The sequence below is a fragment of the Schistocerca americana genome, chromosome 5 (assembly GCF_021461395.2).
Source record: "Schistocerca americana isolate TAMUIC-IGC-003095 chromosome 5, iqSchAmer2.1, whole genome shotgun sequence".
Classification (NCBI taxonomy): Eukaryota; Metazoa; Arthropoda; class Insecta; order Orthoptera; family Acrididae; genus Schistocerca; species Schistocerca americana.
In genome coordinates, this window is record NC_060123.1 from 407,962,258 (window position 1) to 408,034,346 (window position 72,089).

Here is a 72,089-nt window from a genome sequence, read left to right on the forward strand (position 1 = left end):
GAATGTAAGGTAAAGTATTAAATTATGTGGAACAGTGGCCACTCTAGGAACAGCAGCTGTGTAAAGAAATGTCTTGCTGAGGTTCTGCAGTATCATTATCAACCTTCACTTAACAGAACTGGGCAGCAGATTAAATGGCAACTGAGGGTGGTGCTGCTGGCTACAGTGAGAACTTATATGAGAGCTGTGCCAGTTGGCACCATTGGGAAATGGGAATAAAATAGTATGGGATACAGTAATAAGAAGGGAAAAGTTAGGTTAACAGATATGTAAGCTGATAAAAAGTCTGTACATATTTTTGTGAGAGAGGCTTCTATGGGTTAATCACTTAATTCAGCAAAAAAGTACTGAATGAAATTAAAGTAAATGGAGTATTCTTAAATAAATTAGGTTCTGTAAAACTAACTGTTTTACTGTACTTATATAGGTGTCATTTGAATACAGAAACAGAAATGTTAGGGAGTACTATAAATTTGCAGCTTTCTACAGCAGAAGCAATAAGGAGAAGTAGTTATCAAGGATGTCAAAATGATCATAAATTCAAAACTAAAAAGAGAAGTAATTTTTGAATGGAAGAATAATGGAAGAATGTGTATGTGAACTGATACTGCCAAACAGCATATTTCTGTTATTAGACTAACTTCTGCATTTAGGTCTTTCAGAGGATCTTCAAAAAATTTAAAACACAATCTTGATAAGGGGCAAACAGTAGTTATTGATGATTTCAGTATAAATTTTGTTGAGGGTCTGAGCGAAAACAATATACGAAAATATTACTCAATACTCACAACACCAAATATTACTTAATAGGGAAATATTACTTAACATTTAAAATCTAATTTCAGTTATAAACTTTCCTATCATAATTATGCAGGACAGTAGCACCTTATGAGAACAGTGCTTGAGAATTTATTACACAAAAGTGACATATCATTTGGTGCCCCACACCCATTTTTTTGCACAAGCAACACATCATTTGTCACCCCCACCCCCATACATTACTTGCCATTCCTTGGGCTCTTGGGAAAACATTTAAAAATAAAGCTAACCTAGTGAGCATGGAAATAGTTTGTCTTTACTTCTAATTTTTATAACCCGTGTACAAATTTTGTACTAGGGCACCTCTGGCCCCCTCTCTGCTTGGTGCCCCAAGCAGCCACTTACACTGCCCAATATGAGAAAGTAGCCAACACAGTTAATGTCCATCCAGAAAAACTCTGAATTTAATGCATTTATTATTGAAGGTATTCGAAATTACCTATGCTGCTGCAAGAAAATGCATAGTTTTGTCAGCAAACACATCTTGTTTTACTGATGTAAAACATCATCAATGACTTGTAGTGAAATCATTTAGAATCTGGCTTGCTATCTAGATCTAAAAACAGTTTGTTGCAAAATATGATGATTTTATTTATTTATTTATTTATTTATTTCTGTAGTTTGATTTTATTTACGGTATTTTATGCCTGATTTTTGCTCACGTAAATAAGTGTCAGAAGATTACTCATATTTGAGGTATTCCCTCATTCAGGACTTTCACGTATAATTCATTGGCTGAATCCAGAAGGGTTATATCTCTGTAATCATTACCTTTGTTTTTATTGTCCTTGTGGAAGACAGATATTTTGTTGGCTTTCAGCTGCTATTTTGGTACATTCTTACTTCTCAAACATTTATTAAAAATGTGAAGAAGCCTTAGATACAGGAATACCCCTTCATATTTCCATGGTTCCATATTAATATCATCTAAACCAATGGGTTTTCTATTCTTTTTAGCTTTTAGAGCTTCTGTCAATATTGATCAGGTCTTTTGTCATTTAGTTCATATTATGCCTGAATTACACTATCATCATACCATAGTTCTTTATAATGAACTATCCACTCCTTCTCTTCTATATTATTGACATGAATGTGAGTCTTTTCTTGTCTGTTGAGTGTTTTCATCACTTCAAGTATTTTTAGAGGATGATACATGCCTAAACGCAATCCTATATAGAGATGACTTAACACTGATTGCAGAGAATGAAGATGACCTTCAGATGGGATTGTATAAGTTGCAGGAGATAGCCTTGGAACCAACTGAAGTTGTCTGTAGGCAAAGAAAAAGGTGATGGCATTTCTGGGCATGCAACCAGTGAGATCAAAAGCAGTTTTTAATAGTAAAATCTTGAAGCAAGTTAAACACTTTAAATGTTTAGGATGTGTCTTTATATATAAATAGTACCATGATGTGGAACAAAAACTAAATAAATTTACTTCCTCATGTGGAATGATTGCAGAATAAAACCAGGAATGAAAGCCTGTTGAAATTTTACAAAACCACAGCAGTACTTCTGGAAGTGAAGCAATGATCACAACAAAAAAATCAAGAAAGTAGAATACATGCTCAAGAAACGAAATTTTTAAGAAGAGTGGATGGATATACAAGAGAAAATCATGTAATAAAAAAAGATATATTGAAAGATTTAAAAATATATAACCTAAATTAAAAAAAGAGAAAATGCACAATATGGGCGGTGAATGTCTCCCAGTAAATGCTCTCAGTTATAAATGCAGTGGAAGAAGAAATGTAGGAAGGCCATACAATAGATCAAGTACCATTACAGGAAATATGTCTAGTTTATGAAACAAAGAAAGAAACAGAGGCAAAGAATGATTTGGATTTTTTACTGTGTTCTAAGACATATCCAGGAAAAGCATTTACTATTGTTTTAGAGAATGTCTTGCGTGCCAAGCACTTACAAAACCATATTCATGCCAACTGATTTTTGAGTGAGTAAAGCCTCCTTAAATAATGGCATTGTGACTGAGAAACACATAATTGTGAGTTTTAGTTGTCTTTAAAGTTGCTGGTTACATCTAGGGCTGGGTCTGATGAACAGTAGAAGAATCCTTATTTGAAGTTTTTGCCCATCCTTGGTACTGACTCTTGTCTAAATAATCTCACATGCAGCTTCAATTTCTGTCTTATTGGATTTGAGTTTTGTCTCTTCTGATGAATAAACAACCTGCATCTCTCATTACCTTTTGTTCTGGTACACACTTTGACTTATCCTTAAAATCTCAGTGATGTCAAACTCAGGCTATAGGAAATGCCATGGTACAACTCACTATAGTTAATTGGTTGTTCAATAGTCTTGCTCGCTGTGGTACAACTCACTATGGTTAATTGGTTGTTCAATAGCCTTGCTCTCTTGTACTATGTTACTTGCTGAGTGCAGGGCTCTAAACGGGAAATTTTTTGTGTTTCTTAAGTATAACAAAAAGAGACTTATTAAGATTTTCTGATTAAAAATACTTCTGTCCAATTTTAACAGACACCACAATGCTAACTAAGAGACTACCAGTGACAGAGAAGGAAGACACTGATAATCTCTTTTGGATGCACAAGATATCTTTAGAATCCAAACTATCTCCTATGGGCTTGAACATGGTAAAACTGTAAACATTCAACTACTAGTAACGTAAAATCATTCCCTAATTGCTAAGTGCCTACTAATTGACACACACACACACACACACACACACACACACACACACACACACACACGCGCGCCCGTGTGTCGGTGAAAGAAGATCGTCAACAATTGCAGTGTGCAGTGAGATTGACATGGGTGCTTCGCATGTCTAGCACAATCAGTTCTGTAACATGATTTTGTATGTGTCTGTACGACAATGTCTCTGTGGTGTCATACCTGGGTATATGACTATTTACTGAACTTACAGCCATTAGTGCTTCGCATTTGGAATCTGGCAACAGTGCAGCCAGGTATTAGGGATCTTATTTTGCTGACTCTACTATTGGAAGTCATCACTCCAATAACGTACCTGTTCAGGTACTCTGTATGCATATACGAGGTGCATTCAAGTTCTAAGGCCTCCGATTTTTTTTCTCCAGACTGGAAAGAGATAGAAACATGCACATTGTTTTAAAATGAGGCCGCGTTCATTGTCAATACGTCCCAGAGATGGCAGCACCATATGGCAGATGGAATTTTACCGCCAGCGGCGAGAATGAGAACTGTTTTAAATACTTAAAATGGCGACGTTTTCCTTACTTGAACAGCATGCAATCATTCGTTTTCTGAATTTGCGTGGTGTGGAACCAATTGAAATTCATCGACAGTTGAAGGAGACATGTGGTGATGGAGTTATGGATGTGTCGAAAGTGCGTTCGTGGGTGCGACAGTTTAATGAAGGCAGAACATCTTGTGACAACAAACCGAAACAACCTCGGGGTCGCACAAGCCGGTCTGACGACATGATCGAGAAAGTGGAGAGAATTGTTTTGGGGGATTGCCGAATGACTGTTGAACAGATCACCTCCAGAGTTGGCATTTCTATGGGTTCTGTGAACACGATCCTGCACGACGACCTGAAAATGCGAAAAGTGTCATCCAGGTGGGTGCCAAGAATGCTGACAGACGACCACATGGCTGCCCGTGTGGCATGTTGCCAAGCAATGTTGATGCGCAACGACAGTATGAATGGGACTTTCTTTTCGTCGGGAAAATGCGAAAAGTGTCATCCAGGTGGGTGCCACGAATGCTGACGGACGACCACATGGCTGCCCGTGTGGCATGTTGCCAAGCAATGTTGACGCGCAACGACAGCATGAATGAGACTTTCTTTTCGTCGGTTGTGACAATAGTTGAGACGTGGATGCCATTTTTCAATCCAGAAACAAAGCGCCAGTCAGCTCAATGGAAACACACAGATTCACCGCCACCAAAAAAATTTCGGGTAACCGCCAGTGCTGAAAAAATGATGGTGTCCATGTTCTGGGACAGCGAGGGCGTAATGCTTACCCATTGCGTTCCAAAGGGCACTACGGTAACAGGTGCATACTACGAAAATGTTTTGAAGAACAAATTCCTACCTGCACTGCAACAAAAACGTCCGGGAAGGGCTGCGCGTGTGCTGTTTCACCAAGACAACGCACCCGAACATCGAGCTAACGTTACGCAACAGTTTCTTCGTGATAACAACTTTGAAGTGATTCCTCATGCTCCCTACTCACCTGATCTGGCTCCTAGTGACTTTTGGCTTTTTCCAACAATGAAAGACACTCTCCGTGGCCGCACATTCACCAGGCGTGCTGCTATTGCCTCAGCGATTTTCCAGTGGTCAAAACAGACTCCTAAAGAAGCCTTCGCCACTACCATGGAATCATGGCGTCAGCGTTGTGAAAAATGTGTACGTCTGCAGGGCGATTACGTCGAGAAGTAACGCCAGTTTCATCGATTTTGGGTGTGTAGTTAATTAGAAAAAAAATCGGAGGCCTTAGAACTTGAATGCACCTCGTACATTGTCAAATAGGTGACGGGGCGGAACTGTACCCAAAGTTCTGCGGAAGTTAAGGCACGCAATTCGAAGTCTACTGCCTTTTCAATCTCGTGAATAAATAGAGGAAGCTGAGTCCTTATTTGTGCATCATTTGCTGCTACTGAGATGATGAAAAAGTTTCGTAATTGTTTGAAATTGTGTGTAAAGGTTGATACAAGTCACTAAGTTCTCTCTTTCTCAAAGACTGCATGAGTAAAATCTGAGTATTCGCACGTCTTGGTCTACAGTTGTGTTTCACTCCACCCCCACTCTTCCTCCCACGGCGATTGTTTCCGGACAGTATGTGATCCCAGTTGATTGAAATTGGTCCAGTGGTTTCGGAGAAGATGTGGAACATACGTACACCCATACATTTTTATAATATGTATGAATATATTTTTCCCGTGGTTCGATTTTGATTAAATATAACCTATACGGTGCCCTAACTAACGGTGCCCTAACTATACTTAAGATATCAATGAAAACCTCGTAAAATCTATCCAATAGTTCTGGAGATTAACGTGTTGGAAGAAATGGACAGACACTAGTACAGTTTTAAAACTACCTAGTCTACGATAGACTACCATAAGCAATGTTGATACGGTGCTCTTAGTTTCGGCTAGTGAAAAAATGAAAAATAGTGGGTTTGGTCAGTTAAGGCCGTTCCCGCGTTACCTGTACATAAGGTGTGTTGCATACCAATCGAGCGTTGCCTCATAACGATTGCTTTTCTTTACATGTGCGATCAGTGTATTACTAGATTCCCCAATAAACCATAAGCGGTAAACCGTCTAGAAACTAAGTGAGAATACATGAAGGGCCCTGTAACCTACGAGGAACTCTGTTCTACATAGTTATCTTCCTGTTTTTACTTAAAAATAAACGATATGCATAGAAAAATTGAACTTATCAGTGTTTAATTCAGGTTTCATTCGAACACTGCCCATTTTTAACGTGAAACAGAGGGATGTTGTAGTTAAAACAAAGAAAACAGATTTATAATACAGCGCTAGAAAACGTAATTTCTTCAACAAAAAGGTAAAATTAAAAACACGCAAAACACAAATGTATCCAGCATCGCTTCAAAACTTAAGTTGAATTTATGTAAAACATGTTTGTTATCCATAAACAACTTCCACATATATCAATGATAACAGGAAACTCTTGCCTTTGATCATTATGGCGAACATTCTATTGGGTATAAAAGGACAACAGTTATATATATTTTTTATGTTTGTCCTTGTACACTGTACTTGCGTCAAAAGTAATTGCTTTGGCTACATAAAAGCGCAGAAGTAAGTGATCAACAATTATTACTTATAAAATGCAATTCATACTTATTGTAAGATTATAAAACACACACTGGACTAATGCTGAACGATGTGCGGTTTAATGATGGGGGGGAAAAAAGGCGTCGTAGGTACCCTGTTTCTCTTACACATTCATTTATGTTTTTTTCCGTAACAGTGTCTTTTTTTTCCTATTTTCGTTTCGTTCGGGTTAGATTTCACCCATTAGATCCACAACTTTCGACATGGGAAAATTCGCTTGGCCATTTGTCTTATGAATTGTGTTATGTCATTTCAGTGAAATAATACGTGGACGCACTCATTTCAATAATGACGACATAATATCCAGTACTACCGCACCCGTTTCTGCCTAGTAATTAGATATACTGCTCTCATTTCACTACACAATTATACGTGTAAATTATACCTGATTTGAATTTATATCAGTTTACCCTTTGAAAATGTCCACGTAATATCTGACAATTCCAAGAAGAATCCAGACGTCTAATAGACTGTAGCTGTTCGTAACATAGGGATGTTACAAACAGATGAGGCGCCAGAAAATATCTGAAATCTCAGAACGTTCAAAACTTCAAACGTCCATAACTTAACCCGTGAATTGGTGCATCAGTAATGTCATGGACAGTATTTGGAAGCATCCGAATTAAAACTGTGGTTAACTTATCTTAATTTAGTTTTTCCTTAGTTGGTCTCAGTAGTTTCTTCTGTAACCCGTCTATGTTTGTAAACTGAAAAGAAACACTCAGTTGCAAACGAGGTAACCCTTGAGAAGACTTTGAACACTAAATTAAAAAATTACTTTTGCACGACTTGTTTAGAGCACTTTTTCGCATATTTGACATTTATGTTCTATTCGAGTTGCTAAAACCCGATAAAAATGTAGTTACTCATCCGAGTTAGAATGGATGAGCCCAATTACGGACTGTGAGTGAAAAGAGCTTGTGGTCACCAGCAGGAATCTTTTATTTGCATACTTCCCCTCCCTTTCAATTTACTTCCCTTTCAATTTACTTCTTACAGGCTTTTTATTTCCACTACATTTTCTTGTATTTCGGCGCATCTGGTGTAGTTTCCAAACATCCAGCTTCATATCTTTGAATGTGTCTAACAATACACAAGGTACAGACGAAAGAAATTTTGCGATGAGAGTTTCATGTTAAAAGCGAACACCTTGTATATGTAGTAACACTGGCCTGTTAGTTCAGAATTCACCAAGGAGCGGTTATAATTTGAAGAAAAACTGAAGAACTTATAATCTCCGCTTGCTACTAAAGATGAACAGTTTTAACTCAAAGGAAAGAAAAATCTAAAGACTTTTCGATATATCTCGATTTAATCCGTGGGTCTTTTCTAGAAAATACGTACTTACTCTCGTCTGATAGCATATATGATGCGATTAATTACGAAATTCTAAACTGACTTTACATGTTACTTGCACTGTTCTGTAGAAGCCTCAGAATCCTACGCTGTATCAAGTCAGCTTGCTTGTCATAGCAACTAATATGCAAAGTAAATTGCTGAAGTGAACATTTTGTGTTGCAATTTGGTGATTATAATAACAGAGTAACTTCCTGGGCAGTGACATCAGAAGACTTGTAATTTTCTACAGTGCACTAAAATAATGATGAATTAGAACTTAGTATTTCTTATATGAGTTTCCGAAATGCATGCGTGATGCACCACATATTCATCAGCAAAAAAAAATCTAGATCATTTCGTCCTCTTCTCATTCTTCTCTCATACTTCGTAAAACCGTGTAGTAGGAGAAAGACAGCTTGATGAGCTGAAAATAAAGTTCCATCAGTATTCTGCGAATGATGTACACAGGTATGCAGTGTAAAATACAATGTACTTAAATTTACTTTCAGTAGTTGATGTATACACTTAGGGTTGTTAAAGAAATAATACTAATAACGGAAGATAGTACGGTGTTTATCGAATAGGAAATGTTTTTCATTTGTAGGATGTAGGAAAATTGCTTTCGTCCAGCAGTAATTTCAGAAGAGGGACTGGAAATTGTCGGGAAAGAATTTACGTTTCAGAATATAGCTGATGCTTCAAGTAGAAGTACCAGTTGGCCATTGCTATTAACGCATGTCGTTACTTTCAGGCCATTGACGCGAAGAGTAGTGTATACCGTCCTATCCATAACTAGGTCATTAGCGTAAGCTCGCACTGGATGAGGATGGGCAAGGAAATTTGTAATGACCTGTGACAAGACTTAGTTCAGCACCAGACCCGCACACAGGATTGTTTTTTGCTTTTCAGGGGGGGGGGGGGGGGGACGTTTTTTGCATTCTCCCTTCTACCTTTCAATTTCCTTCCAATAGTGAATGGCTTTTTATTTCCATTACATTTTCTTTTATTTCGATGCGTCTGCTGCAGTTTACAAACATCCAGATTCAAAACCTTTGAATGTATCTAATAATACACAAGGTATAGACGAAAAAGGTTCTGGGATCAAGTCAGAAATGAACATTGTGTGCAAAGCTGATTGCCTACTGTAATGCCTTGGAAACAATGTTGGAACGTCTTGGTTATGGCATAGTCTGGGCGAGATGTAATGCAGGTCAATGACAACAGGATCAATGATAACAGGACACTCTTGCCTTTAATCATGATGACGAACGTTCTATTGGTTATAAAACAACAACAGTGGCTATATATATTTTTTATGTTTGTGCATGTATACTGTACTTGGGTCAAAAAAAGTTGTTTTGGCTACATAAAAGCGCAAAAGTTACGCGATCCACAATTATTACTTATATTACAATATCATATTTATTTTTATGTTATTATATAAATACAGATTCGATTAAATCTTTTAATAGATCAAGAGGTGGATAATAACTGATCTTCCGCTCACGACTGAAGGTTGAGGTTGGTACAGGAAGGACAGAAAACACTTGAAGCAATATAAATTTCCTGTACTTCACGTCTATGGTAACAAATTTCTTACCCACAGATTACCGGTTTCAGTCTATAATGGCCAACTTCAGATCTGCAGCAAAATATGGGAAAACATAAATACGCTAGTAGATTGTCTACAGCGTAAAACAATAAAACAGACCACAGTGAAAACTACTACTGACATACATATACATTTGTGCGCTTTAAGTACGAAGAGGAATGCCTGTTTTATAAAAACAATGCCCTCATGTTCTGCAGCCATAGTGGTGTCGTCAATGTTGAACGCAAAAGCAGCGTCAGTGCTGTCAAATATATATAAATAACAGCATAAGCAAGAATCATCTTGTCAGCAGCACTACTGTTCAAAATGAACTGCTGTACAGTAGCCAAGAGATGTTTGTGTTGTAAGTTCACCAGATGTCGCTACTGTAGGCATACACAAATCTTCACGGATTAATTGAAAAACGTAAAATAAAGCTGAAACAATCGGTAAAGCCTTAATGGGCTTATAAGGTATAAGAAGCATTACAGTAATAAAAAGCGATGAAATAAAACACGACAAAAGTTAGACTGCTAAAAGGAGGAAGAGTTAAGAGACAGTGATTGACACATGCTCAAGTGCCAATATTATAGATAATGACATACATAATAAACAGCTTTCATAGTACACAGAATTATATAAAACACAAAAAATAGCTAAAGAAGCCACAATGAAAGAAAACATACTGCCGCACATAATCAGCGTCCTCTGTTAGCACTAAAGTCAGAATTATGCATAGGCTAGAAGTGGTTAGAAGAATGTGAGCGCCAGAGGGCCCCTCTTACCCTACCGGAATGCCGTTGCAAGAAAAGAATGATAAAACTCCGTACCAGTGTATGCGCAAGATTATCTAGTTAATGCAGTATATTATATAAACAGAGAAGGGACAAGAAAATACTACAGTTATGCGAACAACGTACGAAAACGAAGTCAGTATGTAAGGCATTCTATACTAGATGAAACTATCGACAAACTACACTACTGACCATTCAAATTGCTACACCACGAAGATGACGTGCTACAAACACGAAATTTAACCGACAGGAAGAAGATGCTGTGATATGCAAATGATTAGCTTTTCAGAGCATTCACACAAGGTTGCGCCGGTGGCGACACTTAACAACGTGCTGACATGAGGACAGTTTCCAACCGATTTCTCATACACAAACAGCAGTTGACCAGCGTTGCCTCGTGAAACGTTGTTGTGATGCCTCGTGTAAGGAGGAGAAATGCGCACCATCACGTTTCCGAATTTGATAAAGATCGGATTGTAGCGATTGCGGTTTATCGTATCGCGACATTGCTGCTCGCGTTGGTCGAGATCCAATGACTGTTAGCAGAATATGGAATCGGTGGGTTCAGGAGGGTAATACGGAACGCCTAGCTGGATCCCAACGGCCTCGTATCACTAGCAGTCGAGATGACAGGCATCTTATCCGCATGGCTGTAACGGATCGTGCAACCACGTCTCGATCCCTGAGTCAACAGATGGGGACGTTTGCAAGACAACAACCATCTGCACGAACAGTTCGACGACGTTTGCAGCAGCATGTACTATCAGCTCGGAGACCGTGACTGCGGTTACCCTTGACACTGCATCGCAGACAGGAGCGCCTGCGATGGTGTACTCGACGATGAACCTGGGTGCAGAAATGGCAAAACGTCATTTTTTCGGATGAATACAGGTTCTGTTTACAGCATCATGATGGTCGCATCCGTGTTTGGCGACATCACGGTGAACGCACATTGGAAGCGAGTTTTCATCATTGCGATACTGGCGTATCACCCAGCGTGATGGTATGGGGTGCCATTGGTTACACGTCTTGGTCACCTCTTGTTCGCATTGACGGCACTTTGACAGTGGTCGTAACATTTCAGATGTGTTATGACTCGTCGCTCTAACCTTCATTCGATCCCTGCAAAACCCTACATTTCAGCAGGATAATGCATGACCGCATGTTGCAGGTCGTGTACGGGCCTTTCTGGGTACAGAAAATGTTCGACTGCTGCCCTGGCCAGCACATTCTCCAGATCTCTCACCAAATGAAAACGTCTGATCAATGGTGGCCGAGCAACTGGCTTGTCACAATACGCCAATCACTACTCTTGATGAACTGTGGTATCGTGTTGAAGCTGCATGGGCAGCTGTACCTGTACACGTCATCCAAGCTCTGTTTGATTCAATGCCCAGGCGTATTAGGGCCGTTATTACGGCCAGAGGTGGTTGTTCTAGGTACTGACCTCTCAGGATCTATGCACCCAAATTGCGTGAAAATATAATCGCATTTCAGTTCTGGTATAATATATTTGTCCAATGAATACCCGTTGATCATCTGCATTTCTTCTTGGTATAGCAATTTTAATGGCCAGTAGTGTACACATAACAGAGGCGTTCAGTGACTGAAGTTCTCCTCTCAAACACCCAATGTGGCTTTCGACCTTCTTTCTCTGTCGATGACCAAATCCTATGTCTCACTCATCTCCTCTCCTTTCCCTCCAGCTTAACTCCTGTCGATCTGCCATTTTGTCTCCCTGGCACCCGCTCTCCTGTTTAAACTCCAGACCTACGCCCTTCCTGTCAACTATGTCCATCTGCTTGCCTCCTTCTTCTCCCACCGCCCCTCTTATGTTAACATCCATAATGCCGATTCCCGCACCTTCTACCCCTCTGTGGGTGTGCCCCAGGGCCCTGTCCTCTCCCCTGTCGTCTTCCTCCTGTACACGGCAGTTATGCCCCAACCCCACCCCGTCCCCTTCCAGTACACCTCCTGCAGTATGCCGATGACACTGCATTCCTTGCCCTTGCTCCTACCCTTCAATGTCCCAACGACCTCTCCAGAATGACCTTGACCTTTTTGCCATATGGCATAACCAGTGGCTCCTGAAAATCAATCCTTCCAAGACCCAGGCGATTATCGTAGGTCATACCACTCGCTCCTTCTGGCTCCTTGATTTCTCCCTTACCATCTGCGCCTGTCCTGTCCACCTCTCGCCCACCCTCACCTACCTTGGCCTCAACACTGACCGTCACCTCACCTGGATCCCTCATCTCCACTCTATCCAATCCCAAGCCCACAACTGCCTCCGACTCCTCAAACTCCTCTCTGGCTGGACATGGGGGTTGAACCTCTCTACCATCCTCCACACCTTAAAATCCTTAATCCATCTCATCCTCTGTTATGCCAGTCCCACTTGGATATCCACCTCCCCCCCCAAAATTCTATAAGTCCCTCCCGATACTCAAGCGCCACACACTTTGGCTCACCTTCTGTATGTGCCTCCTGTCCCCCATGCAGATCATCTACAACCTGATTCCTTTCCCCCATCTGCTCCTTTCCCTCAAACATATTTGTGGCCTCTACACCTCTTGCCACATTGATCCATCACGTCCCCTGGTTGCTTCTCTACTCTCCAACCCCAAGGCTTCTGTTGCGCCTTCACTGTTGTGTCCCCCTTACCCTCCACCTCTACACCCTTCATCTCCTTTCCCAAGGTGGCTTGCGTCGACTCCCCCTCCCGGATGATGCCCTCTCTCCCTCCATTTATCCCTCCTATCAACTCTGATCCTCACCTCCCCCTCCCTTCCTCTGTCCTTTTCCCAGACTCGCTCTCCCTCCCTTCAGTTCCGTTTTTCCCCTCCTACCCTTTTTCCCTGCCCCCCTTCTCTCCCCCAAGTCCTTTTGCTCTCCCCTCCACTGGATTTCCCACTCCTTCTTGCGTCCGCCCAGTCCCTCCCTTTTACTATGTCCCCTTCCTCCGTCAGCCCCCCTTTTTCCCTTTCCTCTCCTCCCCCCTTTCTCCCCCACCTTTTCCCCCCTCATCGGTCCGGGTCCTCCCCCCTGCCCCCTATCTGCCACCATGTCACCTGTATAGTGCTGTTTTAAGTGAGTGTTCAGTGTTGTGTGTCCTCTGTCAAGGTTGCGAACAGCCACCATACTGTCGCTAGTTGTGTTTTTTTATCTCGTGTGAACAGAAACCAGACTGTCACTGTGTTCTTGTAATTGTACCTGTATATTTACTATGTGTTTTAATCAGCATCGCCGACCGTTTTGTTTTTATATTTTCGTCGTAATTTTTCCTCCATGTTTCAGTTTTTAACAGTCACCATTTTATCGCCTGCTTTTGTTTGTTTTTCATATCTCCTGATTCTGTTTTTTGACTTTTCTGTAGGCTGCAGAGTGGCATATTGTGCTGCTGCCAGCCCGCCCCACCTCTGGGGGGGAATTGAAATCCAACAAAGAAAAATAAGAAGACTGAAGTTAAACATTGTGAAGCAGAGCAAAGTACGTAAGGACATGAAATCGCTCCGCAGTTAAGCAGTTTTGTTGGTTCTTTCATTTTTTGCAATGTAAATTTCAAGCTTCTCTAAGAAATTAACAGAAGGGCCTTTTCCCACTCTGTGTAGAATACGCATACAATTCTTAATGCTCCCTATAGAATGACCAGTTTCAGATACTTCATACGTAAAGCACACAAATGTATATGTCTGTCAGTAATACTTTTCATTATGATTAATTTATTGTTTTAAACTGTAGACAATCTGCTAGTGTACTTATGCTTCCTCATATTTTGCTGCAGATCTGAAGATGGTCATTATAGACTGAAACTGGTAATCTGTTAACAAAAAGTTTGTGGCCATAGATGCAAAGTAAAGGAAATTTATTCTATATTCGGGTCACTGTTTTATTTGCTACAGTGTCGCAGCTTTTGAAAGATTTGAAGCAGAATGTTTGGGAAGAGAGTCTCTGAGCGCGTCCCTAATGTTTCGATTGCTTTCTCCGTTTTGTCACTCATCAACATTTTCCCATTCCTTATTCCTCTTATAAGCCAGCTCAAGGATCTAATAATATCTGGTGTCCATATCATCCACGTTTGCATCACCAAAATTTGACATAAAATTTGTGCGATAACACTTCGTTCTCTGGAAGCAACCTTAAATATGCTGTACAATAATATTGCCCAGTTATAACGACTGCCTAAGGGCCACGATATATAAAGATGAGCGATTAATTCTGTCTGACATTGTGCGTATTAGGACGTACTTTCAAATACTATACGGTGTAATTTACTGACACACACTGGTGTGCAAAAATTGCGGACGGAAGTTACTTTCGGATGATGAAACTCGAACTACACATGGGAAGAACTGCTACGACATACAAGGGTCACTCCAAAAGAAATGCTCACTATTTTTGTAAAAATACAGTTTTCATTCTGCATGTGTGGAAGTTTTACAGTGCGTAGATACATCCCTCCCGCTTGTTTTCAAACTTAGTTCAACTTGTTCCCATGAGCGGCGCCATCACAGCACGTCTTCAAGATGGCTGCTACGTTTGACGTTCGTCAGAAGCAACGTGTCGTCATAGAATTTCTGTGCTGTGAAAACAAGAGAGTCCGAAACATCCACGAGAGGTTGAAAAAGGTGTATGGAGATGCTGCTGTCGATCGCAGTACAGTTAGTCGGTGGGCAAGCAGGTTACATGATGAAAGCTGGCACGACAATATTGATGATTGTCCTCACAGAGGCAGGCCTCGTACTGCACACACTCCAGACAATGTGCAGAGAGTTAACGAATTGGTGACTGCTGACAGATGCACCACAGTGAACGAATTGTAACGCTACGTTCGGATAGGGGAAGGAAGTGTTTGCAGAATAGTGTAAGTGTTGGTGTTAAAAAAGGTTTGTGCCAGATGGGTTCTCAGGATGTTAACAGTGGCTCACAAAGAAACAAGAAAAACGGTATGCAGCGAACTTTTGGAACAGTACGAGAAAGGTGGAGATGAATTTCTTGGAAGAATTGTGACAGGTGATGAAACATGGCTCCATCATTTTTCACCAGAGACGAAGAGGTAATCAATGGAGTGGCAGCATGCAAATTCACGCAAGAAAAAAAATTCAAAACCATAACTTATGCTGGAAAAGTTATGGCTAAGGTGTTTTTCGATTCCGAAGGACTCTTGCTTGTGGACATCATGCCAAGTGGAACCACCATAAATTCTGATGCATACGTGATGACACTGAAGAAACTTCAAGCTCGACTGAGTCGTGTTCGACCACATCGGCAAAAGCAGGATGTTTTGCTGTTGCACGACAATGCACGGCCACATGTCAGTCAAAAAACCATGGAAGCGATCACAAAACTCGGATGGTCAACACTGAAACACCCGCCTTACAGTCCTGACCTGGCTCCATTTGACTATCATCTCTTTGGGAAACTGAAAGACTCTTCGTGGAACATTGTTTGAAGATAATGACTCCCTTGTGCATGCTGACAAACAGTGGCTCCAACGGGTTGGTCCAGAATTTTACCATGCAGGTATACAGGCTTGGTTCCAAGATGGCGTAAGGCAGTTGAGAGGGATGGAAATTATGTGGAGAAATGAAAATATTGTTCCTAAAGGATGTATCTACACACTGTAAAACTTTCAAACATGTAGAATAAAAGATGGATTTAAAAAAAAAAATAGTGTGCATTTCTTTTGGAGTGACCCTTGTAGTTCTGGAAGTAACTGAGAAAACACACAATGAGACGAACAGAAAAGCCACTTCTATTCAAAGACGATAATTACACTGAACATCGCGATTTATGTTGGTCCACTGGACATTATAAAGGGCGTGACATGGTTCTTAATAGGGTGTTTAATCACCATGGATAACAAGGCACGCTCTGAAACGTCCCCCCATCCCAGCTGCAAGGTTGAAGAGAAGTTCTGATGGCAGGGTATTCCACTACTCAGCCAGCGAGTGTGACAACTGCTGGGTGGTCGTGCATGTGGACAGGTTCCAATACGTCTTCCCAAAGCATGCCATCTGCTCTCGATGAATTTAGGTCGGGGGGATGGGTAGGCCAGTCCTTTCTCCGAATATCCTGTCGTTGAAAGCGCTCTTCCATCACTGCTGTTGGATGTGATCCACAAAAATGAAGTTCGAAAGCAACGAGGAAAACATACACACGGGGAAGCAGTACAGTGTCACAAGAACATTGACAGGTGCATGTGCCGTGTTCAAAGATTTAGAGGTCAGTACGCCCATGCAACATTATGCTACCCCTCATCATAACACCTGAACCACGAAAACAAACATGTTCTTGGGAACATTACGTGTTCCCACCTCTCGCCTTATGAGGACAAAAATGGTTCAAATGGTTCTGAGCACTAAGAGACTTAACATCTGAGGTCATCAGTCACCTAGAACTTAGAACTACTTAAACCTAACCAACCTAAGGACATCACACACATCCATGCCCGAGACAGGATTCGAACCTTCGACCGTAGCGGTCGCGCGGCTCCAGACTGAAGAGCCTAGAACCCCTCGGCCACACCGGCCGGCCTTTTGAGGACAGGTCCAGCATTGTCTAACTGGTCGTTTTGGTGGCTCAGGCGTCGTGGTGTGCAGAGGCATAATGTTGCATGGACTTAGTGACCTCTAAATCTTTGAACACGGTACACTCACCATTCACGTTATTGTGACACTGTACTCCTTCCTCATGCGCAGTCGTTTCCAACTATGCAGATGCAGGAGCTCTTGCAACCAGTAAATACTGACTTGGTTGTAACACGTCTCTCCTACAGAGTCCAGACGTGTTGCGTAAGAGTCACGAGGAAAGTGTTGTGGTGTCGCTCGAATTTTGTCGCCAATGACAAAATTCGAGCGATACCATCACACCGTAGTGAATAGACATTGAAAGGTGGCCTTTGTGGATGAGGAACTTACATTGCAAATATAAGAGAATCACGAATGGCATTGGTAAAATGCGGAATGAAAGCTCAGAGGAGGTTTTCCCTGTATGTCCACAAATACTAGCACCTTACAGAACCAACAGTTTGTCATCACATCAGGATACATCGTGTACAAAATTTATTTTCGTTTTTATTCCACAATACAACGCGATGTAAGGCGTCAGCCGTTGGGACTATAACAATCGCGGTTCGGCAGAAATCAAGATGTAAGGCGTCAGCCGTTGGGACTATAACAATCGCGGTTCGGCAGAAATCAAGAGACTAGAAATCTACTCTGTAGGAATCAGCATGGGTTTCGAAAAAGACGATCGTGTGAAACCCAGCTCGCGCTATTCCTCCACGACAATCAGAGGGCCATAGACATGGGTTCCCAGGTAGATGCCGTGTTTCTTGACTTCCGCAAGGCGTTGGGTACAGTTCCACACAGTCGTTTAATGAACAAAGTAAGAGCATATGGACTATCAGACCAATTGTGTGATTGGATTGAAGAGTTCCTAGATAACAGAACGCAGCATGTCATTCTCAATGGAGAGAAGTCTTCCGAAGTAAGAGTGATTTCAGGTGTGCCACAGGGGAGTGTCGTAGGACCGTTGCTATTCACAATATATATAAATAACCTTGTGGATAACATCGGAAGTTCACTGAGACTTTTTGCGGATGATGCTGTAGTATATCGAGAGGTTGTAACAATGGAAAATTGTACTGACATGCAGGAGGATCTGCAACGAATTGACGCAAGGTGCAGGGAATGGCAATTGAATCTCAATGTAGACAAGTGTAACGTGCTGTAAATACATAGAAAGAAAGATCCTTTATCATTTAGCTACAATATAGCAGGTCAGCAACTGGAAGCAGTTAATTCCATAAATTATCTGGGAATAGGCATTAGGAGTGATTTAAAATGGAATGACTATAAAATCAATCGTCGGTAAAGCAGGTTCTAGACTGAGATTCATTGGAAGAATCCTAAGGAAATGCAGTCCGAAAACAAAGGAAGTAGGTTACAATACACTTGTTCGCCTACTGCTTGAATACTGCTCACCAGTGTGGGATTCGTACCAGATAGGGTTGATTGAAGAGATAGAGAAGATCCAACGGAGAGCAGCGTGCTTCGTTACAGGATCATTTAGTAATTGCGAAAGTGTTACCGAGATTATAGATAAACTCCAGTGGAAGACTCTGCAAGAGAGACGCTCAGTAGCTCGGTACGGGCTTTCGTTGAAGTTTCGAGAACATACCTTCACCGAGGAGTCAAGCAGTATATTGCTCGCTCCTACGTATTTCTCGCGAAGAGACCATGAGGATAAAATCAGAGAGATTAGAGCTAACACAGAGGCATACCGACAATCTTCCTTTCCACGAACAATGCGAGACTGGAATAGAAGGGAGAACCGATTGAGGTACTCAAGGTACCCTCCGCCACACACCGTCAGGTGGCTTGCGGAGTATGGATGTAGATGTAGATGAAGTTTCTACTAATTAAAAAAAATAGTATTTATCATTTTCAATCTTCAGATAGCGAAAATATTACATGAAACATTTTGTATTACAATATGGCCAACAGAAAGAGGAGGCACTTCTAAAATCAGCTGTGGTAAAGTTCCAGCGGTATATTATGATTTTGCGGTTTTGATTCTTATGTACACTGGTGCCCAAAATTAAGGCAACAAACCTCTATTTCCCCCTCCTGTGTCTAATTCACGATATAAGCATACACACTCTCAACAGATGCCGTGTTCTGCACGTAAGACGGCATTCAGGCCAACGGACAACCACGCCAAAGATGACGTCAGGGCACCTATCAAACAGGATAGTGTTTTCCGGCTAGTCCCACATCCACAATCGCTGTGTACACACACACTGTGCTTTATGGCACATAGAAGACGCCTACCTGACTCTCGGCGGTGGAGGGCCATAGGAGGAATGGAAGGAAGGCAGTTGCAAATTGATGTGGCCCGATGGCTTAATGTTATTCGTTCTGTTGCTTCTTGAACACGGCGACAGTTTATAGAGACCGAAATTGTATCCCCAAGACCATAACAGGGCCGACCACGATTGACGTCAGAAAGAGAGGACCGTTATTTGGCTATAAGGGCAAGACAGTACCGCCTCAGTACTGCACGGTAACTGGCAGCTGACCTCTCAGCATCCACTGGACGCCTTATGTAGGGGCAAACGGAGTACAGACAGCTTCGGCAGAGTGGCCTTTAGTGACGAAGACCTGCTGTACGTTCACCTCTGACGCGTCTTCACAGAAGGGAACATGCCGTCAACATGCTACTTGTACGGTCGAACAGTAGGCTGATTCTGTTCACAGATGAGTCCCGATTTGGTCTCGAGAATGACTCTCGGCGGGTTCGCATCTGGAGGGAACGTGGAGTACGGTTTCAGGACCCAAAAATTGCGGAAAGAGACCGATATCGAGGAGGATACCTAATGGTGTGGGCAGGGATTATGTTGACCTCTCGGACATCTCTTCATCAAATTACATGGGTGAATCGGCAAGGTTGAACTACTGTCAGGAATCGTGATGACATCTTGGGACATCACGTACGGTTGTTGCGAAGTGCTATGGAGCCAGACTTCGTATTGATGGACGATGATGCACGACCTCATGGAGCACGGGTGGTTGATGTTTTCTTGGAAAAGGATGATATTGCACGCATGGAGTGGCCTATTCGCTCACGCGATTTAAGGCCCAAAGAGCATATCTGGGATGCACTAGAGAGACGGGCTGCATCACGTCAGCATCGATCAACCACTCCCCAAGACTCGCGAGCAGCTCTGCAGTAAGAATTGGCGTTATTGCCTTAATATGAGGTTGATGGCATCATTCACATCATGCCCCGTCATTGTCAGGCCTGTACTGCTGCCAGAGGTGGTCACACCCCATACTGAGCACCTTAACCAGTTGTCAGAATGTGTGTGTAAACCCGTTAAGTTGGGAAAAAAGAAGAACGTTTTTGTCTAGCGTTATGCATATTGCAGTTCTTTACGTTCTGTATTCTTAAAATTGTTTCTACTTTACTGCCACTGTGTATGCTGTTTTGTAGCAAAATACATACAACGTTGCAAAATTTCAATTTGTTGCTTTAATTTTGGACACGAGTGTATACCAGTACCAAATCTAAATAATTAAATATTAAATCGATCTAATGTGTTACTGCGTTTGTCTCACTATACAGCATAACATTTCTATTACAAGATGACTGTAAATTTCAGATAATGTATATTTTCATGTGAGTGGGTGGATAAAAATGTGTGGTCTGTTGGTTCCGTATATGCCCTACGAATAGCAAAAAATTCGAAAGTTATTACAAGTTTTAGAAAAGTGTTAACGCAACTCACATCAACGAAAGTTGCGACGTTGAGTGTATAGAACCAGCCGCCTTTGAAGGTGAAAGCCTTCTGTGAACGCCATATGATGATGACGATGCTTTTCTGGGACGAAACGTCCCAGTCCTCCCAGCCGCTGTCGTATGCTGCGTCGCCCACTTCTAGACCCTGATCGTTCAAAAAAAGAAAAAAAAGGTGAAGTATTTTCAGAAGTTGTTCTCATTTAAATTTATCGATTGAGATAAGAAAGTGACTACTGTACTGTATCATACACTTGTGAACAGCTGTAACGATGTAAAAATTAGATGAGAAAAAATAACACAGGGAAAATTTCCCATCAAATAGATATGGAGTTGACTTACAACAATGTTTATTTTCATTTACTAATTAAACCAATTATTATTATTTTGTATGTACTATACGCTGTTCTTTAATGTATTCTTTGCTGATGTTACAACGACAAGTTGATGTATAAAATCTAAATACTATATTCACTCTCCTCAACAACTGCGGGAAACGAAACATGATATTAGTACATGAAACGAGGAAGCCTTTCAGTAAAGATAAATCACAGGAACCGAATTCACCTGTAGCCAGGGCACATAGCAGTTTTCACCCCAATGACAGTCTACTTTTTCGCTTACGTGATCCATACGTTTTACCCCTTCTCTTATTTACACACACAGATGTTGCTATTCTCTGTGTTTCCGATGAGGCTCACGTACAACATGAGGGAAAATAAACTTTCGAGACAGTGTGTTGTTTATCTTCCCATCAAACACACACACGATTTACTACAAACACCGCACTAATTATTAACAGCTTTCCCTTCGTGATCTATAGCGCACTTCCAAGGCTGAATTAGTTTCTACATGCTTGGAATATATTATCAGGTTTGAAGTTGAAGTCGTGAAGTCAAGCTGAACAGTATTTACTTTAGTGGAAGAGTTCCTCTGACGATTTCTGGATGCGGAAGAGAAAAATCATTAGAATACACGATCGTAGGGCGCAGGGATGTTAGTGACAGATGGAAGATGAGGGTGGAAAGGAGGGCGATTATTGTTACGTTGCCTTGCCACATATTTTTTTCCAATTTCGGACGAAAATCACATTAGCTGTTACTGGAAAGTAATGTCAGAGTGTATGGTTACATTCACAGCATACAATCAGCAAAATATGAAATCTTTATTGTTCTAATAGGAGCATAAAATGAGTCCTGTGCGCATGAGCAGAAACTTCTGTGCTTTCTTGTTGCGGTTCAGCCGTTACTTTCTGTTTTTGATGTTACACAAACCCACAATTTTTCGTCGTCAGTAAATATCTTGGATAGCAATCGTTCTCTTTACAAGTTAACTTCTGACACAAAACGTAGCTACAGCAGTGGTGAATTTTAATGGTTCTCACTTGCAGCGTATGGTGTTCGTGGCATGTCAGGTTTTTAATTTATCGTGAAATGCAATAGTGGTTGACCATCTTATCGGGTGACTGGCGGAGTTTCCTATGAGTCAGAGTGTTCAGAAATTCTTTATCAAAGGCCGAAACTTTCCACACGTTTTCGTATTGCTACTATTCTTGCCTAAGCATATCCCACCAAATTTTGGTCTTATCAGAGGATCCTTATTTTGTTATATGCCTGAAAAAAGCAAAGTGTTTTAAAGCAAAAATTATGATTTAAGTAATTGGGCATAAACATTTTGTTTTTTCTACTGGGATTTCTCGTTTTTATCTCAGTTACTAATATGTTTCGTTCTACAAATCGTTTTTATAGATTATTTAATGCCGGCCGCTGTGACCGAGCGGTTCTAAGCGCTTCAGTCCGGAACCGCGCTGCTGCTACGGTCGCAGGTTCGAACCTAGCTGACACGGTAGCTCGGCGTGTTTGGTCAGAGAGCTGGTTGGCCTCTGTAGTAAAAAATCTGGGTTGAAGGATCAACAAACGAACTTGAACGGATATCATGTGACGTCATGATGATCTCAGATGTTAAGTCCTATAGTGCTTGGAGCCATTTGAACCAGTTTTTGATTAGTTAATGGGTGGACTGGATTGAATCTACTGCATGATGTTTTAATGAAGTTAGTGAGAAAATTAACCCCTGTTGTTTCGTGAAACTTTTTTGTGAGTACCGAAGAGTTTTTACGATTATCATGATTTTAGTGATGAAATGTGTTCAAAACCAAAGACAAGATGAAAGTTACGGTGACGCCACAAGACATTCAGCTAAATTATTTACTTCGTATGTCCAGCTGTTGGCTGCATATGGAGCGTAAGTGAATTATCATGCATGTGTGACGGAGCAAGGCTGTGACATTAATGAAAAGCAAGCCCTACGCGACCATCATAAACAAAAGTAATGGGAATAACATACAGAAAGTTTCAGTTTAGGGATGCACCACTACAGTGAAATCAGACACCGCTTAACAACAAGAGAAGCAAACAAATGAGAATACTATCACGAGCTTTAGGGTAGAGTCATTGACAATTCGCGTGATGAAACTATGAGTAGTTCGTAATAACTACATTAGTGACAACGCGACAGCAATGCACGTTTCACGGAATAACACTGCTTGTGCATGAAAAAAAGTAGTTGCCGCGTAAGGTCCAAAGGCTGTACTTCACATGGCACAGGTGCGGTCAAACATGTTAGGCAGAAAAACTAAGAAGTAGTGCTGTATTACAATAGTTCCTTTTAGGCAGCATTCTCTGCTGCCATAGAACGCAGTGTACACACTGGTGCTCTTAGTACAAAATATCTGAGCCATTGCTAGATCTGAGAGCATGACCGCCTAGCTACAATACAGAGACAACTAGATACAATCCTATAACAGCAACGTGTCTCCACATTCTTCCGATCAAAGTAATCAGATAATGAGTTTAGTAAGACAAGAAAGCAGACTACTCAAATGAGCTTCCACAATCACTGAGCAAACAAATATACAGATCAAAACAAACACTAACTAGACCAGATCAATCGTAGTAAATATTAACACTAATACCGTAAATATTAGTAGCAGGTGTTTTAGTAAAATTAAAGTGGTGGTGCTGGTAATAGGTACATCATTATTGTTGTGACAGTACTGATAGTATCAGGTGAAAAAAGTCAAATAAAAACAGAGTTTAAATCAGGCAAAAGGCATACCCGAATTGGAGTGGAAAGTGATGTCATAGAAAACTGCATATAGACTAGCGTGGAGGTGGCCACCACAATTTGGAAATGGTAACTGCAGGCGTTAAAGAAATATAGCACCATTATTTTGATTGATGTAGTAACATTAGGTATGATTTGGCGTAGCACATGAACATGCGAAACCGAAAATGCCATAAACTTGTTGACTAACTGCAAATTTTAGCAACAAAGGTCAATTTCCCACCCTGACAAATTAGACTATAATGGGTGAATGAGTAAATAAAAACAATCGTCAGCTGTCAACTGAATGTCGCAATCACAGATAAAATGTGCGACTTACGCGATTATTGCTGATACAGAAGATATACACAATGATGAGATACAAAATTCTTAATTTGTGTGACCATTAAAAAAATGGCCAGTTGAAAAGTAGGACTCGCGTTCTGAGAGCTGCGTACAAACTTTTTCTGTATAGAGACAGCTCATCCATCCCGGGAATTGAGAATCTCTGCGATTTTTGCCTGGTATCGACGTTGATACTGGCAAGATATTGGCTCCGAGAATTCTAAAACTTTTGAGAATGTCTTAATTTAAAGTCTGAAGTTGGTTTTATGTGGTATAATTACAAATTAATAATTTTCTGATTTTTCCTTTACTTCCTTGCTTCTTGCCGATTTTGGTGATTCGAGGTTAACGGGAAGTACCCTATAGTTTTTAATGGGCGAGTTTGCGAGTATCAACATATGTGAGATAAATGGCCATATCTTTTGATTGCAATGATTTGGAAGGTTGAATTTCTTACACCGTCAAGGGACTGTAGACCTCAGTAGGTGACATCAGCTGCAACGAATACACATCTACCCGTTTCTGATAACATTGTTCGTTTGTCATCCGGCTGTCTCTATCCGTCCGTCTGTTAGATTCCAGGTTAACAGGAAGCACCCTATAGCTTTGGCGAGTGGGTTTGCGAGTATCGAAATTGTGACATAAGCGGCCGTATCTTTTGATTGCACTGACTTAGAAGCTTGCATTTATTACATCGCCAGGAGACTATAAAACTTATTACGTGACATAACTTTCAACTTTATACGTCTACCAGTTCATGACAAAAAGGGTTTTCAAGAGTAGGGCAGATGGACGGACGGACAGAGAAAGCGAAGTGGTCCTCTTTTAAGGGTTCCGTTTGCACAGGTTGAGGTATGCCCCCCCCCCCTCCCAAAAAAGAGCCATTTTCTTTCTCCACCTCACTTTGTCTCGCTGAATTCTTCCCCTGTTGGGGAATGAAGACTCTTGCGCTATCTGTTGGTGTTGTGTTAAGAATGTAGATTGTGCTGCCCTCTGCACCGGATACGTAACTTCTTCACTGTAAATGCACGTAGTGAAAATAAATGTGTGGGAGCAGAAGTATTACTGTGTCGATTACTTGATTTCATTAGTGTGTAGCAAGATTTTGGTGCCGAAACCGGGACTACATGAAGAGATAGAGTGCTACTACATATTAAAGAGGACTCGACGCCGGTGGAGAAGGTTTTGAGCGACTTCAATCTCAAGATCCGGTCACATCACGCCACGTTCAGCTGACACAGCTAAGGTGTGGCATTGCTCTGAAGCTGTAACAAAGGACACTAAGGATCGATTGATTTGTATGTGATGTTGGCGTATTATTTGCAAAGCATAAAGGGGCCTGCTAAAGTATTAATAGACAGCATCGCCATGTTAGCAACAGCGACCACTGCTGCAGAAGTCGAATTTGCACAGCCGTGCCAACTGTTGAGAACTGCAAACATCACTAGGAGGCTGCTAACAGCTCACACTCCTGGACAGTGCCATCCCTTAGCGACAGCATCGAACTGATTGGGGTGTCTTGTCGTTGAATGCACTCTCGCAACAGAAAGCAAAACCACCAACTCGCCATGACAGAAGCAGAAGCTACGAACTTGGGAAAACTGCGGCGGAAGCGGCCGACTTTGCGATCGAACTTGATGCGTTTCGTCAGCCAAATAAACGCGTTCGATGGTTCTACAACAAAGTGGTTCAAATGGCTCTAAGCACTATGAGACTTAACTTCTGAGGTCATCAGTCCCCTAGACTTAGAACTACGTAAACCTAACTAACCTAAGGACATCACACGCATCTATGCCCGAGGCAGAATTTCAACCCGCGACCGAAGCGACTAGAACCGCTGGGCCACAGCGGCCGGCGTTCTACAGCAACGGAAGGATTCCAACACTTCCAGGAACGCCTACAGGAAATATTGGAAGAATGGGCCAGACTGAACGATACAATACAGGACTTGCTGGATGACTCTGAAAACGAAGCCGACACAGCAGCTTGTGAGGAATATACTGATAAATGCAAACGCGCCCTCCGAAAGGCGAAAGGCCTTCTAGGAGGAGCAAGCTCAGGGGACAGAAATGCGACGTCAGCGGCTCAACAACACGCTTTTATGTACGTTTTTAATTGCCTATCAAACTCCACCCATTCTTAGGGGACATAGAAGCTTGACCTCGATTTTTGGAGCAGTTCACAGCTTCCATAGATGAGAATCCAGTGGTATCAACTATTAACAAGCATGTATTCCTCCACTGTTATCTTGATGGGGAACCTAAGGACTTGGTCGATGGCATTGCTGTTACAGCTGACAAATATGAGCAGACTAAGCAAATTTTGAAATCCGAATATGGGGATGAGAACAGAATTATCCAAAGTCACCTGGCTTTCGTGGAAAATCTTAACACTTGGACTTCAGGCAGTCCAGAGGCTCTCAATTCCACCTACATTGAGTGCCATAAGCACATCCAAGCACTACGAGCACTAGGAGAAAAAGTGGACTCTTATGGGAGAGTGCTTGCACCCAAACTTCTTCGAGCCTTTCCTGAAGAAATTTGCAAAAATTGGCTAGTGCATGCCCGAAGGCGAAAGATTGAAGAAGGGAACCTCACACACCTTATGAAGTTCCTAAACAAAGAGGTGAAAGGAGCTATCAACACACGAAAACTTCGTGGAGATACTGCTCCACACGAAAATTATGTACCTACCAACAGCATCTGCCTTCCATGTAAAGGTTAAAACGAAGGGGGACAAGAAGAAGAAACGAAAAATGTTTGTGTGTAGTTTGACAAAAGAGGGCACTGGGCCAAGACTGCCAAAAATTGCAAGTTTGCAGGCAAGAATAGACGCCCTCAAGACAATGAACCGTTGCTTCCTATGCCTTCGACATGGCAACAACAAAAATCGGTGTTTCAAACGGAAAAGGCGTCCTGTGCGAAATTTGAGGATGAGCATTACGTTTCCATCAGTAGTAGCCATACCACAACAGTATATAAAATTGAAACTATGACTTCTAACTTCACATACCTGCAGACTGCTTGTGTGAATATCGTAGGACCAACTGGTAAGAGCAAACAGACACGTGCCATCCTGGACACAGGGAGTCAGTCGAGTTTCATTCACCATTCACTGACTGAATTTCTCCAACTGTCATTGGAAGCACTACTCTGGAGATAACAACTTTCGAATCCACTTACAGTTCATCCCTCTCAAGGAGGAAGGAGTAGTTTAATATGATGGGGTGCTCCACCTATTCCCACATACACTATGTGTTCAAAAGTATCCAGACACCCCCAAAAACATATTTTTTCACATTAGGTGCATTGTGCTGCCACCTACTGCCCGGTACTCCATATCAGCGACCTCAGTAGTCATTAGTCACCGTGAGAGAGCAGAATGGGATGCTTCACGGAACTCACGGACTTCAAACGTGGTCAGGTGATTGGGTCATTGGGTGTCACTTGTGTCACACGTCAGTACGCGAGATTTTCACACTCTTAAAAAGCCCTAGGTCTACTACTTCCGATGTGATAGTGAAGTGGAAACGTGAAGGGACACATACACCACAAAAGCATACAGGCCAACCTCGTCTGATGACTGACAAAGACTGCCGACAGTTGAAAAGGGTCGTATTGTGTAATAGGCAGACATCTATCCAGAATATCACACAGGAGTTGCAAACTGCACCACGATCCACTACAAGTACTATGACAGTTAGGCGGGAGTTGATTTCACAGTCGAACGTCTGCTCATGAGCCACACAACACGCCGGTAAATGCCAAACGACGCCACGCTTGATGTAAGGAGCGTAAACATTGGACGATTGAACAGCGATAAAAGGTTGTGTGAAGTGACGAATAACGGTACACCGTGTGGCGATTTAATGGCAGGGTGTGGGTATGGCGAATTCCCAGTGAACGTCATCTGCCCGAGTGTGTAGCGCCAACAGTAAAATTCGGATGTGGTGGTGTTATGGTGTGGTCGTGCTTTTCATGGAGGGGGCTTGCACCCCGTTTTGTTTTGCATGGCAATATCACAACACACCACTCTAAATAGGATTAGAACTCGTCATGGCAGATGTGCTCACTCCCTGTATAAATGGGGTAAAATACCATCCCCTCAGTGTGACTGCGGAGAAAGTCAGACCATCAGCCACATTGTTGAAGAGTGTTCCAGAAGAGCCTATAATGGGAGCCCCGACGACTTCCTGCTCGCAACTCCAGAGTCGATATATTATAGTAATAGACTTGATGTTTGTTTGTAATCCGTAAACTTTGTTATATTAGTAATGTTGGTTTGCAATTATTAACGTTTGTTATATTAGTGATTTGTCTGTTTGTTTCTTATGTGTCTGTATTGCCATACGATAAATAAATAAATAATAATCACAACACAGGCCTACATTGATGTTTTAAGCACCTTCTTGCTTTCCACTGTTGAAGAGCAATGTGTGGATGACGATTGCATCTTTCAACACGATCGAGCATCTGTTCATAATGCATAGCCTGTGGCGGAGTGGTTACACGACAGTAACATCCCCGTAATGGACTGGCCTGCACAGAGTCCTGACCTGATCCTATAGAACACCTTTGGGATGTTTTGGAATGTCGACTTCATGCCAGACCTCACCGACCGACATCGATCTCTTCTCAGTGCAGTACTCTGTGAAGAAAGGGCTGCAATTCCCCAAGCAACCTTCCAGCACCTGACTGAACGTATGCCTGCGAGAGTGGAAGCTGTCATCAAGTCTAAGGTTGGGCCAACACAATAATGAATTCCAGTATTACCAATGGAGGGCGCCGCGAACTTATAAGTAATATTCAGCCAAGTGTCCAGATACTTTTGATGACATGGTGTATCAGTGACTGCCTTTGAAAGCACAAATAATTTTTCACTGCAACCATCAGTGCCACAAGATGTAGGAAATATGGCCATGAGGGGGTACACCGCTAGCAGATCCTAAAGGAGACACCGAAGATTTACCCACCGAGATCCTGAATGGAACCTGATTATTACTGGAGAATCGTGACTTTGGAACGATCAGTCAAGGTATCACCATCATTTCTTCTCCTCCCAACAATCTTCGGGTAAGTTCTCAGTGGAAACAGATCTAGAACCATTGTGAGCAGAGCAACCATCAACTTTATTCAGGGAGGCTTCAGTGATATGTCTGATGAGTCAGTGCACCGATTTTGGGACCTGGAGCAATCGGGATAAGAGAACATCAAGAGAGAGCATTAACACCCATGGACCACCCTATTTGTCAAGAATTCTGAGAGTCATACTATGTGGACTATGGCTGCAGAGTTGTACCCCTACCTCGAAGAAAGGATACACTTTTCTCCTGCAACTGCAAAACTGCTGAAGCGCGCCTTCGCTCCTTATTAAACAAGCTACAAGGGAATGAAGAGTTGAAGGTCATTTACCATGAGATCATGTCAAAATATATTAAGAAGGGTTAGTTAGAGGTAGCACCTGAGGACTGTACTGCTGGAAACACATTCTACCTGCCACACCACATCGTGAAGAAACGCAGCAGTGGAAGTGTGAAGTACAGAATAGTCTTCGATGCATTCTCACATGACCCAGAGCCTCTGTCGCTGAATGATACCCTCGAAAAAGGACGAAATTTACTTCCGGATATTCTGACAACCTTATTACGATTCCGCACACTTCAATTGGGATTAGTGTGTGATATGGGCCAAGCTTCCTTGCAGTTAACGTTGAATGAAGAGGACAGAGAACTCACGAGGCTCTTTTGGTATCGTATTGAACAAGCTGGAAATGGTGCCTACAAGATCATCGCTTCAATCGTTTGCCATTTTGACTTGCACCAAGCCCATTCCTTTTGTCAACTGCCATAAGGGAGCTAGCAGCACTAAGTAGTGAAAAATATCCACAAGCTCCAGGACTTGTAAACAACTCAGTATTCATGGACTATTTCGTGGGGAGTGTTGGAGATAGTGACACCGCTGCAATTATTTATCATGAATTGACAGAGCTCTTCCAGCAGATAAATCTTCCATTGTCCAAATGGGGGACTAATTCAAATGATCTGAAGGCAATATTGGATGTCAAAGGCCTTGAAACAAAGTCCACGGCCCAAGTTTTAGGAATTAATTGGAACACGGAAAATGACTCTGCCTGCAGTGACCACAAGAAGATATCTGAAGATCTAATGAACAAACTGGTTACCAAGAGAAATGTTCTAGCAACCACTTAGTTTTATGACTCCCTTGATGTGTTCACTCCTGTTGGGATCGTTTCAAAGCTAATTTTCCGAGACACATAGCTGAGGGGTGTTGCATGTTTGCCCACAAATCTTGCATTTCGTTGGCATTAATGGGTCTCAAAGCTTCATTACTTGTCATCGTTGCATTTTCGTAGATTGATAGGGGTGATGGGCACAGTTGGCTTTGAAGAGGTGCATGTCTTCTGTGATGCATCTGAAAGAGCCTACTGCGCTGTTTAGTATATAAGGACAGCTACCGAAACTGTATACACTGTGTGCATTGTCTGTAGCAACAACAGACTGGCTCCTGTCAAGAAGGTAACTCTACCTAGGTTGGATTTACTTGCTGCATTGGTGGATCACAACTCCTTCATTACATTTGCCAGGAAACACGGTTTGATGCAAGCAGAGCTACCTTGTGGAGTGACCTGACAGTCACTTTGGAATGGGTAAGGAGTGATCCGAACAAAAGAAAAACCTTGATTTGTAATCAAGTGACAGAGATATTGATATACACCACATCCAGCCAATGGAGGCACTGTCCAGGAAGCCATAATCCTGCAGATCATCTCATAGGGGGACTAGAAGCAAACCTGCTAGTCACTCTTGATATCTGGTGGTGTGGTCTACCATGGCTTTCAGAAGACAAGCGGTTCTGGCCACTGGACATCCCAGCCCAACCTCCATCAATACCAGAAGCCAAAACGAGAGCAAATATCACACTGATCAATATCACTGAACCACTACTGCACATAGCAAGCTTTAGTTCATACTGGCGAGTACTGCATATAACAGCCTTTGTATTTCGATTTATCAGCATAACAAGAAATAAAAAAAAAATCTGTGGCAGTTTGAGTGCTTTGGAATTAAAAAATGCACGCACCTACTGAAGCAGAAGAATTCAAGAGGAACTATTTACTGCTGAACTGTCTGCACAGCATAAGGGAGAACAATTGCCCAAGGAATCAAAGAACACTCGATACAGTCCTTTTATATCTGTTGGCATCCTTCGCCTTGGTCGTAGGCTGCAATGTGCTGCACTGTCATACTCAGAGAAACATCCAATTATATTGGATGGACGTCACCATTTCACTGAGCTTCTCATCAGACACACATATGTAAGACTGCATCATCTCGGTGTATGGATTGTGTTAGGGGACCTGCAAGAAGAATTTTGGATTCTGCAAGGATGACAAGCTGTTTGGAGAGTTCTTCACTCTTGCCTACCATGCAAGATAATACACAAGTCACCGCTATGAAGAGATGGAGACTCTAGTACCACTGGACAGAGTTCAGCCTTCAAGACCATTTGCAGTAGCAGGCATCGATTTTGGTGGACCATTATATGTAAAATCTGGACATCAGACAAAGAAGTCATACAGGGTCCTATTCACATGTGCCACGACACGGCCATTCATATTGAACATGCCACTGATACGACCACTGACAGATTTTTGATGGCCCCATAACGCTTTGCAGGACATAGGAGCCTACCAGCCACTGTCTACTCAGACAAAGCTACAACGTTCCATACAGCCAACTCATAACTGCCAGAGCTTTTCAAAACCATTCAGCATACTGACATACAGCTCTGCTGTGCCCACCATGGAATCAGTTGGAAAATCATACCACCATGTGCGGCATGGTGGGGAGGCTGGTGGGAACGCATGGTAGGCTATGTCAAGCACTGTTTGAGGGAAGTTCTTGGTCGCTCCCAGATGGATGAAGAGAGTCTGAACACCACCTTGATCAGCATAGAAGCTGCAATAAACTCACGACCCATCACTCAAGGTGAGAGCGATACTCCATTGACGCCAGCCCACTTTCTAAATGGTAGGAAATTAACAACAATTCCATGTGGGCCAGAGCCAGCAACTAGAAGCTGCCTTGCAAGGAATTCCGACTAAGACAAAAGATCAATGAGGACATTTAGGTTGAAGACTGAATACCTGCTGCTGCTAAGACACTACCATGAGGTGAAGGGATTCCTTCACAAGGGAATCAGAGAATTGGAGAGATTGTTCTGCTCCAAGAAGACAGCAAACCACAGCACTTGTGGAAGAGGGCTGTGGTGGAAGAAGTGCAGCACGGGAGAGACAATAAAATACGGTGCATCGTCCTCCGCCAGCCAGATGGTATGAAGATCTATCGACTGGCCCAGCTGGTCATCCCCCTCGAGATGGACCAGGGTGGGGAGGATATTGCGGAATAAATACTCTTGCGCCATCTGTTGGTGTTGTGCTAAGACTGTAGATTGTGCTGCCCTCTGCAGCCGATATATAACTTCTTCACTGTAAATGGACGTTGTGAAAATAAATGTGTGGGAGCAGAAGTTTTACTGTGTTGATTCCTTGATTTCACTAGTGTGTAGCAACATCCCCTGTTTCAGTTCACCTTTTATTCGTTATTCCTTTTTCCTTCAACAATCTCTGCATTCCACTAATTTGAATCAGTGTAAAAGCCACAATGTGCGTCGTATGCGTGATTTTCTATTTAACAATATTCTGCAAAGGTTGAATCTGTCTTTCGTAGTCTCCAGCTTCTCTTGTGTTCTGATGACCTAACTACCACAGCTCTCCCTGGATTACCAATATAGACATTTCTATAATGTTTACAGTGGTTCTTATGCACAATAATCTAAGCCAAACGTTTCACACCGAGCAAACGACCCTGTGACGAAATGCACTGCTCTTCATTGGGTCTTTTTTTATATGTTGTGTAGTCCTACATGGTAAGGGTCCCATAGCGATAAGCAGTGCGTAAGATTTAGTCGACGAAGCGTTTTGTAAGCCACCTCGTTCATGGATGAGTTACATTTCCGTAAGATTATGCCTGTGAATCTCAGTCTAGCATTGGTTTTCCTACTATTTGTTTAATGTGGTCGTTTCACTGAAGGTCTCTCGGGATGGTTACTCATCGATATTTTACCGTAGGTTCTGTCTGCAGCAATTTGGTATCAATAGCGTAATTGTAAGTAATGGATTGCTTTTCTTATGAATGCACAATATGTTATATTATTGTATGTTCAGGATCAACTGCCAATCCGTGCACCCTTCATCAATCCGCTGCAGGTCCTGTTACAAAGCGCCACAGTGTTCTGATATTGTTACATTCTTGTATACAAATGCATCATCTGAGAATAACCTTACGTGGCTTCTGATATTTTCTATTACATCATATGTATATATTACAAGCAGTAACGGTTCTATCACAGTTCCTTGAGGTACTCCCGAATTTACCTTTACGTCTGTCGATTTTGTTCCTTTACGAGCGACGTATTGGGTTCTCTCTGCGAGGAAGCCTTGAACCCAGTCGAAAATCTGGTCTGATACTAGGCACCCTCTTATTTTCTTCACTAAACAGCGGTACTGGACTGTGTCAAATTCCTTCCTGATGTGCGGGAACACGGCTTAAACTTGAGCGCTGATTTCTATAGCACTGTGGAACTCATGGTGGAACAGAGCGAGCTGAGATTCGCAATACCGCTATATGCAGAATCCAAACTGATTTTTATCAGCATAAAACACGTTCCATGATGCTACAATAGACGAAAGTCAGCGACATTGGCCTATAATTAAGTGTATCTGTGCTACGACCGTCCAGAAAACTAGAATTATAGTGCTTTTTCCAGGCGCTAGGTACGCTTCGTTGCTCCAGCGACCTACGATAAACTGCTGCTGCAAGAGATGTAAATTCTTTCCCATAATTTCTGTAGAATCTTACGGGTATCTCATCTGGCTTTGATGATTTTCTAATACTAAGCGATTGTAGTTACTATTCTAATATGCGATCACTTATCTAAGTATTTGTCATTTCAATGTTAATACGATGACTGATGATCTTCCGCTGTGAAATAACTTCGGAAGACTGAATTCAGCATTTCGGTTTCCGCTCTGTTATCTTCCATTTCGGTGCCAGTATTGCCACTGAGTGAAATAAGAGAGCCATGTACATATTTAACGTAAGATCAAAACTTCTTAGGGTCTTTAGTCAGATCGGATGGCAAAATTTTACTTTCAATGTCGTATAACACTTCTTTAATTGCTCTCCTTACGCTTATTCTCGCTTCGTTCATACTCTGGGTACGATGCAACAAACAGTGATTCAAATGGCTCTGAGAACTATGGGACTTAACATGCGAAGTCATCAGTCCCCTAGACTTAGAACTACTTAAACCTAACTAACCTAAGGACATCACACACATCCATGTCCGAGGCAGGATTCGAACCTGCGACCGTAGCAGCAGCACGGTTCCGGACTGAAGTGCCTAGAACCGCACGGCCACAACGGCCGGATGACAAACAGTGAGCATAGCCTGCAAGCCGCATGCGATACAAGCTGCTTTCATCAGATTGGCAATCCGGCGCAAGAAACCGAGGATGGCCTCAGCTCCTCCTTGGTTTGTGGACTAGAAAGGGGTGGAGTCAGTCGAGAAGTAGCGGCCGCACCACCTGGAAAACTGACGACTGCCAGGAGATTAGTACGTTGGCGTCATGCGCCTCCTAATCGTATCCAAATAATGACATTTGGCAGAGGATGGCACAGCGTTCATTTAGCACACAGTGGTCCTCTGGGACTGATCGCGGAATAACTTGTACGTACACACCTTCTCCATACTTCAGGTAGCTAGTAATGGTCAAAAACGATTAATTAACTTGTTTCATGTTTTTTTATAATCTTTGGGACAAATTGTGATACTGTAGAAGGTGTTGGTTCTTCCAGTTATCAGAGCCATTCTTGAGAAAAGAGTCCAGCGAAGTCTTACCAAGTAAGTGAGCTCCTCGCAGCACCAGCAGTAGAAGAATAACTGTTGACAGGCGGCCATGAAGTACAGCATTAAGCCCGATAGCTCCAGCAGGTCACTCGCGCCTGCCTGTAACATACATACGACTTGCTGTGGATGTCACAAATGTTCGATAAAAACTGAAACTCTAACGCCTCTTTGAGATTAAGCACATGAAAGACGAAACAAATGTAGACATGAAGCTTGGTTTTTCACAGAGTGATGTGACTTTTTAGTCTTGATCGTCAACTACACTCTAAGGACAAAAGACGTGCGACCATCACCATGATGTCATGAAGACAAACGTCTCACGTATCAACAGTGTGCACCGAGTCCACTACGCGGAAATAAATAAGGAAGGTTTATGTTTCCCGTCCTGTCGACGATGAAGTCATTGGAGACGCAGCATTTGCATCCATATAACTGGGATGAGCTATGAAACTAGGCTTGGACTTTTGAAATGAAATCATGGTAAACCGAAATCTGGACGGGCATTTCAACTCATTTCCTCCTAAATGTGATTCCAGTGTCTTAACTACTGCACCACTTCGCTTCCTTAATCCATCAAATAAAGAGCAGTGGCAGACTGAATCTTCTTTGTGGTTTTTCGTGTTTCTTGTGGTATGCTATAAACAGTTGAAGCCACCCTACAATCATTGGGTTCCACAGAGCTGCCAAGTTTGGGGCTGTTCATTGCTACGTTTCACCGCTGTTCCAAGCAGTCCCAGACCTCTTCTACAGGCTTCTACGGCATGATTATGTACACGGTAATGAGTGGGCCCCAGGAACGGTATGAATTCAAAATATTACGGAAGTAGCTCCGGCCTCAAAACTTCCAAACACTGCGGGTTAAACATATCATTTGGTCTTCGTCTACCCTCGCCGCCTTGCTCTGTTTGAAAAAGAGGCAAAATCACTGTTCGACGGACTAGGCGACACGTCGCCAGTCAGTTATCGACCAGTTTCAGTATTATTGGCCCGTAGAAGACGTGTATTTTTCTGTACTGCTGTGAGCAATGGCCTCTTGCGATGCACCGGACTTCAAATTTCCGTTGCGTGCAGTTCCCTCCTCAATGTTCGCACGAAAACTGGCTGAGTTGTACCTGCGTTCACTGACATCACCAATTCTTGTTGCGTTTGAAACCGATTATGACTGACAAGACGTGATACGCGTCACCGGTCGCTACGGGGTAGGATCCAATGCCCTTCATACGATAGTTTGTTGGAGGGGGGGGGGGGGGGGGGGGAACTAGACCTGGGGGTATGGCGTATTTTTAATATTTTGGAAGGCGAATGGTGACTTGTAAGTAGCCACACAAATTCTTCAGATTATACCATGTTAATACTGATTTTTAAATAGTTTTCTTGGAAGAAAAACACCTGGATAACCTATATTCTTTGTTTTCCCTGAGAGCTGTGGGGAGGGGGGGAGGGGGGAGGGGGGAGTGGGGGGATCTTGCCCAAAGGCATGGGAGCCCTTGATAGGATCTGTTTACGACCACTACTCATATGCTGAGTGATGTGTGTATGAGCGGTACACTATTCTTTACCGAGACGTTGAAGGGTCCACATTGATACAATAATGAATGGGGCAACTTCACTCTATACATCGCCATGGGAATGACTAGACAGGATAGTAAAAGGCTACCATTCTGCCCTGACTATACATCTTACTACGCTGATTCAATACTGCCAACTGGCATAGACACACTGATTCATTGGCATGACTTACTTCAACGGTAGAGGGTTACACGACCATCGGGCATCAGGTCAACACCATCTGCAGCGCTCCAAAGTGAGCAGCGTGCTCACTTAAGGCGGTGACTAAGATTTTGTCCAGTGAGTGTATTTCTCATGGCCATTTGAATTTTCTCTTATGAAACATTTTTTGATTCCATTGGCACTAAGCGATTCGAGAACTGAATCGCATTTAAAAATACTAAAGGCGTTACACCTTATCATTTGATGCATAATGTGAGAAGCCGGATACCCCCAGAAACATACGTTTTTCGTATTAGGTGCATTATGTTGCCGCCTACTGCCAGGTGCTCCATATCAGTCAGTAGTCATTAGACATCGTGAGAGAGCAGAATGGGGCACTCCGTGGAACTTTACGGATCGAATGTGGTCAGGTGATTGGGTGTCCCTTGTGTCATAGGTCTGTACGCGAGATTTCCACACTCCTAAACACCCCTACGTCAACTGTTTTCGATGTGATAGTGAAGTGAAAACGTGAAGGGACGCGTACAGCACAAAAGCGTACAGGTCGACCTCGTCTGTTGGTTGACAGAGACCGCCGACAGTTGAAGAGGTTCAAATGGCTCTGAGCACTATGGGACTCAACGGCTGTGGTCATAAGTACCCTAGAACTTAGAACTACTTAAACCTAACTAACCTAAGGACATCACACACATCCATGCCCGAGGCAGGATTCGAACCTGCGACCGTAGTGGTCGTGCGGTTCCAGACTGTAGCGCCTTTAATCGCTCGGCCACTCCGGCCGCCAGTTGAAGAGGGTCGTAATGTGTAATAAGCATACATCTATCCAGACCATCACACAGGAATTCCATTACAAGTACTGCGACAGTTAGGAGAGAGGTGAGAAAACTGGATTTCGTGGTCGAGCGGCTGCTCATAGGCCACACATCACGCCGGAAAATGCCAAACGACGCCGCGCTTGGACAACTGAACAGTGGAAAAACGTTGTGTGCAGTGACGAATCACGGTACACAATGTGGCAATCCGAGGGCAGGGTGTGGGTATGGCGAATGCCCGGCGAACATCATCTGCCAGCGTATGAAGTGCAAACAGTAAAATTCGGAGACGGAGGTGTTATGGTGTGGTCATGTTTTTCATGGAGGGGACTTGCACCCCTGGTTGTTTTGCGTGGCACTATCACAGCAGAGGCCAACCTTGATGTTTCAAGCACCTTGTTGCTTCCCACTGTTCAAGAGCAATTCGGGGATGGCGACTGCATCTTTCAACACGGTAGAGCACTTTTCATAATGCACGGGCTGTGGCGGAGTGATTACGCGACAATAACATCCCTGTAATGGACTAGCCTGCACAGAGTCCTGACCTGAATCCTATAGAACAGCTTTGGCATGTTTCTTAACGCCGACTTCGTGCCAGGCCTCACCGACCGACATCGATACCTCTCCTTAGTGCAGCAATTGGTGAAGAATGGGCTGCTGTTGCCCAAGTAACCTTCTAGCACCTGACTGAACGTAGGCCTTCGAGAGTGGAAACTTTCATCAAGGCTCAGGGTGGGCCAATATCATATTGAATTCCAGCATTACCGATGGAGGGCGCCACGAACTTGAAGGTCATTTTCAGCCAGGTGTCCGGATACGTTTGATCACATAGTGTATGAACACTATGCTGCAAGTATTCCTGGGCAAAATACTATGCTTGGATTTGAGGAAGAACTCATCATCGCCCTGCATTCGCAGATTTATGCTGAGGCTCTCACAGGCTCTTTAAATTACTCTTCTGACTGAAATCTGAGTCAAATAACCACTTCTCCGACAATCGGTCCCTACAGACAAGGAAAAATACATTTATTGACTTTAACGTATGATCCACAATTTTAATCACTTCGACCTAGAGTTCAGATATACTGTCTCTAATGGTATTTATACAGAGTGAATGTTATGTAAAGGGACAAACTTCAGAAGGTGAATCCTAGCAGGAAAAGGACCAAATATTTCGTGTCAACATATTTTAGGAAATGGAAAGTGAGTCTGCATTAAGTGAGTTAATAGTGCTATATTAACTTTTCTCATTACATGATATTAATTTCTTCTACGTTACGGAAGATGTTTAAAGTAGCCATCATGGGATGCACACAATCGTTCACACAACGCATAATGCTCCAGACTACAGCGGAATAGCAGCACAGGTTACATTGGCTGTTAAAGCGTCTGTGCAGCAACAATATCTTCAGCATACACAACGCCTTTCATGTGCACCCCAAGTAAAACTCGGCACAGTCCGGTGACCGAGGTAACAAGGCGCAATAAGCTTCTCATACCACCCATCTCTTGGAGAAGGTGTTGTTGAGGTGCTGACGAACAGTGATGAAGTTAGAAATTTCCTGGCAGATTAAAACTGTGTGTCGGACCGAGACTCGAACTCGGGACCTTTGCCTTTCGCGCGCAAGTGCTCTCTCTACCAGCTGAGCTACCCAAGCACGACTCACGCCCCGTCCTCACAGCTTTACTTCCGCCAGTACCTCGTCTCCTACCCTCCAAACTTTACAGAAGCTCTCCTGCGAACCATGCAGGACTAGCACTCCTGAAAGAAAGGGTATTGCGGAGACATGGCTTAGCCACAGATTAGGGGATGTTTCCAGAATGAGATTTTCACTCTAGAGCGGAGTGTGCACTGATATGAAACTTCCTGGCAGGTTAAAACTGTGAGCCGGACCGAGACTCGAACTCGGGACCTTTGCCTTTCGCGGGCAAGTGCTCTACCAACTGAGCTACCCAAGCACGACTCACGCCCCGTCCTCACAGCTTTACTTCCGCCAGTACCTCGTCTCCTACCTTCCAAACTTTACAGAAGCTCTCCTGCGAACCATGCAGGAATAGCGCTCCTGAAAGAAAGTTCGAGTCTCGGTCCGGCACACAGTTTTAATCTGCCAGGAAGTTTCATCTCAGCGCACACTCCGCTGCGGAGTGAAAATCTCATTCTGTTGTTCCATTATGCATCAGCCACATTATCTGTAGTATTTCTAAAGGTGCGTTACCAGCAGAATAGGAAGAATATTCTCCTAGAATACCACACATGTGTGTCTATTAAGACAACGTAAAAAGCAACTGCTCCATGTAGGTGGTCGCCAATAATCCTTGCCCAACCATTGATGCTAAATCGTTACTGACCCGTACATTCAAAGATTCACTAAGGATTTTCGATAGGTTCTTGTGTAGCTGAGCGATACGGAGGGGTTTGTACCACATCCTATATTCATCACTTAAAGTTTGTTTTTGAAAGTTTATAAGTACATCTCCTCGGGATAGCTTTTGTCATCAAGCGTATGCTTGTTCAGTTTCTTCAGCTTCTCCGTGACACTTTATCAATACTTAAACAGTCCTGCGAGCATTGGAACTGCCTTTCTCTGTATACATTCAGTACCCCCGTTAGCCCTACTTCACACAGGTCCCATACATCTGCGCAGTGTTCTAGGATGGGTCGCACAAGAGTTTTGTAAGCAGTCTCCGTTGTAGACTAACTGAATTTCTCTAGTATTCACCAGTGAACCGTTGTCTTCCACTTGCTTTACCTGAAAATGTACCTATGTGATCGTTCCATTTCATATTCCTAAAAATTGCTACATCCAAGTATTTTTATGAGTTGACCGATTCCATTTGTGGCTCGGTGGTATTGTAGCCATAGGGTACCAGGATTTCTCGTTTTGTGAAGTGCACAATTTTACACTGTTCCTTCAAAGAAATTCGCCAATCTTTGTACCACTTTGAAATCTTACCAAGGTCCAACTTAAAATTTTCCACTTTCTTTCAGACAGTAATTCACTATAGATAACTGAGCCATATGCGAAAATTCGGAGATTACCATCAGTATTGTGTGCAAGGTCACTAATGTACATAATGAACAGCAAAAGTCGGAACACACTTATTAGGGGCACACCTAGAGCTATCTCTACATTTGTCGATTACTCCCTTTCCAAAATAACGTGCTGCGTCCTTCCTAAGAAGAAATCCTCAATCCAGTCGCTTGAAACCCCACATGAGGGTACTTTCGAAAATCAGAAATGTGATAGTGAATAAAATGCTTTTTAGAAGTAAAAATACTCCATCCACCTGACTGTCTGGATATGAAATTTTCTGTTCCTTTTACTGTCAGGATCAACAACTTTGTCCCTTACTTAATATTCATCCTTTATATAACATGTGTACTGTGTGCATCGGCTCGTGTATTCTCTTTAGTTTTTTATTCGCGTGACACCTGGGATCCTATTCCATGTTCATTCCTTATCCTGGAATCAACAACTATGATTGCAGTAATAATCATTTCCTATGGATATGTGCAGACAGTTAAAGAAGCAGCTACATTTGAATAGAACATGATGTAAATGAAATGAGCGTATGGCATTGTTAGCCGGGAGGTCCCGTCCGGGTTCGGTCGCCTAAGCGCAAGTTGTATTTCAGTCGGCGCCACGTTGGGCGACTTGTGGCCGATGATAAGGCTGAAATCATAATGACAGCACAACACCCAGTCCACGAGCGGAGAAAATTACCAACCCTGTCGGGAATCGAACCCAGGCCCAATGCATGCGAGGCAAGCACGTTACCACCCAGCTACGCAGGCGGACAGAACATGATGTGAATCCACTTGACTGTGAGGCTGCGTACTTGAAACATGCAACGACTACAAAAAAAATTGGAAAATAAAAAATTAGTCACTGACTAATTTTATTTACGCAAACGATACACCAAAAGTACTTATTTTGCGAGATATTAACACCATTGAATTCTACTTGTTGAGGCTGTTATTGCCTAATGAGTTTTGTATACCACTATGATACTGACAGCTACAGAATACCAGGCCTTACATTGCATGAATACGTCTCTAAAGAGGTAATGTCGCACTGGCTAATTTGTGATACTGAGCTGCATGGCGTTCACAATACTAACTGTACAGGTCTAAAAGTGTTACAGATACTAACCATTGATGCCAAGAACGCCACCAAGCACAGGATCATCATGTTTTTGAAGCACTGTAAAAAGAGCAGAGGTGCGACGAACGCGTTCAGTTCTCTCATGACTCTGGAATAAAAGAGACAAAGAATATTAGAAACTCAACTGATTGAAGTTGCCATATTTTTATCGTCACTATGTAACGTATGTAATTGTAGTGAATTTGCTGTCAATCATTTGATTTTTTTCATCGAGTCTTCGTTTATTCATACGAATGATAAATCTTTCAATAGCATCACACCTATAATTTTAGAACCACCAGAAACCTCAATAACTCGTTCTATAAGTTTCACTGTTTCCCTTTCTTTAAAAGTCTTACCATGTACTTCTTCTGACATCGTCACGTTGGCTGATCCTCAAAACCTGAAGCCATGTTTTACCAACACCTCTCTTCTTTTATAATCGTTCAAAATTCCTCGTTTGTCGTTTATTCCACATGAGGAATTCAAAAACTGTGTTAGGTGCACATGTCGCCTAACGCTAAGACTATTACGTAACAACAGTGCTGTATTGTTTGAAGAGGGCACAGGACATGTTCCGGGTTTCCTGCAGATGCAGTTAGGATTTGGTACGGATAACAGATGCGTCAGAGCGTTTGGCTGAAATGGCGCGGAAAACTGGTAACGCACTCCGAAAGTCAAGTACGCTGGACAGGATGATGTGGCCAATATGTCTAAATTGCACACAGATTCACTGTAGAATTCTGGTATATGGAGCGTTATTTCCACATACTTGGTGACTAAACTGAATTGTGGAGCAGTATTCAATAAAAACCACTTGACATACCATAAGAATGTGTAACGTATATTCTGAAGTCCCGTGGTATTATTCTTTTGGATGTGTTATTGTTTTGGGTGTCCTAACGTTGAGCAAGGTAAAATGAAATATTGCGTTTCCGTTACTGTTGAGGTACCCTCGTAACGTACCCATTCTCTGAACTGACGAGGCTGCAAAACACAACTAATTCACTGTTTCGAATTTCATAGAATGTGAGGCACATGTTATATTTTTGTAAATTTGTGGTAAGGTCTTATGGGACCAAACTGAGGAGGTCATCGCTCCCTAAGCTTACGTACTACTTAATCTAACTTTAACTTACGCTAAGGACAACACATGCACTCGTTCTTGAGGGAGGACTCGAACCTCCGACGGGGGGAGGGGGGGGGGGAGCCGCGCGGACCGTGACAAGACGCCTAAGACGGCGCGGCTACCCCGCGCGGCCGCACATGGTACAAGAATACACGAAAATGAAAGGACAACTGAAATCACCTACTAGCGATCTTTATAATATATTGATATCAGTTTTCTTTGTTCTTACTTCTGCTGCTTCCCACCCACTTAATTAGGGTAAGACAAAGTCTAATCTGGTCATAATAATCTCGATAAACAAGTTCTTTGAGTCTATTTAGTATGAATTAATTTTTTTAAATTGCACCAATTTACCTCCTGTTTACGTATTGCTTACCACTGGACACGTCATTCTGTACTTGCGTATGATTTCTAGCCCGAATACTCACTGTATATTTACTATATGTTTTGACAATGTTGGCACCAAACAAGAACTTACTCAACTAAACATCTTATTACAATATTAATTACTGAAACCTAACAGTTCTTGCTATTTTCTATATTCGTGTTTTAAAATACAACTTTTAATTACTGAAAATTTTGAAACTGGGTTTTTATTGTGCTTCTGCTGGATTTTATGTACAATTATTTTGATAACTCCGACAACATGGCTGCATATGTCTACATAATTTACGAATCTTGTATATAAAAAATCATAATATTACAAAGGAAAAGACTTCCTGATATTCTCCAAAATTTTATTTATGTGGTCGCCAACCGGTTTTCGGCTTCTCAGGCCACTTCAGGTGAGAACTGAATGTCGCAAATACAGATAAACGTGATGTGCAACTTACACAGATATTAGTTGAACAGAAGATACAAAAATGACAAATTATGTACAAACCAAAATATTTAGAAAATTATGTTACCTGAAAAGCGGGTAAAAAGTTTTTTTGTGGAGATACATTTAACAAATGCTGAGAAGTAAGGTAAATTTACATTTTGAATCTAGAATTTGTAACGAAAACTTAATGTAACAAAGGACAAAATTGAAATTGAGTCTGAGCGTTCAACAGCAGACTGACATACTCCGTCATATGTTTGTTGATTTTCAATATTTCCAGTTTTCTTTCTGCTTTTGTTGACAGAATGCAAAACTTCACGTTCTACATAATATAAGTGGTTTTCTGCTAAAAGATGATCAGCAAAGGTCGATTCTTTCTTACCTAATCGCTAGCTTCTCTCATGTTCACGTAGACTAATTGCCAAAGCTCTACCCGATAGACCAATATACACTTTTTCACACTGTCTGCAAGTGATTTTATACACACTCTGTGAAAAGGGTTGCAATTTGTCTTTACTTTTGAATAAAAATTATGATATGTTACTCGTATTATAAAATTCAGGTCTGTAGTTGCGAGACTAACTTTTATGCAAGATTGTCTAAAGTGTTGCCAGTATATGGAATTTTGCACCGGGACGGGATTTGTAACTACTGTGTGACTGTTGTTGGCCAGCGTACAGATGTGTTGTAATTTTATCCGTTATTTTTTTTTTCGTTGAATATTATCAAACAGGACACAGCTAAAGGCATTCCTGGAAGCGATTTGTTTAATGTTTGTAGTTACATTTGAAAAGCTGATTTGGACAATGGAACAGATATGAGGGGAAACGCAATTGAATGGAAAGCTGCATGTTTGTGGCTGTGTGGACACGTGTCCTCTTGCGCTAATACCTACTTTTAAGGTCCAAGTAATTTGTAGAGGAGCCTACCAGCTCCATTGTAAATTGAATTTTTTTAAGTTGTGAGGTTAAATGTTGTAGTAATGGGTCTAACTGTTTAGTGATACGGATCCACAAACACAGCACATCATCGACATATCTGAACCACTACTTAATTTCACAGTTCAGTGGGTCTATCTGTAAGAAAATTTGTTCAAAACTGCCCATGAAAATTTCAGATAGTATAGGACTAAGAGGTGAACCCTTAGCTAGGCCATCAGACTGACTGTAATAATTGTTTTAAAACTGAAAGTAATTGTTTTTAAACACTGTTGAGTAGCATCGAGTATATCATTTAATTCTATAGGATTTACCTTGTATTTGTGAAAAATATCTGTTAATATGTTTATAGATTCATCAGATTCATTTTTAAAGAAGCTAGTGACATCAAACGAGCCGGCCGGAGTGGCCGAGCGGTTAAAGGCGCTACAGTCTGGAACCGCACGACCGCTACGGTCGCAGGTTCGAATCCTGCCTCGGGCGTGGATATGTGTGATGTCCTTAGGTTAGTTAGGTTTAAGTAGTTCTAAGTTCTAGGGGACTTATGACCACAGCAGTTGAGTCCCATAGTGCTCAGTTTGACATCAAACGATACTACTTTGGAACTGAGTGGGATTTCATATCTTTAATTTTTTCAAGAAGAGCCGCAGAATTTTTGATACGAAAGATTTAAAATTGATTTTGTTTTTAATGATATAATAAGGCTCTTTCGTTAGCAGGTAACATCGAGCAGATAATGATGACACTGTCGAGCGTATTGGAACACCATCTTTATGTAATCTGAATGATCCATGTAATGCAGGGGCAAGATGATTCGTATTAACTGTCATGCGGCTGTTGGTTCCAGATATAATACTTTTACATAAATGATCAGACTCAATGTCCCTTTTTACCTTTGTTAAATGAAGTTTTCGTTACAAATACTAGACTCAAAGTGAAAATTTATCCGATTTCTCAACATTTGTTGAATTTATTTCCACATAAAACTTTGTTGACACTCTTTTTTAGTTAATGGAATTATTGAAATTTTTTTCCTATGTAACCACTTTGTCATTTTTGTATCTTGTTCGCGACCAAAAATACATAATGCTATAGAATGATAGGAAGTGTTTTCCTTTTTAACGTTTTTATCATGTTCTACCAGACACCGACAGATAATTCATTTAATGATAAAAAACATAATTTAAAGATTTGTTCTATAAATCACATCAGAGGTACGCAATCGATTTGGAATGCCAAAGCAAATAACGTTTTTATTAATATTCATATATTTTATATAAATTCATCCGAAGCAATCTTATAGTAAAACTCTTGGGAATCGGACAGAGCTTTTCTCTTCCATATACATCCCCACAGAAATGAATATTACTACGCTTTTGAACATCTGTTAGTTTCTTAAGTTTTATGGAAGTGATTTGGGTAATCATTCTGCACCTTTCATCTATATGGCTTCTTGTCGTATAAGAGTGGAGTCTCATTGTTCGACGGACTGGATGTTCTTGTGGTGAATATATAAAAGATGTGGGACTTTGAACTCATTCACTCTTTACCACTATAACTTTTAAAACTTTTGTTTGCTTTGTTTTCCCTTCGTCCTCGAATTGTTCCGCTTCCATTTCAGGATGTAACATAGACGAGACTTGTTGATCACGTATCTTTCCTTACAGCGCAATGTCAGTTTGATATAACTTGTGGAATGTCTTGGTCGTAGTTTTCCTGTGAATCTAGGAATGTGATCTAGTCTTTTTGTGTTTTAAGCGTGCATTTTGTTTCTGAGACAAGATGGCTACGCTGAAGCGCAACGATACCTACTCAGGCCTGTGGGCCTTGTTCGGCACCCTTTTACGCTACATAAGTTTTTGACACTCACCACTGAATCAGGCAGAGAATGCCGGTGCGAGGTTCCACTGGTTACATAGTTCCTACCGGTGACTGGGATGTAGCAATGTGTGATGTTCCCTGAGGAAGCATTCTTACCACTTTGCTTAACAGTACTGTGCGGGAACAGTGTCAGTGAGATGAGCGGCTGTTGCTGGAAACCAGCTTGGTGAGAGTCCACAACGTCATTGTAGTTCATACTGATGGACCATTCTGCAGTTTCGATGATCCCCGTCCTCTATACGGCGAATGGATACCTACCACGTGCGCGGGGCTTTCTAAACTGAATGGAGCCACCTCGCTAATCTCATTGTTCCAACGTCGAAGACATGTCATTCAAAACGATGATATGGGGATCATCTGTGCATGGCGGTGATTTTCCACATTCACACATGTTCTTTACACTATCCAAAGGTTGCGCAAGGGACTGTTTCCAGCAAGCTAGCACTCTCTCATAAACACAGCTTTGGGTGTAGGAGCATTTGAATAATATTCCATCAGTTTCGCAGTCTGGATGTCGCAGTTCACTCGTGTCAAGTTCTTTGGTCTCAAAATATTTATGGTCTGCAATAATTAAGCTCGCTTCTGCCACAGAATTACAAATAAAGTCCCGTTATTCCGTGTCACGTCGGAACATCCACTGTGCCACTTCCTTATACATTATTTTATTGTATTATTCAGTTATAATTCGTTGTGGCCCATATGCCAAGTAAGATCATTGCCTCAACAGAGTCTGTTAGTTTCCCGAAATGCTGACAGCGAAACTGCCCTTATACACTCTATGTGTTCAGCGAATAAGGAATGTGGGGGAGTTTCCAGTTAGCTGAGAGGCAGCAGTCGATGCACAAAACTATTTCCTGATGTTCTGTCTCCGACTACGAGAGACATCTTCGGAGGTACAACGGCAGTGCATGGACGACTAGGGGGGTCCAGGATGTGCAGAGCTGTATAGGAGGCAGCGTCATTGGTCACACGATACCGAATGCTGGATTATCTCTGGCTGACGCCATAATTCTCGATTAAAAGCTATCAATCGTCATTCAGTTGGCGCAAAGTCGGTTTCCATATGTTATTTAACTTAACCCCCTCTTCTTTCCTGTCAGACATCTTGATGACACCACTGAACTTGCGCGCATGACAAAGCATTGTTTTTGAAAGATATACCCGCCATTTCACCGTACAAAAGGTTTTATTCCACAATCTTGACAGTGTAGCGAAGCTTGAAACCTGTGATTTGGTAATCTATTTCATTCCACAACCATACCAGGTGAAGAAATCATGTTAATTGCCGGTATATTAGCCTATTACACAAATGTTCTCGTATTTGCTTTTAACAAAATTGGTTTATGTAACCGAAGACACATATTTTGACGAGTGTAACCAGTGGCTCCTGAAAATCAATCCTTCCAAGACCCAGGCAATCATCGTAGGTCGTACCACTCGCTCCTTCCGGCTCCTGGGTTTCTCCCTTACCATCTGCGCCCGTCCTGTCCGGCTCTTCCCATCCTTCACCTCACCTCATCTCACCTGAATCCCTCATCTCCGCTCCAACCAATCCAAAGCCCACAACTGCCTCCAACTCCTCAAACTCCTCTCTGGCCAGACATGGGGGTGAACTCCTCTACCATCCTCCACACCTATATATCCTTAATCCATCCCATCCTCTGTTATGCCAGTCCCACCTGGATATCCACCCCCCCCTCCCCCTCAAATTCTATAAGTCCCTCCAGATCCTTGAACACCATGCACTCCGCCTCACCTTCCGTATACACCTCCTGCCCCCCACACAGATCCTCTACAACCTGATTCCTTTCCCCCATCTGCTCCTATACCTCGAACATATCCACATACTCTACACCTCCCGCCGCCTTGATCACCCTAATTCCCTAGTTGCTCATCTCCTCTCCAAACCCCGCCCCCTGCCTCCATCTCTACACCCTTAATCTCCTTTCCCAAGGTGGCTTCCATCAACTCCCCCTCCCTGATGATGCCCTCTCTCCCTCCATTTATCCCTCCTATCAACTCTGATCCGTCTCTCCTCCTCCTTTCCTCTGTCCTTTCACCGGGCTCCCTCTTCACCCCTTTCCATCCTGTTTTTCCCCACGCGCCCTCTCTCTTCCTCCCTTCTCTCCCCCTCCCACTGAGTCCTTCTGCATTCCCCTCCTCTGCCTTTCTCCACTCAATTTCGGATCTGCCCAAGCCCCCCCCCCCCCCAATCTTCTGAGTCCTTGTCCTCCGTCAGCTACTTCCCCCCCTCCCCCACCTCGTTTTTCCTCTCCTTCCCCCCTTTTCTTTCCCATCATCTATCCGGGTTCCCCCCATCTGCCCTCAGCTGTGGTGTGTCATATCTGTGCCAACTTTTTAGTGCAGTATTCAAATGAGTGTTCAGTGTTGGTGCATCTTTCCAAAGTGTTGCAAACAGAAATCTTGTAGTCGCTGGGTGTGATTTTTATATCTCTTGCGAACAGAAACCAGACTGTCTATCTGTATATTATTTTACCTGTCTGCTTCCTGTGTATTTTATTAGCATCACCAACCCTTTGCATTGTGTGTTAAGTTCCACAATTTCCCGCCATTTTACCATTTAAGTCACCGATTTTATCGCCTGCTGTTATTATTTATTATCTTCATTTTTTAAAACAAATTCTGTAGGCTGAAGAGCGGTGTACTCAGTTGCTGCCAGCCCCCCCCCCCCCAATAAAGGAAAAAAAAGTATTTTGACGAGCAGGTAATCATCGTATGTCGCACCACTCGCTCCTCAGGGCTCCTTGATTTTTCCCTTACATCTGTGTTATTCCTGTCCATCTCTCCCTCTCCCCCCCTCCACCCCTTGGACTCACCATTGACCATCATCTCATCTGGATCCCTCATCTCAGATCTATCCAAATCAAAGCCCACAACCACGTCTGTCTCCTTAAACTCTTCTCTGGCTGGACATGAGGGTTGAACCACTCTATCATCCTCCACCCCTACAAATCCTTAATCTGTCCCATCCTCTGTTATGCCAGTCCTACCTGGATATCCAACCCCCCCCCCCCTCCAAAATTCTGTAAGTCTCTCCAGATCCTCGAGCATTATGCACTCCACCTCGCCTTCTGTATACGCCTCCCATTCCCCACGTGGATCCTCTATGACCTGATTCCTTTCCCCATGTGTTCCTTTTCCTCTAACATATCCACATCCTCTACACCTCCCACAGACTTGATCCCCCCCATCCACTGGTTGCTTCTCTCCTCTTCTCTCCAACCCCTGCCCACTCCCACACCTTCACCATTGTGTCCCCCCTACCCTCCACCTCTATACCCTACATCAGCTGTCCCTAGGTGGCTTCTGTTACATCAGTTTTCCTCAGGTGGCTTCCATCAACTCCCCCTCCCAGATGATGCCCCCTCTCCCTCCATTTATCCCTCCTATCAACTCTGATCCTCACCTCCCCCTTCCTCCATCCCTGTGTCCTTTCTCCCCTTTCCATCCTGTTTTTTCTCCACCTCCCCACTCCTTGACTCCATTCCCTCCCCCCCCCCCAGGTCCTTTTTCTTCCCCTTCACTGCCTTCCCCACTCTTTCTCGCTTCCACCCTGCCCCCTTTTCCCTGTGTCCTCTCCCTCCATCGCCTCCCCCCTTCTTGCCTTTCCTCCTCCCTTTTTTACTCTCATCGCTCTGGGTTCTCCCCCCTCCCTCCCACCCCCATCTGCCACTGTGTCTCCTCTATAGAGCTATTGTAAGTGTGTCTTCAGTGTTGTGCGTCCCCTGTCAGTGCTGCAGACAGACACCATACCACCCACTGTGTGTGTGTATGTGTGTGTGTGTGTGTGTGTGTGTCTGTGTGCGTTTTAGCTCTTGCAAACAGAAACCACACTGTCGCTGTGTTTTTTAAATTGTACCTGTCTAATTACTATGAGTTTTAAATCAGCATCAGTTTTTATATTTTCACTTCACACCTTTTCGCCATGCCGACTTCTGTAAAATCGAGTAACGTTGCAGACTGCTGTTCATGGAACCAGTCCTCAGAGTCTCGTAGTTGTTTCCGATGCAACATTGCACGTTTACTGGTAACCTTGGACTGTTTTTACTATCTTGACATCTTCACATTATGTTTTAACACTTCTGTAGGCTGTAGAGCGGCATATTACGTTGCTGCCAGCCCCCCCCCCCCCCGCCCCCCTCTGGGGGAGAATCGAAATCAACAAAGCAAAAAAAAAATTTTTCAATGACTTGTGTTATAGTTACGTCCAACGACTGTTGGTACTTGTAACACTTCATAATCGAAGGCCAAAATTTAGATTGTGGCATAAAACCTGTTGTACAGTCAAATGACGGTTATATCTTTCAAAAACTTTTATATGAATGTAGTTCCACACCAAAGTCACATCATAAAGCCCTGTCATTGCTAAAATGCTGGAGAATTTTATTTCACAGTTTCCATCTCGGGAAGTGTGTTCCGCTACGCCCAGTTTGACACTTTGCCCCAGACAGTGGTTCCTTTTGTGCTTGACTATGTGAGTATTAATTCTTCTTTTTGTGGTTCCAGTGTACACACGCCCACAACTACACGGATTTTTATGTACCCCAGGCGTAGGTGACGTCTTTTGACATTCTTAAGCATTCTTTTATCTTTTTTATTTTTGGTTATGTCTAAAGATCGTTACAACTACATACTCGGCCAACACATTCCCAGTGTGATCCGTAATACTGTTAAGGAAAGGAGGGAAAAGCTACCCAGCCTGGCTTTGAAGCAGTACGGGAGTGGCCACTGTACCCCACGTAGGGATTAAACTTTCATTCAGTCGACGAAAAACTACATCTAAAGGTGTACCTCTATCTCCGCCGCAACCATTAAAACAGCTGAACGTGTCGAACACAAAAATACATGTGTACTGGACCACAGCGGTCAAGGCAGGCCAACTTGGGTTTCCGCAAGACGGGCAAGTTTCGGGGATCCGTTCAGCCACCTGCACCTGATAACAGGTTGCGCCATCAATCCAACGTGATTAGTCAGGTATATGTTTGCGTAGGTAGTTTCGCTAAAGCTCAGTTATCGTAACGGCGGGAGCAACAAAATTAAAACATCAAACTTAAGGGGAATAGAGGAGAAATTAAAAATTGGGGAATATATACTAGTCATGAAACGGAGCCCAAGTCCAACAGTGGAGGTGTGTTTATGAGGCAGCTTGAAATAATTTGGTGGGTGTCTCGCAATGTAGATTATGTAAGAAGTCAATAAACACTCATTTGGAAACCTCGAGTACACTACGACATGTCCGTAAATTTCACCAGCAGTTTCTTCACTCCAAAAATATTTTGAAAGAGGACAAAGGCTGACAAATGTGTGGAAACCTATGCTTCAGATCATTTAGCGGTGTACAGGTCTTCTAAATTTAGCGCAAACACTGACTGAAATAGAAAAAAGAAATGTCGCTCATGGGACATTAAAACCCCATTCTAGTGGTGTGCAACATAGCGCGAAGAAAGCTTAATACGAATGAGAAACTTCTTCTTACAGACATTTACTTTTTAAAGTAACGTAATATGAAAAACGAACTTTGTATTTGCAAAAATACGTTTGGGGGATTCAGAATGAGCTATTTAGGCTACGTAGAATGAATTCAATGAACCCTCAATACACATCATAGAAAAGTAATTAAAACTGGTATAAGTGGAGTCATGTTTGGCTGAAACACACTAAGATTACAGGAACTAATCTTCCAAAACCTTATTTAAGTTGGCGTTGCTACATAATAACTTTGTTGAAGTTCTTAGGTGGAAAGGATCTTGATTTTCAGAGATGGTTCTGCTTGTTATAGAAAACATACGTATTAAGAGGCCACCTGATGATGCTTCGAACTGAGAACAGCCAGTATCAGTCGAATGAAGCTGACGTTGCAGAGAAAACTGTTCATATCTAAAATAAATAAATAAATAAATAAGACCGAAACACGCAGAAAAGGAAAAAAAGAAAATATCTACCATTTTCTGGCCTAAAATGACCCGAAATGAATATACAGGGCGTATCAAAAAGAATCATCAGATTTGGCACATCTGTATTTCTGAAAGTAAAAAACATGTACAATAAATTTTGTTTTATACTCCTCTTTAGATGCACAGCATATGTCCGTGCGATATTGAAATTGTTTTCACACTGCAACCTGCATGCCTTGAGATACAGTTTCCACAGCTCCTGTTATGCGATGTCTCAGTTCATTCATTGTTGTCGATAAAGGAGGCACATAAACCCCCACAAGAAATAATCACATACAGTCAGGTTCGATGACCGTGGAGGCCAGTAATGTAAGGCTGAATAATTTGGTCCAGTGCGACCGATCCATCGCTCAGTAACCCTTTGATTTAAAAATTCCCGCACTGCCAGATGCCAGTGTGGCAGCGTCCCATCCCGTTGGGAAACGAAATCATTCGGATCAGTCTCCAACGGTGGGAAAAGAAAGTTCTCAAGCATATCGAGATATGTGCTTCTTGTAACAAGAAAAATGGACCATAGACCTTTTCCTATGAAACTGTACAAAATTCATTAAATTTTGGAGAGTCCGACTTACGTTGTTCAACTTCATGAGGTTGTTCCATATCCCATATTTGCACATCATGACGATTCACCTTTCCATTTAAATTGAATCTTGCCTCGTCAGTAAACACTAAGCATGGAAGAAAAATGTCATCCGTCATCTTGCCAAGAACGAAATTACAGTACTCCACACGTTATTGTTTGTCACCTTCATGAAGAGCTTGCAGTGGCTGAATTTTGCAAGGTTTCATCTGACAACATCGACGCAACACACACAACATGGACGTCAGGGGCATGTTGAGCTGTCGAGCTGCATGGCGAACAGATTTCTGCGGACTCCTCGTCAAACTATGGCAGATGCGTTCCAACGTGTGTGTCAGACACTCGGGGACGGCGCGGTGATTTGCCTTTCCTCAAACAACCTGTTTCTCGGAATTATTCATGCCATCGTCTAACGCTCTATGCTGTAAGAGGATCCACACCGTACCTAGTATTAAAGTCACACTGAACAGTTATTACTGACCCGAACTGTGCAAAATGTAGAACACAAAATGCTTTCTGTTGTCCTGACACTATTTTTACTAGAACTGAATTGTGCACACACTGCTGTTACCTAGTGGGTACCATGTAATACTCGAGTGTTAGCTCTTTCCAACAGTATGTTGTTCATGCACATATCTCAAGTAACAGAATAGTTAAGATTGTTTAAAAATCGGATGATTCTTTTTTGTACACCCTGTATATTATATTGAGCATTGTTTCATTATATTGTGTTAAAAAAGGACTCTCCATCAATTTCCGAACCCTACTCATAATGCTATAATGGAAGCATCCAGAATAAACTGCTACGTAGCATATTACAGTGGGATCCCTCCCGGATGATGAGCTTCGATCTGACATCTACCCCTCCTACCAACTCTGACCCCACCTTCCTCCCCCCTACTCCTCAGGGCTCCATCTCCCCTCCCCTTCCCTTCCCTTCCAGAGCGGTTTTCCCCCTCCCCCACCACCACCACCACCCTCTCCCATGCCCCCTTTTCTGTGTCTCTGCACTCCCTCCTGCCTCGTCTCCACTATTCATCTCCGGCACCTCCCATCTCCTGCCTCTTGGTGTGCCTCCTGCCCACCCTTTTTTCCTCTTCCTCCCACCCCCCCAGCCCCCCCCCCCCCACACCCTGTTCCCCCCTTTTTCCCTCGTCTCCACGCTCCAATCCCTCAGCAGGTCCATGCCAGCGGTTTTTATTCTTCATGAGTGCTTCGTCGTTTCCAATGGTTTTTTTAAGTGTCTTGCTCTGTGTGATTTTTATCCTGTGGCCGACTTTTAACTTGTATTTGCCTCCAGTGATTTTAAGTGCACAAGGAATTGCCAGCTGTGTTATTTTAACTTTATGTCAATTCTTTAACTGTCTCCCAGTGCTGTCCCCGTATTATTGTATATTTTAACTCCCATCATCTCCATTTACTGTATTTTTTATGTCCCCCATTTTATCCCCCCATTTTATGTAAGAGTCCCCCTTCTGTATTTTTGTAAGCCATTTGCTTAAAGATCAGTGGACTGTGCCGCTCCCAGCCCTCCCCTGCCCAAATGGGTCAGGGGAATGGAATTACAACAAAGAAAATTAAAAAATAACACCGTGGGATGTCGGGCAGGCAAGCAAGATCCATTTAGCCGGCTTTGGTTGGTCGTAACTTGACTTGGATGAGAGTAAAGCAGTCTGCTCATTTACTGATATTCTGTGGCAGCTTGCCTGCCTGTTGGGCAAGCATGGGCGGGTTAACAGCGGATGTCTATACCTGTGGCTGCATCTCATAATGATGCACATAAAGAAGCCCACATCAGGATCGCTCCGCTCCGGAACACATCTATCATTTACCATCATGATAGTAATAAAACCTTATTCTACGTCTCCCTGTTGATGCTCACCTTTTTCATCTCATTGAGTGATGTACCGCAGATCTCCGTTAATCCACAGTGGTTTAAAGAGTTTGTTTGTCAGCCACCATCAGCTGTTTTGAGAACAGTTTTGCATACCTCAGAATGTGCTCGTGGTGTGAGATGCAAACTGCCAACGTCTGACGGCGATCGACGTTGCGCGCCCCGTCGCTGCGAGAGAGTTCTCGCAAGTTGCCGGCAAGATAGCGCAGCTGTATGCACAGCAGCTGCTGCAGCCACATGAGCAGGCAGTCGAAGAAGCAGAGGATCATCACCGAGTACATGGAGCATGCATACTGCATCCAGTACACCATCTGTAAAGGCCGTCGTGGCAACCACACCATTAACTTTTACCAGCAAGTGCCTGCCTCGAGACAAGATGATATCTACAAAATGTTAAATCTAACATGGTATTTCAAAAATGGTTCAAATGGCTCTGAGCACTATGGGACTCAACTGCTGTGGTTATCAGTCCCCTAGAACTTAGAACTACTTAAACCTAACTAACCTAAGGACATCACACACATCCATGCCCGAGGCAGGATTCGAACCTGCGACCGTTGCAGTCGCACGGTTCCGGACTGCGCGCCTAGAACCGCGAGACCACCGCGGCCGGCTAACATGGTATTTCCACTGTAACGTTATCAGTTTACGTGACCTGTTCCCTGGTTGCCTGCAGTAGTTTTATAAACACTTTATTATAATGGTATTACAAATGTGGTATTATGTTTTGAAATTTATGATATTTTCAGCTTGGATAGACTACTACTACTAGACAAGGTGATTCTTATTAACGTTAAAAAGCACCGAAACGACGTAGATGACGCTGAGGCAATTAATTTAATGTAAGACACATGGGGCCGCAAATGTTTCGAACTAATCCGAAAGTGGCTGACAGATGTTGAACATGTGACGTCACCAGATGACGTGTATCGCCGCACGTGAAGTGGTTGAGGCTATCGGTCTGTCGTACCCACCCCACCCTAAGTCAAAGTATTCACCTCTGTGTGGCTACGGGCAGACGTGTGCGACTTCAGGGTGTGAAGCTCAGGGTCCAATCTTGCGTCTGGCAGCCTGTATTTTTTTCATTGCGTTAGATAGTTACCTGTTTACATCAAGGTAATATTTATTATTTACTTACCAGTCTCTCGTCTCCGTTGGTTTATTGCAAAGTACATTACAACAAAAACTACCGTATTGGGTCACAAGTAAACGAGTATAAGCTTCCGAATTTCGTCCTTACCAGTACATGACCCATGGTTCGTTTACTAAATAATGTCAGTAAACAAAAAAAGAAGGGATAAAGGGAAAGAAACATAAAATAAAACAAGTTTTGGTTGCTTATAGCGAGAACAATAATATTTTTAAATTCTACGTTTACAAGAGATCACGTTTACAAAAGGTGTTCCAATTTTGCTCCGTTCTGCAGCAGTGTGTAGCACTGCGTCCTACCGGCGAGTGTAGGGTCAACAAACCCAACCGCTGCACGTGTGGCGAGGTACGTCATCCGGTGACGTCACATGTTCAACTTTTCTCATCCATGTTTGTGGTATTTCCTGACATATGCGGTCCCTCTGTCTTATAGACCTAATAATTACATTTTCCCCGAGACATTTAATTCGCTAACCTTTATCTCATGGAAGCAGAGGAATTGAATTATAATTTGTGCCACGGCCGGACACGAACCCGGGTCTTCTTGCTTATTCGGCAGTTCTAACCTTTACACCACCAGAGCATTATGGCCAACAATGCTGCTCGAACTACCCAGGTCGAGGGCCCTCGCCAATGGCATGAACCCTCTGTCGTATATTAAATTACCTCTCGCAGCAGCTTCTAAGTCGCTTCGGATGTTTTTAAATGCTAATGAGAATCACCCTGTATACCGATAACAATGGCTCGACAATTATACATCAAATATAATGTACCAGTACACCCCCTATTTTTTAAAGATAAATACACACACAGGTGGTCTAGCGGTTCTAGGCTCTTAGTCCGGAATCGCGCGACTGCTACGGTCGCAGGTTCGAATCCTGCCTCGGCCATGGATGTGTGTGATGTCCTTAGGTTAGTTAGGTTTAAATAGTTCTAAGTTCTAGGGGACTGATGACCACAGATGATAAGTCCCATAGTGCTCAGAGCCATTTGAACCAAATACACACACACAAAAAAAGACGCACAACGAAGGAATTAAACAAATGGGACGGAAATCGTTAGATGTTGTGTACATGTATGAGCGAACAAATGATAACGATTTCAGACATTGGCTGATTTGATCAAGAGAAAGAGCTTCAAAAATTGAGGAAGTCAATCGCGCGTTGGTCTACCTTTGGCCCTTATGGAAGCATTTACCCGGCTTGACATTGATCGATAGAGTTGTTGGATGTCCTGAGGGATATCGTACCAGATTCTGTCCAATTGGCGCGTTAGGTCGACAAAATCCCAAGATGGTTGGATGGATCCTGTCCATAATGCTCCAAACGTTCTCGATTGGGAAGAGATCCAGCGACTTTGCTGGGAGAAGTAGGATGTGGCAAACACGAAGCAATGCAGCAGAAACTAACCGTATGCGGGAGGCGTTATCTTGCTGAAATATATGCCCAGGATGCCTTGTCACGAAGGGAAACAAAACGGGGCGTAGAATAACGTCGATTAACCATTGTGCTGTACGGATGCCGCGGAGTCTAACCAAAGGGGTTCTGCTATGAAACAAAATGGCGCTCTAGACTAATTGTCGGGCCATATGATGAGCGACAGTCAGGTTGGTATCCCACCGCTGTCTGAGGCGTCTCCAGACACGTCCTCAGCCTGGAATTGTCTTCGGTGACGAGTCCTGCTTCGAACTATATCCCTATTTCCATGTGTGTCTTTTTTACCATGCTATAGTTTATCCGTTTGTTGTTTTTGGTTTTCGTATATGTTTGGTTAAGACCGACCCTGTCAGACTGTTGATTCCCTGTTCCACCGAGTCGACGAGTGAACTGCAGATCTTCTAGAACTAAGTAATCAGAACGCTTAGTAAAGTCTTTAAAGGAGTACCTCTGACACGGAATTTACAGTGTCTGAAGAGATCCAGACTTCAGTGTGATAATTTGCGTATTTGTAAGGCCTATGAGCGATATCTCAGACGGAGGCGGTGTTTGAGACAGAATAAAATACGGTTAAAAAACAGTGGGTTTGGCTACGGAAGAACGGCACACACTCGCACTGAGTGGCCAGTATTGCATCAGCAATCCCACAGACGAACCAGAAGCGTAATTAACAACAGAGCCAATTTAGCGTTAAAAATAGTTTCTTCTTTAAGCCGACAGCTAATTCGGTTCACTATTCACCGCTACAATATTATTGTTTGACTCTAATCACCCAGACGTTCATGGGGTTACATCAAAGTCACTGGACTAAACTTCATCACCACGAAAGACACCATGCTGATGCCATGTAACCCCGCCTCGTCCCTAGATAATGGCCCCAATTCGACGAGGAAGAGAGTCCACAGATTTCTTCAAGAATTCGGTACCCAGCTGAAGCCACACCTGATGATTAAATCCCACAGCTCTACCAAACTGCAAGGATGTTGACTGCAACGTTTCACGTGGTGTACCAAGTAGACCGCTAAATTTTCTGTGTTAAAAAAATGTTCAAATGTGTGTGAAATATTATAGGACTTAGCTGCTAAGGTCATCAGTCCCTAAGCTTACACACTACTTAACCTAAATTATCCTAGGGACAAACACACACACCCATGCCCGAGGGAGGACTCGAACCTCCGTCGGGAGCAGCCACACAGCGCCTAAGACCGCTCGGCTAATCCCGCGCGGGATTTTCTGTGTGACTATTGAGGCTTTCAAGGCCACTTGTTTATGTATTGTCTGTTGGTTTCTATCACCCCCCATTGTTGGTGGCGGACTGGAGAGTGAGCCTGTGACAATGCCAGCCATTTGTTCAGGCGAAACGTCAGCAAAATCGTTAAACAACGTCGGCCGAAGATCACAAGACAGAAAAAAAATGTTCAAATGTGTGTGAAATCTTATGGGACTTAACTGCTAAGGTCATCAGTCCCTAATCTTACACACTACTTAACCTACTACGTGCATTCAAGTTCTAAGGCCTCCGATTTTTTTTCTAATTAACTATTCACCCGAAATCGATGAAACTGGCGTTACTTCTCGACGTAATCGCCCTGCAGACGTACACATTTTGCACAACGCTGACGCCATGATTCCATGGCAGCGGCGAAGGCTTCTTTAGAAGTCTGTTTTGACCACTGGAAAATCGCTGAGGCAATAGCAGCACGGCTGGTGAATGTGCGGCCACGGAGAGTGTCTTTCATTGTTGGTAAAAGCCAAAAGTCACTAGGAGCCAGGTCAGGTGAGTAGGGAGCATGAGGAATCACTTCAAAGTTGTTATCACGAAGAAACTGTTGCGTAACTTTAGCTCGATGTGCGGGTGCGTAGTCTTGGTGAAACAGCACATGCGCAGCCCTTCCCGGACGTTTTTGTTGCAGTGCAGGAAGGAATTTGTTCTTCAAAACATTTTCGTAGGATGCACCTGTTACCGTAGTGCCCTTTGGACCGCAATGGGTAGGGATTACGCCCTCGCTGTCCCAGAACATGGACACCATCATTTTTTCAGCACTGGCGGTTACCCGAAATTTTTTTGGTGGCGGTGAATCTGTCTGCTTCCATTGAGCTGACTGGCGCTTTGTTTCTGGATTGAAAAATGGCGTCCACGTCTCATCCATTGTCACAACCGACGAAAAGAAAGTCCCATTCATGCTGTCGTTGCGCGTCAACATTGCTTGGCAACATGCCACATGGGCAGCCATGTGGTCACCCGTCAGCATTCGTGGCACCCACCTGGATGAAACTTTTCGCATTTTCAGGTCGTCATGCAGGATTGTGTGCACAGAACCCACAGAAATGCCAACTCTGGAGGCGATCTGTTCAACAGTCATTCGGCGATCCCCCAAAACAATTCTCTCCACTTTCTCGATCATGTCGTCAGACCAGCTTGTGCGAGCCCGAGGTTGTTTCGGTTTGTTGTCACACGATGTTCTGCCTTCATTAAACTGTCGCACCCATGAACGCACTTTCGACACATCCATAACTGCATCACCACATGTCTCCTTCAACTGTCGATGAATTTCAATTGGTTTCACACCACGCAAATTCAGAAAACGAATGATTGCACGCTGTTCAAGTAAGGAAAACGTCGCCATTTTAAGTATTTAAAACAGTTCTCATTCTCGCCGCTGGCGGTAAAATTCCTTCTGCCGTATGTTACTGCCATCTTTGGGACGTATTGACAATGAACGCGGCCTCATTTTAAAACAATGCGCATGTTTCTATCTCTTTCCAGTCCGGAGAAAAAAATCGGAGGCCTTAGAACTTGAATGCACCTCGTAAATTATCCTAAGGACAAACACACACACTCATGCCCGAGGGAGGACTCGAACCTCCGACGGGACCAGCCGCCCAAGACAGAAACAAACAGTTGATATGTCATTTTCTGTGGCATTAAGATCAGTGAGCCTGTGGGTCAGTCTAGGTGCAGTATAGTGCCTGAGTAATCGCTAAGTGTTGAACGTTTGAACGCTGCTCTGTAAGACAAGCTTGGAAGACGGAAGTGTCCACCACATACTTACCATGAAAAGATAGAAGTAAAGGCGATACTTAGTCGACGAGAACGTTGAAAAAAAACCCTGATTCACGTTCAAAGTAACCTGAATGAGTGGGCCCAACTCGTGGTACGAAAAACATTCCGAAAACCGCCTCTTACATCGACAACACGCTCCACACACTGCAGGTTATACGCCTAATTGGGCCTTCGGTATACTGGACGCCGTATGTCATTTGATAGGATGCAAAATATGATATGCCGGACCACATTACAAGCCTCCTGTCACTTACTGTCCATTTCGTGTTGTATGTCCATTGAACATGTGCAGTTTTATGTGCCACTGTGATGAATGGCTTTCATGAATCGAATGAATGGCGTTCCCTTCGCAGTGTTCGTTCAGGCACTGGTTCAAATGGAGCCGCATTTAGGAATTCCTATCGGATTTGAAACTGATTGTCATTGAGAAGGCGTGACACTCACCTACAGTCTGTCAGTTAAAATCTTTTTGCGATCACTATTTTTACGATATGTTACTTGCCTGCGAATGGTACACCATTGCTTGCAGACACGTTGGGCAGACCGCATCGGCAATCAGGCAACTTCTTTCACAATACGCTCAAGGCTGTGTGCAAACATGAGAGCTTCGTTCTGCCATTCTGTCACGTCTCCTCGTCACTGAAACCTGATACTAGTTTTACACAATCTATAGCGTTAGAAAGTGGAAAGCGCCACCAGGGCTAAGGCTACGCCTTCGTGGAACCAGCCAGTGATCTGCGCCGAGCTTCCCTCTCGATATGCAGATTGATCCTCTTCGACTCGTACGTGTGGAAATGAGAGATGTACAGGGAAACGGAATGGATGGGTGGCCCTGAAAAATGAATCACAGCTGTTTGTCTTGTATAAAATTAACAATAATGAGTGTAAAAAAAGGAAGGTTAGAGTTTAACAGCCGTCAACAGTGAGGTCATTAGAGATGAAGTACAAGTTCGGATGACGGAAGGTCGCGGAAAGAAATTGACCGTGTTCTCTTCAAAAGAACCATACCGGCATTTGGTTGAAGCGATTTAGGGAAATAGTGGGAAATCTAAATCTGGATGACCAGAATGGAATTTGAACCGTCGTCCTCCCGAATGCGAGTCCAGTGTGTTGACCACTGCTCCACCTCGCTCGGACATTGTGAATGTAGCAGACGAGGTTGTTGTCTGTTGTAAATAAACAGAAATTCGTAATCATCATAATTTATTGACGAAGTTAACAGAATGCAAACCAACATGCAACATGAAAAAGCTAATCAAGTTATCTCTTGTACAGGAGATGGGTGATGGGTGGAAGCTGAACCTGTGGGAGTACTTACATTTATAATGTTAACTTGGGATGGGTAGATCATGAAGGGGTGAAGAGTACTCTGGTAAAAAACTGAACTGAAATGTGGGGTTGCATAAGTAGTGGGAGGGGGGAGTCAAGCCTGCATGAAAACTCAGCAAAGTCATGGCCAAGAGATTACTGTACAAAGCATGATCGATCCAACGTTACGTGAGACGCCAAACCACGCCTATTCCCTCGTGAGCACTGCTGACTGCCCTCATTGCTGCATGAACTTACACTTGCGGAGATCAGCTGGCGGTGAGTGGGCTGCAGCAGGTGATGGGCTGCCAAGGGCCGTTTCACATCTCTCCAATCTCTGACGATTGCCTCTCCCCGAATGTAAACTTGCGAACGTCCCCAATGCCCCTCCCAGAATCAGAGTGCGAAGAGAATAAGGATCATAGTCACAATACGAATAGCTTCAAAATCCGAATGACTTCTGAAACGAAGAAGAATATGACTGAAACTAAAACCAGAACGCGAATCACTCTAAAACTTGCACGCTGCCGCTTCTGCCCTCCCAAAATCACCAAAATTATACGTAAGCCAATCTAAATGATAGTCTCTACCTTGGCCAATGGGAACCCTCGTCTAAACAAGTGGCCTGGTTTTCCCTCTAGAGCTCCATGTGGACTGATTTTTAATAGCGACGCCAGCAGTGCGTCGACATACTACAAACTTGGCCCTTATCTGTGATGTTATGCACTTCCCATGTTATGAAATAATCATATCGCAGCTGGTCGGCCAGAGCTGCTCACTGTTAACAGCCTGACGTCTGCTCGTCCCCATCCAGTATGTGTGTGTTCACTGGCAGTCGGAAGACGCTGTATAGATAACTGTTGCTGCCTCGAGAATGTGCTATAGGCTGCAAGTAGGACCTCGTCGACCAGGCACCTCCAGTATATGGCAAAATTTAATCCTCTGAAACGGCGCTAGCTGCCTGCCCACCTGAATGAATGGGACGAAACGACAGTCGGCCACGGCCACACAAAAGTCTGGGTTCCAGTCTGTTCCTGATGGCCTGACCTCACGTCCTCTCGGGCCGTGCTAATGGAACCCTTGGCCACGGCTCGACTGTTCTGCCCACTAACCACATATAGATTCACAATTGAAACATACTCGTACATTAGAAAATTAGTAAATATGGATCAGTGACCCCATAAATCATTATTTCTTCCCCATACGAATCAAGTCCCTAATTACACTTACACTGAGGAGACAAAGGTCATGGGATAGCGATACACAGGTACACAGATGGCGGTGGTATTGCGTACGCAAGGTACAAAAGGACAGTGCAGTGCCGGACCTGTCATTTGTACTCATGTGATTCAAGTGAAAAGGTTTCCGACGTGATTGCGCACGCATGACGGGAATTAACAGACTTTGAACGCGGAATGGTAGTTGGATCTAGACGAATAGGACATTCCATTTCGGAAATCGTTAGCGAATTCAATATTTCGAGATCCACAATTTCAAGAGCATGCCGAGTATACCAGGCATTAACTCTCACCATGGACAACACCGTGGCCGAGGGCCTCCATTTAAAGACCGACAGCAGCGGCTTTGTGTAGGTTGCCAGTGCTAACAGAAAAGCAACACTGCGTGAAATAACCGCAGAAACCAATGTGGGAGGTGCGATGAACGTATGCGTTAGGACAGTGCGACAAAATGTGACGTTAATGGACTGTGGACCGGCGCGAGCGCCTTTGCTAACAGCACGACATCGCCTGGACCCTAGACGACTGGAAACTGTGCCCTGGTTTGATGAGTCCCGATTTCAGTTGGTGAGAGCGATGGTGGGGTTCGAGCGTGATGCAGGCCACACGAAGCCATGGCCCCAAGTTGTTAACACGACACTGTACAGGCTAGTGGGGGTTCCATAATGGCACGGACTATGTTTACGTGGAATGTGTTGCGTTCTCTGACCCAATTGAACCGATCATTTACTAGAAATGGTTGTGTTCGGCTACTTGGAGACCATTTGCAGCCATTCATGGTCTTGATGTTCCCAAACAATGATGGAATTTTTGTGGAGGGCAATGCACCATGCCAACGGATCACCGTCGTTTGCAATTGGGTTCAGAACATTGTGGACAGTTGGAGCGAGTGGTGGGGCCACTCAGATCCCCCGACATGTATCTCATCAAACATTTATGGGCCACAATCGAGAGGTCAGTACGTATACGAAACCGTCCAATGGCAACATTTTCGCAATTATGGACGGCTACAGTGGCAGCATAGCACGATATTTCTGTAGGAAATTGCCAACGACTTGTGGAGTCCATGCCACGTCGAGTTGCTACACTGAACCAGGCAAAAGGAGATCCGACCGATGTTAGGAGGTATCCTATGACTTTTGTCAGCTCAGTGTACATTACACCATCAAAACGAAAATCTGCATATCACAAGACCAAATTAATACATGTGCATAATAAGAATGAAACGTCAGGCTACAGCCAGGCGTGTATCAAAAGCTAAAAGTGTGCTGTTTTAAGGAGGATGACAAACATCATAGCTTATGAACTTATAACCTTAATCACAGCTCTTTATTACACGTTATTTGCGAATACACAACCGTGAACTATGCAAAGCCGGATTTTCAGTTGCCTGGAAGCAATATTTTGGTAATCATAACGAACAGACCTTCTTAATAGTTGGCTGTTGGCTGTCGAATGGGTACCACGCGTCGTATCGCAGTGAATCATCTCCTTTGAGGAGCGGCACGAAGTACCAGTGCGAGGCGCCGAGCACGCACATCACTGACCACACGACGGTCACCAGCCAGTAGCGGAACCGCGTCCTCTCGAGAACCTCGTACAGTTTCGTCGGCACCGCCCATGGCTGCGAGAAAAAGAAACCACCGAATGTATAAGAGCGTGCACACTGCCAGCTACATAACACACTATATCTGCAGGGTAATAAATGTAAGAATAAGATGGAGAACTAATGATGCAGTGAAAGATCAAATTCCTTTCACAAAAAATAATTCCCTTTTATACGCGTGTGTGTGTGTGTGTGTGTGGGTGGGTGGGTGGGAAAGAGGAAGTGATCTTGGATATTCTCATGTAAATGTCTCACGTCATGGTGCGACAGACAGTTTCTTGAGGCCTAGATCTACGTCCACATACAGGTACCACATTTCGGTGTACGGTGGAGGGTACTTCTGAGATCATTATCATTTCCCTTCTGCCCTGTTCCATTCACGAATGGTATCTGGGAAGGACTGTGCATAACATTCTGTATTAGCCGAAATTTCTGTGTTTCTACCGTCATGGTATTTTGTAAGATATACAGGAAGACAATTATTGAACTATACGGAAGAAAAACCGTAAATTAGTTACATACTACGGGGTGCACATACTTTATTCGACATGTAAATGTCACTACAGATATTAGAATTTAGGTTATCACATGTTCTCTATGACTGCCATCATTGGCGATGATGTGGTGCAGACGAATAGCGAAATTCTGTATGACCCGCCAAAGTGTCGGAAAATCGGAGCTGTCGATGGCCTCCTGAATGGCTGTTTCCAGCCGAGCAATGGTTTTTGGGTTATTGCCGTACACCTTGTCTTTAATACAGCCCCGCAAAAAGCAGTCGCACGTGTTCAGATCCGGAGAATATGGCGGCCAATCGAGGCCCGTGACAGTGGCCTCTGGGTACCCCAGACCCAGAATGCGGTCCCCAAAGTGTTCCTACAGGACATAAAATACTCTCCTGCTTCGATGGGGTCGAGCTCCGTCTTCCATGAACCATATCCTGTAGAAATCAGGTTCACTTTGCATAATGTGGATGAAATCATCTTCCAAAACCTTCACGTACCGTTCGGTAGTCACCGTGCCATCAAGGAATATCGCACCGATTATTCCGTGACTGGACATTGCACACCACCCAGCCACCCGCTTAGGGTGAGGGGACTTCTCTACCGCGAAATGCGGATTCTCAGTGATCCAAACGAAATCGGTTCAAACGGCTCTGAGTACTATGGGACTTAACATCTGAGGTCATCAGTCCCCTAGAACTTAGAACTACATAAACCGAATTAATCTAAGGACCTCACACACATCCATGCCCGAGGCAGGATTCGAACCTGAGACCGCAGCGGTCGCGCGGTTCCAGACTGAAGCGCCTAGAACCGCTCGGCCACAGTGGCCGGCCTCAGTCACCCAAATGCGCCAATTTACTTATTGACGAACCTATCCATACGAAGGTGGGCTTCGTCGTTAAACTAAACCGTACATGCGTGTACTTATTCCAGTCATGCCCCGCGGCCAACAGTGCAGTTTGAACGTCCTGACGCAAACTGCTCAGAAGTTATGACGATTTTATTTCATGTAGTTCATTAACTATCCCCCTGTACATCCGAGGAAGAAGCATACTGCCTGTCTCTTCTGGAACGCATGTTCTCGAAATTTTAACAGTAAAGCGCACCGTCATGCAAAACGCCTCTCTTGCAGGGTCTGCCACTGGCAAATGTTACCAATAGTCTTTGAATCACCTCTCTACTTAGTCGCGTTCCTAGCCAGTTGAACAAAAGAAATGGTCGAAGAGAGTTCTGTAAGCTGTCTCTTTTGTGGGTGAATTACATTTCCTTAGGATGTGTCCTTGGAGTCTTACGCGGCGGCATGTCTGAATAAAATATTCACACACCGATCGTTAATTAAACACCGATAGTTTTCACCACCCTGTACACAATAAAGTGGTCCTGAACACGTTAATACACAGAGGATATGTTATTTCTGACGAAGACACCTACATTTTGACTTGTTGCACTTGAGACGTATGTCCACGGAGAATGGTTACAGCAAGACAAACATTGTAAACTCTTTCAGTGCCACCGAAGAATGACGCCTTGCGATTCGGCAGAAGAGGTCAAGTCGCCTGTTTTCCATCCATACTGTGGGGCAACGAGCAGCAGGTTAGGACGTGTGGTGCAGAGACATGGGTTGAGACAAGTGTTCCTGCCCACCCCCAAGATACGACATATGCTGCGCCCTTTTAAAGACGGCATAGCTCACTGTGTGCCTCGTCTGTATGATGTCTATTGCGAAAGCCGCAGCATCTATATAGATCAGACAATTCGCACAAGAGCATCGCCTCGAAAACGGACACAAAATACAGTTTGAAAACACAGAGTCTCGTATCATGCGTCAACATATTGTGGCTCCCTTACAAAGGAGACGGCTGAGATGAGAATACACAGCAAAAATTTTAACAAAGACCAGGGGTGCGAACTTAGTAAGGCCTGGGGTCGGACTTTGGATATCGAAAGGAAGCAAAGACGGAGGCTTGACGCTTGTAGGGAGGAGGGAGCGGCGGTTTCAAACTTGGCGCCGGCCCCTCGCGCCACCTGACGTCACTCGGTCTCTTGCGAGGCCTACGAGAAAGACTCTCATGGGTCTCGGCCCCGTGGCGGGCCGGAGCTGCTTAGAGCTGTTGAACTAATCTTCCGCGCATGCCTCTCTGAGTGGTGGCAGAGGCTGCAGTCGTGCTTGTATAAGCGGAAAACCGTGCCGTCCCCGGCAGTCAGTGGTTTCACTCCTGACGACGATGGCAGAGGGAGCCATCGAAAATTTGAGAATTTTATTCGAATTGAAGTGGCTTGAAAACCGAGAAGATTTTATGCATTTTCTAACGATTCCTCTAGTAAATCACATTCTGGCCATTTGGTTCTCCTACAGCTAGTTTTATGCGGTTATTCATCTCTAGGTGACTCCAGGCAGCTACCAACAGCATAACATAACAGTAAGAGGCTCCATGACCATTCATGCACAGTGTGGTACATTTAATTCCAACTGCATTTAGCTATAGTTTTCTGGCGCTGCGCCTTTCCTACAAAAAGTAGCATCATCTGCGAATAACCTCAAGGAGCTTCTGGCATTATCCACCAGGTAATTTATTGGGATCACTGATGGCCCTATGAGACTCCCTTTTTGCACGTCTGAAATTAGTTTTACTTACAATGAATTCACCCAGTCAGTGATCAAATAACAATCATACTTTTTTTTCTTGGAAAACAATGGAGTGGTCCCGCCGAGTCGAGGTTATTAGCGACGGAGCACAACGTCGGACTGGGGAAGGATAGGGGACGAATTCGGCCGTTCCCTTTCGAAGGAAATATTCCAACATTCACCTTAAGCGATATACGGTAATCATACAAAATCTAAATGTGGACGGCTCTATGGGGATTTTAACAGCTTCATTCAATAAAGGGGGCGTTACGTCTTACGTCCTTCACACTTTACACGCGTAAGGGAATGTGCTACTGTGCAACACAATTCCCACTTTCATGCTTCTCCCCATGCAGGTTCTGAAATGACGCAGTAACGTACTTAGAACGTGTCAACGATAGTGGTAGGGGACTAACAGCGTGACAGTATTACAGAAATTCAGCTCATGTTTACCAATACCTCTCAAGAACTTTAGGGGAAACGATTGTTACTGTCAAACAATTTCTTAACATTCAAAAAAAGAAAAAGACACTACGATAAGACCTGTACTTGTATTCTCAATGACAGCTGTTAAAATCCCCGTATAGCCGTCCAAATTTTAGGAGATTAGGTCACGTGCATTCCTCAGACAAACAGCAGAATAAATGAGTTCTTTGTGCAATGAATTTCGAAAGGAGATAGTGTTGTAAAAATGCTTCGGGCAGGGAACAGTATTGACAGGGATGATGGACACAGTACTGAATGTGATATAACAAACATAACTTCAGCAATGACTCAAATAAATATTGAATTTGTGTCTGTTTCGAGCCGTTACGATTAGCTCCAGTGGAACGGATCTGTTTATAGTCTTATTTAAACCAACTAGCATATGTGAGCGATGTGGCGCTGTGGTTATCACACTGTACTCGCATTCGAGAGGACGACGGCTCAAATCCCCTTCCGATTATCAAGATTTAGATTTTCCGTGATTTTCCGAAGTCGTTTTATGCAAGTTTCCGGATGACTCCTTTGAAAAGAGCACTGCCGATTTCCTCCCTATGTAATTCACGTCAATTGTGAGCGAGACCTTAGGTGTGGCGGTCGTATACGTGTTGGGTGGATCGCGTGGCTGTGTCGTGAGTAATTCCGTTTTAAAATGGAAGAGAAAGTAACTCAGGTCGGATTATACGTAGTGACCAGCGTTTCTACATGAAAATCAAATCCCTGCGTTGAAAGAACATAAATGAAATTTACGCTCTGAGAAAGGTGGGTGGGAATAGATTAGTGGATGGTAGCACAGTACCACGGTGGTCTGCTCGTTCCAGTGAAAGTCCAGTAAGCACTGAGAACAATTTGACAAGTGGAAGGCCGTCAACTGCAACAGCCTAACATCTCAGGTTATTGCTAACGACATTTTGAGAGAGGATCGACGAAAAACCTGTGAGGAAATTGCAAAGAATTGAAGAAGAATTGCTTTAACTTTATCGAACAAAAGGAGAACTGCTTCTGAAAAGAACTGTTGCACTTGATGGAACCTGGATATGAGATTCTGAGCCAGAATTGGTGCCTCAGTCGTCACAGTGGAAAAGTTCCGACTCTCCACACTCGAAAACTTTCCGCTGCCATCAGTCAAAGATGGAACTGACGATGGTCTCTGCATATGACGTGGAGTCATAGTTAGAAATAGAGTGCCCTAGGGAACGTCTGTACCAGGCGTGTACTCCAAGTTGTTTCAGCAAAATTTTTTGAACCTGAAAATTCATCAAAGAACACCTGAAAAGCTTGCAGTAGGTGTTTTCAATTGCTCGATAGTGAAAGACCGCTAACGCCCTGGCAGTGAGAGAAACGTTCGACGAATATGGATGGGAATACCTCTCCACCCACCATATAGTTTCTATGTGAGGCCAACAGAGTTTGATTTGATTCCCAAACTGAAGGATCAACAGCATGGAAAACGTTTAGATACAGTTGATGAAGCTTCCAGCGAGATGACCCCAGTAATCAGACAGTCAAAACTGAAGGTGCTTTGTCCGGAATATAGAAGTCGCCAAAACGTTGAGACGTTGTCATAAGTAAGAATGGAAACTACAGTGAAGGCTTGTAAAGGTATTATGTAAAGTAAATTATTTTCTTAAAGTCTGTCTTACACTATGCAGAACTTTTGAAATGGCCTTCGTAGATGAATAAAGGGCTGGTACCCATGTCCCGCCTTTACACGATTATGAACACGTTCTCACAGCTTCACGTGGGCTAACGCTAGACGCAGACAGATGGGATAAATACCGGGCGGGGGGGGGGGGGGGGGGGGGATAATGACAGGATGGGCATCAGATGATGTACCATTAACATTGCGAAATCCAGATTAACATGCCGACCCCGTGTCACAGAGCATGTGGCCAGGAAAAAGAATACGAAGTTGTATGGCGAATATGTCAATAGTGTCTCTGCACATGTCGAATATTTGTCCTTAATTTTAATTATGTCTGGAGTTTTGTTTTTCATGAAATAGGTGAGACTTTTCTTATTATGGATAGGCACCAACAATGATTTGCACAGCGGAAGTGGCAACACAGAATGGGTGACAACACCATGCTCCCGTTGGTGTGTTGATGGGGCAAGCACTTCAGTCGCTGTCAAATGTTTATTTTGGTCCTACTGGCAGGTGGGGCTTCACAAGTAATGGTGCGCATTTCGATGCGAAGGGACAGAGAAGGTGACTACGTTGATAGCAGAATGTTTAAGGGGGAGGAGAGAGTGGGGGGGGGGGGGGGGGCTGCAGGAGTGCCACTGATAGGAGAAACTTGTGGTCAATCGTAGGGTAGCACCCTTTTTTAGATAAACCCAGATTTCGGGTTATCAATATCAAAAGAAGAAAGTATAACTGAAAATTTTGAACCTGGAATATGCGAAGATAAGAAGGTTGTTAAATTAAATTTATTGATCGGAAATATTATGAAGTTAAAAAAAACAGTTAACTTCTGATTTGTTTAGATGAACTGCTATCTGTAAACTACATAGAGTTAATATGTGTCAGAGAACAGCATTCGACCACTGATATAAATACGGGTAGGGGTATGTTGGCACTGAGTTACTGCAGGGCAGGTGAGGATTAAGTTGGAGTTGCCACATATGCTAAGAACGGATGTAAATATACAAAGACTGATACCCATAGATTTACCAGTGAACAGCATTTTGAAGCTTGTGCTGCAGAAACAGAATTTTTTTTACGGTTAATGGAAAAACTCACAATACTCAGGGCCCTACATTGTAAATTTGCATTATATGTAAAACAACTTCACGGTTGAACTTCTTACTTTCCAAACAGAATGAAGTAACACCCAGGGAAATCTGACCCTTCCAAACCTGTTCCACTCGCGAATAGTGCGTGGGAAGAATTATTGTCGGTAAGCCTCTGCATTGGCTCTAATTTTTCGAATTTTCTCCTCGTGATCAATACGCGAGATGTAGATGAGAGGGGAAGTAATATGTTGTCCGACTCCTCCTGAAAAATGCTATCACGAAATTTCAATAGTAAATCTCTCCGCAATGCACAACGCCTCTCTTGTAACGTCTGCACGTGGAGTTTTTTTAGCACATCCGTAACGCTCTCTCGCCAGCTAAACGATCCTGTGACGAAACGCACCGCTCCTCGTTGAATTTTCTCCATCAACTCTATCAGTCCTACCTGATAGGGATCCCAGACAAATGAAAAATAATCAGTACACTTAGTATTAATGAACAAAATTACATGTTTTGTGACTTAGTCACTGCCTACTTTGAAAATTGATGTTCTAAGAATTTAACCTGTGTAGATATATTAAACGCTCATAAATCCTAAGTTACAAAATGGATCACAGTATCATGCTAAACTAACAGAAGGATCTATTCAGAATTAAGGAGCTCATTACAAACTGTTCTGTAAAATGTTAAGCCATGCGACCACAGCATTAAAATGCAAGGAAAAATAAACTCCTCCAACAACAAAACTGTAAGTGGTTGGGACATGTGAAGCGGAAAAATGAACCAGAAAAATGAATTTCTTCAAAGGTAGACAGTAAACTTGTCAAAGGTAGCCTAAACTGGCAGACACTAGTCAGTAGCAGATTATTAGTTTTGAACCATTCCTTCATAGATAGACTACAGCGTCTAA

At 43.2% G+C, this 72,089-nt stretch overlaps 1 protein-coding gene across 1 annotated transcript; it reads right to left on the reverse strand.

Annotated features, from left to right (window-relative positions):
• Nucleotides 1–8,286: 8,286 nt before the first annotated feature.
• LOC124615741 (odorant receptor 67c-like) lies at nt 8,287–35,212 on the reverse strand. The gene is made up of 3 exons (XM_047143822.1): nt 35,114–35,212; nt 20,674–20,829; nt 8,287–8,418 (listed from the first exon to the last, which is right to left on the reverse strand). The coding sequence occupies exons 1-3, from the start codon at nt 35,183–35,185 to the stop codon at nt 8,362–8,364; spliced, it is 285 nt and encodes a 94-aa protein (XP_046999778.1). The 5' UTR covers nt 35,186–35,212; the 3' UTR covers nt 8,287–8,361.
• Nucleotides 35,213–72,089: the final 36,877 nt, after the last annotated feature.

Bases quoted from the DNA above. Each gene is read 5' to 3' on its own strand.
- LOC124615741 (XM_047143822.1), bottom strand. From the start codon at position 35,185: ATGCTGTACTTCATGGCCGCCTGTCAACAGTTATTCTTCTACTGCTGG. The intron at 20,830-35,113 runs GTAAGACTTCGC...TTGAACGATCAG, and splicing joins GCGAGGAGCTCACTTACTTG to GGTCTAGAAGTGGGCGACGC. The intron at 8,419-20,673 runs GTGAGTTGCGTT...CTTTATTTTCAG, and splicing joins ACGTCGCAACTTTCGTTGAT to CTCATCAAGCTGTCTTTCTC.